Source organism: Lactuca virosa, chromosome 8, assembly GCF_052849685.1.
Source record: "Lactuca virosa cultivar CGN04683 chromosome 8, Lactuca_virosa_CGN04683_v6, whole genome shotgun sequence".
Classification (NCBI taxonomy): Eukaryota; Viridiplantae; Streptophyta; class Magnoliopsida; order Asterales; family Asteraceae; genus Lactuca; species Lactuca virosa.
Window position 1 is genome coordinate 33094883 of NC_136433.1, and position 72089 is coordinate 33166971.

The 72089-nt window shown below is 38.4% G+C and overlaps 2 protein-coding genes across 2 annotated transcripts; both read right to left on the reverse strand.

Annotated features, from left to right (window-relative positions):
* Window positions 1–12558: 12558 nt before the first annotated feature.
* Window positions 12559–16644, reverse strand: LOC145131778 (receptor-like protein EIX2). The gene is made up of 3 exons (XM_079066434.1): window positions 13535–16644; window positions 12899–12993; window positions 12559–12806 (listed from the first exon to the last, which is right to left on the reverse strand). Exons 1-2 carry the CDS (start codon window positions 16595–16597, stop codon window positions 12970–12972), a joined length of 3087 nt encoding a protein of 1028 aa, XP_078922560.1. The 5' UTR covers window positions 16598–16644; the 3' UTR covers window positions 12559–12806; window positions 12899–12969.
* A 6325-nt stretch (window positions 16645–22969) lies between these two features.
* On the reverse strand, window positions 22970–24922 carry LOC145133841 (U6 snRNA phosphodiesterase-like protein). Its single transcript, XM_079068802.1, has 5 exons — window positions 24731–24922; window positions 24523–24615; window positions 23709–23958; window positions 23451–23613; window positions 22970–23355 (listed from the first exon to the last, which is right to left on the reverse strand). Exons 1-5 carry the CDS (start codon window positions 24882–24884, stop codon window positions 23161–23163), a joined length of 855 nt encoding a protein of 284 aa, XP_078924928.1. The 5' UTR covers window positions 24885–24922; the 3' UTR covers window positions 22970–23160.
* Window positions 24923–72089: the final 47167 nt, after the last annotated feature.

Below are 72089 nucleotides of genomic sequence, written 5' to 3' on the forward strand. Positions count from 1 at the left end.
GCCATGTAAGGGTTGGGGCCCAATTTGGAAAATTGGGCGATGTATGGGCCTTGAATGGTTATTTTGGTTTTTGAGCCTTTTGGATTATAGGTTTGGGCGTAAGTCTTGGTCCAAACTCGGTAAGGGGTAAAATGGTCAATTATCCTAATTATGGTCTGATGTTTATGGATTGGAATCCAATTGTTAATTGGATGTTATTTGATATTGATAACTCGTGGATTTTTCGGACCAACAGCCAGGGATTTATCAGTGTGATTCAGCAGTGCGACGTGAGTTTCCTCATTGAGTTTAGCGGGTCGAAGGCACTAATTCCGGCCCATTATTATGCTATGTTAGTATGCTAGTTGCCTGCGAGACTCTTGCATGTGTTATATACTTCTATGTTTACCAGGCGGTGCCCGATGACCATTTTGTATGCTATGTATCTTTGTGATATTGCATGTGTATGTGTTTATTTGATATATGTTATATGTATGTTGGGCGGGGCCTAACCTGTATACCGAGCGGGGATCGATGACGGGCGGGGACCAGTATGTGTTTATTATGTATGGTATGTGGTATTTTGGGGAACTCACTAAGCTTTGTGCTTACAGTTTTCAGTTTATGTTTCAGGTACTTCCAGTTCCAAAGGGAAGGGTTCATGATGATTGCAGGGCACACACCACCTCGTTCCGCATTTTGTGATTTACTCTGATTTGAGATGATGTTTGATACACTTATTTTATCTGGATTGTATTGATGATGTGTTTGGAATACTGATTTATTAAATTAAAAATGAAATTTTTGGGTCTTATTTCTAGGACGTTACACTAGGCCTGTTAAAAATATAGCTTTAAAAATAAAGTCAAAATTATCCGACGGGGTCTAAATGAAGGTTGTAGATCTCGTTGAGAGCTTTACGGGAATATAAAGAACGTCGAAAACGGAGCTCGTATGAAGAAGATATGATTTTCTGACTTTTTACGAGAAGCGACACGCGCAGGTGGGTTTCACGGCGCGCACCTTCTAGAAGGTGGGGCGTGTACTGCTATATTTGCGACATGTGGCAGAAAAATAAGAGGTGCGACGTCTCAGGTGTGCGCGGTGAGTAGTTGTGCTATAAATACACTTCGGCTGCTCATTTGCTTCCTCACTCCCCATCCTCCTCTCTCTCGATTTTAGCCAATGTCCCTTAGTTTTAGACTTCGGCGAAGCCCTGTGATCCCTAAAGAAGTAGTAACTATCGAGTAGAAGCTGTGCCAATTCAATTTCCTAACTTTTGTCAGGAAGAACCTCTGTAAGTTAAGCTACACTCTAGTTTTTTTGTGTAACTTATATTTGTAGTCATAAGTCGTCATTATGAACCTATAAATAAGATTTATTAGTAATTCCATGTCATTATACTGATTGATCTACTTACTGGAGAGGTTTCTAGAATGGTCATGTTGGCTTGGTTGTTGGATTTCAGAAAAGCTATTACGCTGAAATGATCCTGCCTCCCAATTGTCCTGTCTAGCTGATCCTTATTTAGACTAAAACTTAGTGATAATGATACTAGGTCACGTCAAAGGAAAGGTCAATTTCTAAAAGCGAAGCTCTGCCCAAGTTTCGAGTCATCACTTTAACAAGTGATTGCATAGTCCTTTTCATCTTACACATAGATATGAAATATCTAGATAATTACATGCTTATGTGTTTATTATCTGTGCCGAAGGTGATATGTGTTGGATAAAATAATATGAGATGATATTTAATTGATTTAATTATATAAGTATTTTACACTTATAACATGAATTGGGTAGTGGCATGTGAAGAGAAATAGGTGATGTTAGATTGGTAATAAATAGGTGATGACTACCGGACTGATTGATGACAGACCCGTAGTAAAACACTGGCAGCGATGTACTTCGCGCCTATAAACATTGGTAGCTATGGACTTAGTGCCTATTAGTTAAACGTTCGTAGCTATAGACTTAGTGCCTATTAGATAAACATTGGCAACTATGGACTTAGTGCCTATTAGTTAAACGTTGGCAGCTATGGACTTAGTGCCTATTAGATAAAGACTGGCAGCAATAAACTTCGTGCCCATTTGATATAGGAGATTATAAGTCAATACGATGTAGGTGATGACCCTTAGGATATAACTCTAGGGAAGAATAGATAAGAAAACGGGGATGGGTAATTGGGTTAATGGTTTGATAATTAAACATATTAACTATATTATTGTGGGTTGAAAACCCTATGTACTCATCAGGTTTCCCAACCTAACCCACTCAGTTTATTGTTTCATAGGAAATTATATATGATGATATATGTATTTGCTGAAATATTCAAGGAGATGTAGACTATTAGTGTAAAGAAATGTTGTAAGTCTTCGTTTATGCTTATGTTTCTTATATTGACGATGACATCCCGAGTTTTATAAATAAAATACATTTCTTGGAAATGTCTTGATGATATTATTGTTGGATTAGGTGTCTAAGCCCTTAACTATAATTGGTATGTACTTGAATTGATAGCAGCACAGTCCTTTTGGGTTGCCCTCAACCTAGCAACTGGACAAGGAAATTATGAAAGGAGAGATATTAATTTATAAGATTAATAAATTAATATAAATGATTTATTAATATGTTAATGGATTAATATATTAATTAGAAATCATTATGTTTAATTAATTGTTAGCCAGAAATTAATCAGAATTAATTTTGGGGTTAAAAGAATTAATTATAAAGTGCAGGGACTAGTTTGCAATTAACTAATAGTTGAGTGGAAGGTTCCAGAACCCCCTTGGAAGGGGGTGGACGAAAACCCTAGGGGAAACCCTAGAGAATTCGTCCAAGGGCTCCAAGATAAGGCCCTTGGGTCTTGCTTAGGCCCTAAGCAAAGGATAACTAGGGTTTTCCCTAAACCCTAGTTCCCTCAACTATTTAAGGAGCCTCCTGGCTCACATTTTGGGTACTGATTCTTTGGAAGAATACCTTGGCCGAAATTGCATACTCCTTCTCCTCTCTCTCTTCTACTTTCCTTCTTGCTAGTTTGGGTGTGATTCCATTAGAGGCATTACACTTGTGGTGCTAAAGCTTCCAAGAAGATCAAGATCAAGATCAAGGGAATATCAATTGTTTGCTATAACAATTGAAAGGTATGTAAACCCTAAACCCTAGTTTGTTAATTTCGAAATTAGCCTCTCTCCTCTAGGGTTCTTGTTTTGCAATTCAAAGTTGTATGTTCAATAGTTAAAACATAGATCCAAAGTAGGTTGCATGTGAACTTAGGAATTGTTTTCTAGTTTATTTGTTGTACCTAAAACCCATTAGTGGTATCAGAGCCATTGTTGTTTTAAATTGAATTGCTACAATTGTTGAATTGCAAATTAGGGTTTATAGCTATTAAACCCTAAAGGCCAAATTTTCGATTTCTAGGGTTTTGGATCAAAGGGTTTTTTCGAAAACCCTAGCCTCCAAAGAACCCTAATCGAAATTAGGGTTAGGGTTTTGAAAACCCTAGCCTCCTCCCTTATGAATTTCGAAATATGCTAAGAGGATAACTAGGGTTTCTTGTTTTTGGATAATTGTTACTTAATTAGATTAATTGGATGATTATCCTTACCCTATTTTTCGAAATTAGAGGGATAAGGATTAGGATTAAATTAATTGATTAATTTAATTAGATAATCCTTACAAGATTTAATAATTTGATTAATAGTTAATTAAAAGATAAATATTAAATCTAGTTAATTGGTTTATTTAAATTTAAATTTAATAGCTTAAATTTCGAAATTTATAAACCCTTGAAGTTTTAAAATGTTTTAAAACACACCTTATATATATATTATAATTAAAAGTTTAATATTATATATGTATAAGAACATGGTCAGTCAAATCGCTAGTATGCCTCATTCACGAAGCTAATCTATAAGGGGGTATAAGGAAACTGCCTATAAAATGGTAGTTGAATGGGTGTCCACTCTCACCCACCGCTTCCTTGATTAGTGGAGGGTCGTTAGCAGAACGGATTTGATAGGACAACTACTTCTCATTAAAAGTATAATGATATTAAAGAAAGTACTAGAACATTATTTTCAAAATCCCAACTCTAGTTACTTTAGGAAAAATGTGAAAAGTATGCTAATCCATGAAATTGCACATTATGCTTTATTGGTCGTTAGTGGAGCGTGTGTGGTTAACCAGCACACTAAAAGGCACTAATAAAGAGTAGTAATGGGTATCTCATAATTGTCATTTTGATGGAGCGTGTGTGGTTTACCAGCACATCAATAGTTAATGATAAAGACAATGAGGTTACCAAGCACATTTGCATGGTTATTCACATCTTGTTTGTGATCCTCGGCATCCCAGTCACAAATAGAAGAGCATAATCTGAGATTAAAACATGCCATTGAATAGTTTCAATGTATCTCAAAAGAATTAGGAATTTCACTTCGTTTGTTTCGTCTAATGGTGGAATTGGTGAATCGTCATTCGCCTACCTTTATGAAATTTGCACTTGGATCTCGGCATCCCATTTCTGAGTTGTGAATCTTCATAGTTGGATCCTAACCTTGATATTATATCTTTGGGTTACTCTATTAAGGTATCTTCAAATCTAACTAAAACTTCCTTTCTTTTCAGATGTCTACTCATGGAAACACTTCTACTTCATCCTCCTCCAACCAGAACTTCTCCTTGCTCAATATATGCTCCAAAGTCGTTATGGATGGCTCAAACTATAACGATTGGATGCGCAACATCAAGATGGCTCTTCGTTTCGAGAACAAAGAATATGTTCTTGAAAAGGAGCTCAAAGAGCTTGATGAGAATGAAGCTACTCCTGAAGATCTTGCTGCCTACAAGAAACATTACGATGATGCTACCAAAGTGGCATGCATCATGGTGGCAACTATGTCCCCAGAACTGCAGAGGTACTATGAGGACTACTGGCCTTTCGAGATGAACAAGGACCTTATGGAAAAGTACCATAAGCGAGCTCGTCAAGAAAATTTCAAAGTAGTCAAGTCACTCATGGCTTGCAAGATGAAAGATGGGGAGTCGGTTGTGTCACATGTGCAAAGAATGCAACACTACATAGAGCGTTTGGTCAAGCTCAATATTCACTTTGATGAGGAATTGGCCATTGACATGGTCTTGAACTCACTTCCTGAATGTTATGGTCAGTTTATTCTAACTTACCATTTGAACAATACTGAGCAGACCTTGGCCCAATTGCACAACTTGTTGCAGACAGCTGAGGCAGGGATGAAGGGTAAAAGTATACCCTCCACACCTGCTAGTGCCCCTGTTTTGGCTATTGGACAGGGAAAGGGGAAAAAGAGGAAAGGTCCTCCCAAGCAAAACTGGAAGAGCAAGGCTCAAGCTGGGTCATCTAGTAATGGCCCAAAGGCTAAGCCCAATGGTTCCACTCCCCATGTTTCTGATCCAAAAGAGGCAGTTTGCTTTTACTGCAACCAAAAGGGGCATTGGAAGAGATCTTGCCCACAGTATCTGCAAGATATCAAGGATGGCAAAGTGAAGCCATCTTCGGCAGGTATTTACACTATTTCTGCTAATAACTCATTATCTTCTCGTTCATGGGTCCTTGATACAGGATGTGGTTTTCATATCTGTTCTGATTTGCAGGGTCTAAAGGAAAGTGAGGAGATAGAGCGAGGAAGGATAAACCTGATCATGGGAAACAGAAAGTCTTCACCAGTAACCAAGATCGGAGTTTATCAGCTTCTGCTTAGTAATGATGTTAGATTAGATTTAATAAATTGTTGCTATTCGTCTGAGATGACGAGAAACATTATTTCATTTCATGCATTGTTCAGACAAGGTTTTACATATTCTTTTAATGATTTGAATGGTTCAATTTCTGTTTATAAGAATGGTGTTTTTATGTTTGAAGCTTTGCCTTGTAATGGTGTGTATGAAACAGTGACTTGTGTTGATAGCCTAGGAAATAGTGTACTTAATATTGACTTGTCTAATAGTGTAGACAAGGCATGCTTGTGGCATTGTCGTCTTGGACACATTAACAAGAAACGCATAGCCCAACTCCAAAAGGATGGAGTGTTGGAATCATTTGACCTAAATTCAGATGATATGTGTGAATCTTGTCTTTTGGGAAAGATGACAAAATCACCATTCACAGGGTCTTGTGAAAGAGGTGAAGGTCTGTTGGATCTCATACACACAGATGTGTGTGGGCCCTTCAGATCAACTACAAGAGATGCTAATCGATTCTATGTGACTTTCACTGACGATTATAGCAGATATGGATATATCTACTTGATCAAGCATAAGTCAGAAACTTTTGAAAAGTTCAAAGAGTTTAAACATGAAGTCGAAAATCAATTGGGCAGAAAGATAAAGATACTTAGATCCGATAGAGGCGGGGAGTATCTTAGTATCGAGTTTAACGACTATCTGAAAGAATGTGGGATAGTCTCACAATTGACTCCTCCTAGGACACCACAGTTAAATGGTGTAGCTGAGAGGCGCAATCGAACCTTGTTAGACATGGTTCGTTCTATGATGAGTCGGGCTTCGCTTCCTATTCACTTCTGGGGGTATGCCTTAGAGACAGCCGCCCACATCCTCAATCTTGTCCCTACAAAGAAGGTTGCCAAAACACCTCACGAAATGTGGACAGGGAAAGTTCCCTCGTTAGCACATATTAAAGTCTGGGGTTGTGAAGCTTTCGTAAGACGAGAGACTCACGACAAGCTAGCAGCTAGAAGTGAGAAATGTGTTTTCATTGGTTACCCAAAGCAGTCTTTTGGATATTTGTTCTACAGGCCTAGTGAAAACGTGGTCTTTGTAGCACGAAGAGGAGTCTTTCTTGAAAGAGAGCTCATATTCAAAGAGGATAGTGGGAGCACTATTGACCTTGAAGAAATTCAAGATTCAGCCAATGAAGGAACCTTAGATGACACTAGCACTCAACCAGAGGAAACAGTTCCTGTTGAACCAATCGATAACTCATTACCTCTTAGAAGATCCACTAGGGTGAGTGTGCCACCTGAGTTGTATGGTTTCCATATTACTTCAGATGGTGACACATTCATAAGTGACAGAACACTGGTAAACTTAGATGAACCAGTCACTTATAAGGAAGCAATGGAAGGTCCAGAGGCTTCCAAGTGGAAAGAGGCAATGGACAGCGAGATTAAGTCCATGTATGACAACCAAGTTTGGAATTTGGTTGATAGTGCACCAGGTCGTAAGACAGTTGGGTGCAAATGGATCTTCAAGAAGAAGACAGACATGGATGGAAATGTGCACACATTCAAGGCTCGACTGGTTGCAAAAGGTTTCACTCAAACCCCAGGGGTTGACTATGATGAAACCTTCTCGCCAGTGGCTAAGATTAAATCTATTAGGATATTGCTCGCCATAGCTGCCTTTCATGATTATGAAATCTGGCAGATGGATGTCAAAACTGCTTTCCTTAATGGGAAGTTGGCTGAAGATGTTTACATGAGTCAGCCAGAGGGTTTTGTTGATGCAAAGTTCCCTAATAGAGTGTGCAAGCTTGAGAAATCCATTTATGGATTGAAACAAGCATCTCGCAGTTGGAATCTTTGCTTCCATGAGAAAGTCAAAGAATTTGGTTTCTCTAGAAGTGAAGATGAGTTCTGTGTGTATATCAAAGCTAGTGGGAGTATAGTAACTTTTCTGGTGTTATATGTCGATGACATATTACTCATTGGTAACGACGTTCCAACCTTGAAAGAAGTTAAGTCTTGGCTTGGAAAGTGTTTTGCCATGAAAGACCTTGGAGAAGCTGCCTATATTCTTGGGATTAGAATATTGAGAGATAGAAAGAAGAGACTAATTGGACTTAGTCAGAGCACATACTTGGATAAGGTACTAAAGAGGTTTAGTATGGAAAATTCCAAGAAGGGAGAGCTACCTATCCAGAGCAATACCAAATTGAGTAAGACTCAATGCCCGAGTACAGATGTTGAAATAGATGACATGAGTCGTGTACCTTATGCTTCCGCTGTCGGATCGATCATGTACGCTATGACATGTACTCGCCCTGATGTGGCATTTGCTTTGAGCATGGTCAGTCGCTATCGGGGAAACCCAGGTAGAGCTCATTGGATAGCAGTTAAGAATATACTCAAGTATTTACGAAGGACAAAGGACTTGGTTCTTGTGCTTGGTGGCAGTGATACTTTGAGAGTAGATGGTTACAGTGATGCCAGCTTTCAGACGGATAGAGATAACTTCCGTTCTCAGTCAGGCTGGGTATTTTTACTGAATGGAGGAGCAGTTACTTGGAAGAGTTCCAAGCAAAATACGGTGGCTGATTCTACTTGTGAATCAGAGTACATTGCAGCAAGTGAAGCGTCGAAAGAAGCAGCTTGGTTGAGGAACTTCATCGGGGATCTCGGAGTTGTTCCAACCATCCAGGAGCCTATGGAACTGTTCTGCGATAATGAAGGAGCGGTTGCCTTGACAAAGGAACCGATAGATCATGGTAAGACCAGACATATCGACAGAAAGTACCATTTCATCAGACATAGAGTTGAAGAAGGACATCTTATAGTAAAGAGGGTGTCATCTGAAGATAACCCAGCAGATCCCCTCACAAAGGGTCTGAGTAGGGCTAAGCATATTCAGCATGCTCGGAGCATAGGACTGAAAGATGATATTAGTTTTAGTAGTTAGATTAGTTTTTGAAACTTGTAACAAAGTAAATGTAATTGACTTTTGGTGATTAAATAATAAAGTATTATTTATAAGTTTGGCTACTACCTTTTGTCAATTGTTTATTATTGTGTTTCATTTTTGCATGTTTTACTTCCTGAATAATGAGATTATTCAAACTCCACAGTCGCTCGTACTCTTGGAAGTAAGTAGTGAATTAAGACTGTCATGAATTGGATTGCAGATTGTCTAAGGATAGACATGGCAATAGAATTGCTGCAATGTTCATGAGTACTCAGAAATTGAGATTTGAGTATTGGATAAACCCACGCTCAGAGTATTACTTCATGGAATTCATCACGAGTAATACTGAGACGATAATATCTTATAATCTTGAAACGAAGATATATGAGTTGTAATTTACAAGTCGGTTGTGCATTGGTGATACGAAAACGCATCAGTAACTTGGTGTTATAAAACGTATTGTCATGCATAATTTGATGAGTAAAAGATACAAGCATATGAGTCAACGTTTATTCGTTCCTTTTGCCCTAACAGGAAAAGCGATATCTGTGGGCCCCTCGATGATTTGGTGTTGACTTATGTGCTGGGCCCAGCCAGGACTAAATTGATGTGTTCAATTAGAAGTCCTACATCATCACAAATCAGGAATCGGGAAACATAGATTCTGGACAAAGAGATTGATTATATTCCATGTCTTTTGTCTGGGGATATCAAGCAGAACGAAGGGTTATATGATCACTTATCTTAGGACACGTAACTGACTGGGTCAGAGTTCGGCAGCAGCTTTTTGGAAGCTACAATTTGCTGGTCAAATTTAGAAGGCATACTAGCAATTATAGTTACAGACTTATCCAAGTGGGAGACTGTTGGATTAGGTGTCTAAGCCCTTAACTATAATTGGTATGTACTTGAATTGATAGCAGCACAGTCCTTTTGGGTTGCCCTCAACCTAGCAACTGGACAAGGAAATTATGAAAGGAGAGATATTAATTTATAAGATTAATAAATTAATATAAATGATTTATTAATATGTTAATGGATTAATATATTAATTAGAAATCATTATGTTTAATTAATTGTTAGCCAGAAATTAATCAGAATTAATTTTGGGGTTAAAAGAATTAATTATAAAGTGCAGGGACTAGTTTGCAATTAACTAATAGTTGAGTGGAAGGTTCCAGAACCCCCTTGGAAGGGGGTGGACGAAAACCCTAGGGGAAACCCTAGAGAATTCGTCCAAGGGCTCCAAGATAAGGCCCTTGGGTCTTGCTTAGGCCCTAAGCAAAGGATAACTAGGGTTTTCCCTAAACCCTAGTTCCCTCAACTATTTAAGGAGCCTCCTGGCTCACATTTTGGGTACTGATTCTTTGGAAGAATACCTTGGCCGAAATTGCATACTCCCTCTCCTCTCTCTCTTCTACTTTCCTTCTTGCTAGTTTGGGTGTGATTCCATTAGAGGCATTACACTTGTGGTGCTAAAGCTTCCAAGAAGATCAAGATCAAGATCAAGGGAATATCAATTGTTTGCTATAACAATTGAAAGGTATGTAAACCCTAAACCCTAGTTTGTTAATTTCGAAATTAGCCTCTCTCCTCTAGGGTTCTTGTTTTGCAATTCAAAGTTGTATGTTCAATAGTTAAAACATAGATCCAAAGTAGGTTGCATGTGAACTTAGGAATTGTTTTCTAGTTTATTTGTTGTACCTAAAACCCATTAATTATTATCATGTTTTTGGGACAAATTCCACAAAGTAAATCTTTTTAAAAGGATACTCTGATTTATTAAGCATAAACAAAATCGGTCTTTTCTGGTTGTGAAAATTGGGATGTCACAAACTATGATTAATATATGCCCCTACAACATCAAATTCGGGTGGTAAACCTCGAACCATCTGTAGAAGAAGTCTTGATTCGGTAATCGGGTTATCTACATCTCCGAATTGATTAGCCAAGTCCTTGAGTTTCTGACAATAAGCCTCCATTAATGAACATGCTGCCAAATTAAGATTGGAAAACTCTTGTTCAAGTGTTGCTGCTCGTGAGCCCTTGTTGTTGAGGAAGTTTGCTTTGAGCTTGTTCCATGTTGCTTAAGCCATGGTGTCATTTTCTAGAATACGAACCATTAGATCATCAGATAAAGTGTTGTAAATCTATTGTAAAACAAGAGCATCGATCTCAACCCACTGGTTGTTACCGGGATCAGTTTCAACAGGTGCTTGTGTTCCATCATTGTGATCTAGTACCTTGTACGCTTTGGCATGAAGGCGAAAAAGCTTGGTTCATGAAGAGTAGGTTACCTTAACACCATCAAGAGTTCGAATCTTTGTATGAACGTTCATCACAGTGTATGCATGGTGCAGAACTGTGGCCTTCACCTCATTAGATCCATAATCGTCTTTGCCCATGGAGAAAACTTCGATTTTGGCAGATGAATGCATTGAATAATTTTAGGGTTGCAGATGAATAAATCGATTGCAACTGATACAGATGAATAGATCGTAGAGTGAAGAACAATGAAGTCGTAGCTTGGTTTGAAGCAGGGTGGCGATACTTTTTAGGATTCAGACTCTAATACCATAATAATGATTATGGTAAATTGAATATGTGCCTTTGAATAAATATCCCCTATATATAGGAAGGTACATACACAAACAAATAGGAAAGGATATGTACAATAATAAAATAATCTCCTAAATATATAAATATTCTAATCGGCTAATACATCACTATTAGTGAGGAAATATATATAAAAAATGATTGTAACAACTGACAACCATGTGTCATTAAATTTCATCAAATAACCACTACAATACTATTTAATTTCATCTAATAACCACTACAATAGTATTGTAGCAGGATGGTTGGAATTTTCAACATGTTTAAGTTGAACAGGTCAATCCGACTGATGAATGGATCTAATAGACGAATCAGATAACTAGACATATTTGATGGATCAATTGGATAAATGGATTTTATTGATGAGGTGAATAAATCATAAAATATGTCAGACAGACAGATGAATGGATCAATTAGACTTATCAGATGGATTGATCAGATTGATTGGATAAGTAACCGTGTCATCTACAACAATTTTCTTATAAATTTTGGTTGACTGGTGGAACCTTATTTCATCTTCTTGGTAGCAGCTATCTGATGGATGTTGGTGATTTTAGTGTCACCATGTCATTTTATGTAACTGGAACTAACATGTGAGCTAAGGGGCTTTCTTAATTTGTACTCTAATATATGTACTGGTTGGTGTGGAGTGCACACATGTATAAGATCGAATTAGAAGCCGGTTCGACGTCAAGTCGGGGGGTCCGGGGGCAGCGCCCCTGGGTCCGGGGTTTCCAAAGGGGCGGCGCCTCTTTGGCGGGGTCTAGGGGCAGCGCCCCTAGCGGGTTCAAGGGGCAGAGCCCCTGGCTGGGGTCCCACTGACTTAATCCGGATTACCCTGACTTGCTTCAGATTCGTGAGGGTGATTATGGTAAAACTAATGAAACTCGTTAGTTTTTGTAACCCTAAATCCTCATTAATCCGGATTACCCTGACTTGCTTCCAAAGCAACTAATGACGGTCCAACCCTAATGAAACCCTAATTTCGTTTATTATATAAACGACTCTTCCTGTTGTGAAGTGACGATACAAAAATTAGCTCTCGTTTTCTTCAAACTCTCACAGAATCTTTCTAGCAAATTGGCTTATGATTTTTGTGCCTAGAATCGTAAGTGTCCATTTGGATTATCCTAGGCTGAATTCCTTGCAACTCAGGCATAGGGTAGAAATATCAGTTTGGAAAGTGTTCTCACGATCCAAGTTGGTATCCAGATCTCCTCCACAAACCCTATAATTTCCTACAATGGACTTTCTACTTTCCCCTTCAACTTTGCATGAGTTAGGAAATATTTTGTAAATATTATAAAAATCCAAACCAAAGTTCATTGTAGTTGAGATCCACATATATTATAGGTTTTACTGCCAACTTTATACACAATGCTACTAAATTTGCAGGTAAACATACATCTCGCGGACACTCCTCCAACATTAACAACATTTTTTTATCATTTCTCCTTCCACCGCTCTCTTAACAGATTAACTAATATCCCCTACTCCCCATGCTATTGATATATGAGGCCGAGGATCCTGTAATGTCAAATAACACATTCTTTATGTTATAATCACATGTAAATCAAACAGAACTTATTAAATCTCTATGAACACTAACACTAACTAACCTTGTAAAATTCAGGAAGATTGTGCAGCTTGTAAACCTCATTAACAGCTTGAATCTGTTTGGTTATCTCAGCTACACCTCGCGTTGTATTTTCAACTGAAAGAAATGTACGTGTCTGATCATCATTCACAAAAACCTCCCACTTGTTGAAATCAATCAAATACTTGTTTCTAAAACATACAAAATAACTAAAAATAACTAATTCCAATTTAAAAAAGTTTGATAGTGAAGATTGAAGGGTTTAATCGCAACCCTCAAAGACAAAATAAGATAGCCACATCATCCTTATAGCCATGTCATCCTTTTTTACCCGTGAAACCGGATAAAAAACAGTTCAATACCATTTTTGGCATGTCAACATGGACTTTATACCTTTAGAGTGCCAAAAGATTACACTAGTGATCTTTTAAAACAAAAGCGAAGAATTCGTAGGGCTATAATGATATTATCCTTTAATTTTCCTAGAACACTTTTACAAGTTTCTAAACCTATATATGTTTTCACTATATTTGTATTAAAAAAAATTGAGAAAAATACAAAAATATTTGTGAGAGATAATAAATGTAGTTTTGTTTGAATGTCAAAACATAGAAACTATAGCAGGAACTTAACTCATCATCGGAAACATGGAACTTACATTGGCAAGTACGTGAAGAATGAAATTTGCGAGCTTGATCCTCATTTCGTCTAGGAAATGATAATATGCATCTCTCCATTGCTTGCTGACAATCAACGTCCCAATCGTGATCCAAAAACCAACAGCCAATCCAACGATCATACATATCACTAGGATCCAATCAGTACTGCCATCAGATTCATCATCATTGTCGGTAGTTCCACTGGTAACAGGCTGACACGCTGCAAGAGGAGCCCCACAAAGTGCATTTCCAGTGAAACTAGTTTCATTGAAGGTTTGAAGCTGACTGCCTGTCGGGATTCTTCCTGTAAGATTGTTGTATGATACATTCAACAAATTCAGACCACTTAACTCAGCCAAGCTTAAAGGAATCTCCCCATCAAGATAGTTCACACACAAATCTAAAGTTTCAAGCTCTGCCATTTCACCCAAAGTGTTGGGAATTCTTCCTGTTAATCTGTTATGTGACAGATTCAAGTAGCGTAAGCCTGGTAGTGACACGAGTTCATTTGGAATCGACCCAGACAAGTTGTTATTGGAAAGGTCTAATGCTGTCACTTGATAAACAATGGTGCTATATGAATAAAATCGTCCCTTTGTCACCAACGATATGCTGCCTGGTTGTTGATTCTTGAATCGATCATAGTCATCATACGCGGTGGGTTTCGTTTTTCCAGAAAAGACACTCAGGTTTGTAAAGCATTTCGGTAGGGACCCAGAAAGATTGTTGTCAGCAAGATCCAAGATTTGTATAGAACTGAGACCACATAATTCATTCGGGATTTCACCCTCTAACTTGTTGGAACGAAGACTCAGAATTTTCAAACTTGAATCATTTCTTCCTGTTGATGCTGGTATTCTCCCCGTGAGTTCATTTCCTGCTAGCTTAATAATCAACAAGCTTTTGCAATTCAGAAGTGACAGCGGTATTTCACCCCACAACTTGTTATTTCGTATATCAAGTGACTCCAACGAAGATACATTTCCCAAAGATGACGGGATTTTACCAGATAACTTGTTGTTCTCTAGGCTCAAGATTACTAAAGATTCCCAATTCATCCAACAATCAGGGAGACCTCCTGATATGTTGTTGTTAGCAAGATTAAGAACACTTAGCTGTCGCGATTCTTGAATTCCAGAACACAAGAACTGATCTAGAGACCCAGAAAGATTATTGGATGAAAGATCTAAGTAATACAAATCAAGTTTACTGAAATTACGAGGTAGCTCACCATGGAAATTGTTAGAACTTAGATCTAATACTGGTCCTGGGCCAAGAAAAGTAGTAACATCTCCCAATATTCCCGTAATGTTATTATGGGATATGTTGAAATATATAGAAGGGAAAATACTCCAGATCCAATTCGGGATGGTGTCTGATATGTTTGTGTTTGCTAAATCCAACCCAAACAAGTTTGTTTGCGATTGAATCCATGAAGGAAAAAGCGGGCCTACATTGCAAGAACCTATCAGCAGCTCATAGAGTTGGAAAGGCGGAATCCAGTTATTGACTAGGTCAAACGCTAACTTATTGTCCCCAACCGACAAAGCATACAAAGCTGTTAGATTGGCCAAATGGTTTTCGGTCACAATACCTGTTAATGAATTGTGATCAAGTATTAGATTACTTAGTTTCCCAAGTTTTCCAATACTTTCAGGAAGACTTCCATTCAATCTGTTGTACCGAAGATCCAAATTTTTCAACATCGATAGATTACCTAGCGAACGTGGAAGAATCCCTGTTAACATATTGTATCCAATATCAATGCTGCCCAGATTCTTCAATCTTCCTAGTTTTTCTGGGAGTCGACCAGTGAGATAATTGCGACTTAAGGCTATCAATTCCAGTTTAGGTGACTCACATTCACAAAATCTTTCAAGAAGCTCAGACACGTCTCCGGAAAAATGGTTAGACTGAAGATCAAGGGCTGTCATGTTGCAAAGACTACTAAAAGATTTAGGTATCTCCTCAACTATATAGTTGTATGATAAGTCAAGATGAACAATATGAGACATGTTCTGAAGTTTGCCAAGAATTGGATCAGAAATATGGCAGCCACTAACATCAAGAAAACGGAGGTTCCTTAAGCTAGACAGCCCGTTCAGTAAGGAAGAAGTATTTACGAAAGTGTTGGTGGAAACAAGAAGAGTCCTCAAAGAAGGCATGTTGTCAAAACCACCTTGACTTCCGAGATTTACACCACGGATAAAACAACGAGTAAGATCCAACATAGTTAATTTACGAAGACTGAAAACCCACCCAGGCAACAAACCTTCGAAGAAATTATACGAAAGATCTAAGACCATAAGAGAAGTAAAACTAACTCTAGTCGGCTCACTAGGAATTTGAGTTAAGCCACATGAAGCAAAGTGCAGTTCTTGCAAAGAAGGCAGAGTGTTGATCGCATGAAGCCAGTGATCTGAAGCTCCGGTGAGGTTGATACCACTCATATCCAGGTACTTCAACTGCTTCAGATTCTCTATCCATTTTAAATTCTCCGAGCGAAGATAACCGTCTTTAAGATCCAAAACAAGCAACTCCGATAGATTCCCGAGTTGATGAGGAATTTCCCCCGAGAATTGCGACATTGAGATGTTAAGATATCTCAGATTCTGAAAAGAGCCAATGAATGATGGAATCGGACTGAATCCAAAATCGTTGCAACTCAAGTCTAGGTATCGGAGTTGTTCTAACTTGATCAAAGAAGGACTTATGATTCCTCCTAACATTTGGTTTGTATCATTAATGTCAAATAATGATCCAAGACAATAGCCGTGCTGATCAGGTAGTCCACGAAGGCGAATCTCGTGGACGTGATGGGTGAAGTTATCGCAGACCACACCGGACCAACTGCAACAGTCGTCACCGGACCAAGAAGAGAGGCGGTTGGCACGGTCCACCACGTTGTTCTTGAACTGGATAAGCACCGATCGTTCGGTGGCTATACATTTTACTTCATCTGAGTTCTGATGACAGAAACACAAGGTGCAAAGTGATGAAGCAAAGAGAAGCCAAAGGCAAGTTGAAGAAGAAGAAACAGCGACACGTGTGAGAGATTTCATGGCAGTGAAGATAATACAAAAGGTTGAGAGAAGAAAGAATTCTTCAAAAACACACGGACCGCTAAAATGAAATTTAGTCTCGATTAATAATCAAACCATTACAACCAAAAAATTTGTTGATTGTGACACTATGACATAAATATAATATTAATTTCAAAAAAATTGTTTTATATAATATTTTGTTTTCTAGACAGAAAAAGTAGATAGAAAGGAAATTTACAATAGAGATGAACTTTCCTGGGAGAATATTAATATGGAGCCTAGTGAAATTGGGGTCAAAAGTCAAAACTCAACCAACCAGAGTCCACCCTAAATTTATTTTCTTTATAAAATGTAATCTATTCTATTTCTATTTCTATATATGAAAACCTTTGGTTTTCTCTAAAGTGGACACGTCACCTTGGAATGAATCCGTATTGTAAATCCATATTCTACCGGATCAGATCTGTTGGTGTCAAGAATTATGGGCTTCTTTAACTGTTGGTATTTTCATTTTGTTTTTCGTTTTTGGGCCGGGTATTTTGGCAACCCTTCTTTTCATTTTTTCTTATTTTTTTTTTACTGGAATTCCGCTTGTCTGCTCCTGTAAGACAAGGAGAACACGCGTCTACAGAAAATACTTCCCACCTATACCACCACCGGTCAATTTTTCTGATGATGATGATATACCCAAATCATTCTCTTCTCTTTTCCAGCGACGCTCATCCTTATTTTTTTTCTCTAGAAACGAATCGATAAGCATATGCATTGCCAGAGTTTTTTATTTTGAAGATTGGGAGTCCGTTCAATTGAGTTTCCAATCAGGTTTTCATGCTCTACATTTATAGGTAATTTTGGAGATTGTGAATACTCAAATCGCTTCCTCATTCGTTCGTATACTAAATTTCTTATTCGAAATCTAGGTCTTTTTAACTCTTACAAAATTTGTTTCCTTTCCTTCTTCTCTTGTAGCCTTCTAACTATTTTGTTTGATTTGTGAACTTTTAAAAATTGAGTTGATTCGGTGGTGGTGCAGGAACGCAATTTATCCCTCTTAGGCCTTGTGGTATACATACCACGAATGGAATCGTGGTCTAGTTGGCCACGATAACGGATCGTGCACACCACCCCGACGTTCCGTGGTCGGGCGTGGTCGTGCTTCTTCGTGCTCCCGATGACAGATTCAAACGAACAATGTGATTGGTTGTTGGGTTTTTTGGCCGTTGAACGGCTATTTTGGCCGTTTCTTTTTTTTTTCAAACTCAATTCACTAAATATAAATAAACCTTCTATTATATCAAAACTTACACCTCATTCTATTCTCTAAAACCACAAAACACATACACATGGATTCCACAATACATAAGGAATTTTTAAAAAGTTTTGACTCGGATGACGACGTAGAATTCGTCGAGACATTCTTCAACGTTGTGCAACACATTCACGACGAAGAAAGTTCGAATGCAGCTCGTACAAGGGCGGTCGTCAATCGTGATCGCCAAGCCGCACACGACTTATTGGTACGTGATTACTTTGCCGATAATTGTCTTTATAATGACGACTCATTCGAACGTCGTTTCCGTCTGAATAAGGCTATATTTTTACGTATTAGTAATGCTTTAGAATCTCGTTATGATTTTTTCAAACAAAAACCCGACGCTAGAGGAAGAATGGGTTTTAGTAGTATACAAAAATGTGCGGCTGCTCTTAGGTATTTGGGATACGGTATAGCATTTGATGCATATGACGAATACTTGAAAGTATCCGAGAGGACCGCAGTTGAATGTGTAGATTGGTTTTCTGCATGTGTTTATGAGGTTTTTCACGAAGAATATTTGCGCAAACCTACTCAACGTGATATTGAGAGATTATATTCGGCTCATGAAGAGAGGCATGGATTTCCGGGTATGCTTGGCAGTCTAGATTGTACGCATGTGGCTTGGGAAAAATGTCCAACTGCATGGCGTGGTCAGTTCACTCGAAGAGATATAGGTGAACCAACTATCATCCTAGAAGCTGTTGCATCTCAAGATTTGTGGATATGGCATGCCTTTTTGGAGTAGCGGGGTCTAACAACGACCTTAATGTTCTTGGCCAGTCTCCACTTTTCAACGATATTTGGACCGGCAAAGCACCTGATATGACGTTCACGGTGAACGGGCACGCGTACAAATACGGTTACTACCTTGGTGATGGGATATACCCGGATTATTCTACATTGATGAAGGCATACTCGGTTCCTCGAAGTGAAAAGGCAAAAATTTTTACAAAAAAACAGGAATCGGCGAGAAAGGATATCGAGAGTGTATTTGGAGTCCTTAAGCAGACATAGCATGTAGTGAAATATGCTACACGACTCTGGGATAAAGAAAGAATTAAACGAATGGTCCTAGCATGTATTATAATGCATAATATGATTATTGAAGATGAAGGTCGAGCGATTTGCACGTATGATCCGAACGACGTTGTCGTTCCAATTGAAGAGTTCGTACCCGGAACGAATGCTTTTTTAGAGCGAGTTGTTGAAATTCATAACAGTGAAACGTGTTTCAATCTTCGAGAAGATGTCGCGGAACATTTGTACCAACGTAGCATGAACGACGATTAGGATTTTTATATGTATGTTTGTTTGTTTTTTTAATTAATGTAATGTTTTTTTTCTAGATTAACTAAGTAATGTAGTTTCAAGTTGTTATTTTATTTTTATAATTAATGAAAAAATAGTTTAAAAAAAATGAATGCTTTTTAATTATAAAAAATGTAATTTTATTGTATTTTTGAATTAAAAAAATGTAATTTTATTGTATTTTTGAATTAAAAAAAATAAAAATAATGATGTGGAGTGGTGTGTTAGTGATAGTGGAATGTGGTGCTGATATGACACCCACCACATATGTGGTATGTGGTGGGTATAACGGGCGTTATAGGATGTGGTGGTGAACGCTCAAAAAGGGGAAGGAGGGGCGGTGTTTGTGATGTTATAACGGGAAGGGCGTTGCCCACACCTAAAAGCCTATAAACCACTGCACATGCTGTAAGTATTCGTCTTATTGTTCTTTTATTTAGATAAATGAAGAAATTATAATAGTTTTTCTTTAACTTCATTGTAATGTCTTCATAGTAATCAATGTTCGTATTGGTTTTTATCTGTGTCTTTTTCTAAGATTTTTTTTTTTTTTGTATTTTTAATATATCCACTTCTAATACTCGTCTACACTACATGATTACATGAAGACGATTGGTCATTTTTGTGTTAATTGTACACACCATCTTTGGAAATTGCATAAAATGAAAGAAATAAAATATAAACTTTTTCCTAATATATGTAATAACATGAGGGTAGACATGAATTGTACCTTGTGTAGTGGAATAGAAGCACCTAATGTGTTAACTGTAACATCACTTGGGAGAAAATCCATTTAAAATTGAAATGAAGTCTGTAGATTTTAAAAATGCAAAAAGAAGTAAAAGAAAATTAAGGAGATTTAGAAGATTGAAAGTAAACCATTTACCAGGTTTCATGGAACTAGTCATAAGTTGTTTGTCAATCATTCATTAATTGTTATTTAAGTCTCTCTTATCAAAGTTCATAGTCTTAAACCATTACATATTTAATCAGAAAACATGTTTTTAATGAGACTAAAATCATCATTTAATATTAAAGGAGGTGTCAGCCACTATGTTATGTTCAACCCCATGCCCCTGATAATTCCTCCCCATTATCAATGTGATAACTTGGTTTTCGGTTAATAAATCTGATTATCTTGTTGGTGTTTCTTAAGTTGTAAATGTTTTTAGAAAACACTTATCAGGTTTCGCACTTTTGACTGCATTAGGAACACGTTCTTATTTCTGAATGAAATTTTCTGTTGGCCTTAAACATCTCTGTTGTAAAGATAACTATCTATATCCTCAAAGACAAAAGGAGTCGTTCTCTTTAAATTTGCACTCTGCTCTTCAGGTAGAATAATCATAGAAGAAATTAGATGATAAATTAATTTTTTTTTATTTTCGTTAAATTTAAACTGTATGTAGAAACTGTGACCATTTATGAATTGGTTTTAAAACAGTTGACTTTTTAGCAAAAAGTGAACATTAGTGTGTGTGTCGAAGTGTGTTTTTTATTATGTTATACACAAACAAAAATAACACACACACAGACAAAAAGTATCGAAAGAATGAGAATTTGTGGAATATAATGTTCTCCTTTCATGGCAATGTACTTTCAACTTTTATAAACTTTCGTTCTCCCTTTTGTCATAGGGCAATCTACTTCCATATTTTTTTCAAATATAGAATTACAATAATTTCACAATATTTACCAAACACCTACAGGCCACGCATGTGAAGGGACCTTTATTCGTTTAATTCCGTTTTCAAGATTTGTGCTTCATTGTTCCCTTGAAGAATGCATATCCATCATTGTTTTAAGATCTGTTCTTTTGGGCATTAGTTGGACATAGCTATAAGTTTGCCATGTTTGGAAATAAGAGAAAATTTACAGAATATGATGGAACATATGTTAATAAAAAAATATACGTTGTACTTTAAAGTTCAACGACCTGGTTTCTGCAGACAATGATGATGTTATAAGATTTAACAAGGAAGAGTCTCAGAGACGAGCCATTCTAAGATGGAAGGATAAAAGAAATAGATCCATAAATCTAGATGTTTTCAAGTTAAGTACCAGATTCAGAATCATGAAGGCACAAACAATTATAGAAACCACCACCGCCTAGGGAAGGGCTGTTAAAAAGGCAAAATGAATTCAAAACAAAACTTCACGTAGATTTTGTGTTTTGAAGGGTATCGTGCACATGAAAAAATGAAGCATGCAAGGTAAGTCACTATTTTGGCGTTTTTAGATGAAAATATAAATCGGAGACTACTCGATGCACCGTCATGTCGAAATTTTACATAATGTGAATGACTTCAAATGTTATGTGGCTAAATTTTGCATAATGTAAATCACTTCAATGATTATATCTTTTGGTACATATATATGAAGTATATATTTTGTAAAACAACATTATGGTAAAAGAACATAAGGACACTGCTATTATTCGTAAAAACATGTAATTATAACAGGCAAATCATAGTGTCTTATATTGATAGAAAGAGCATAGTAACTTGCTATTTCCATTCATTTACACATTCAAAAAGAAACTTAACTGCCTCTGTAGTCTGTACAAGCCGAACAGACAACCTACCACGATACTAGGACGGCTCTTAGAATTGCCTAGTATATAAAATATAAAATGTGTAATATATAAATATCATTTTATGGGTTTCTACAATATGATGTTTCCTGTGAGAGCGTGTTTGACAGATTTTTTGAGAGCTTTTAATAACTTCAATAAAAATACGAACTTCTTCGGAAGTATGAGATTAAACTATCATTTTAAACTATTGAATTCTTCGGAAGTATGAGATTAAACTATCATTTTAAACTATTGAAATACTTTGAATTCAAAAGTCACTTCAAATTTTTTGCTTTTATAAGCTTTTAAGTTTTAACTTTTAGATTTAATATAATTAACATTTTTATAAGCTTTTAAGTTTTAACTTTTAGATTTAATATAATTAACATATTTCAAAAGCTTACATCTGCATTTGCCGAATATTTATATAAATAAAAGTTACATCTAGCTTCCAGTTACTAACTTCCAACCATCAGTTACCCGTTTAAGCTAGTTTTTTTTTTTTTTTGTAAAATAAAGTGCAACATAAAATGACAATATAACCTCATTTTCTAAGCCTTTAATTATCTAATATAATGCACTGGTCTTGTGTAATATATAATATTATGAAAAGTAAAAGTTAAACTCACAATAAATCATTATAACGAACGTCTTTTCATAATAAGATAAATTTATATTAAATAATAAACGCCAAAAGAAATATGTTACGACTTGATCCACTTGTATAGAGTTTCTCCTTCAAATCAAATAATTCATATGCAATGCCTTTTTTAAAAGTCACAGTCAATGGAGAGAGAGAGATACCAAACAGTCGATTTATGTCCCACCTTATACAGGTAGAATGGTGTTTTTTTCTACACGAGCCAATGGGTCTCAGAAATGACAAAACAATGTTTTATAAAGTATTAATAACACAAAACAAAAGGATATAATATTTTATTTTAATAACACGAAATTGATCTAATTGAAAGACGGTATACACGGTAATATGACAACGAAACTATCGAGACTGATTCATAATATTGGGTGTGTGTATGTGTGTGTCAAATGAAGGGATTGGATGGATGGGCATGATAAATGGATCAAATAGACAGACCGATTAATGGATTGATATGTCCAGCAAGAACTGTATATGGTTAACAAGCTCAATATATAATATATTGCAATTATGAAGATTGTAACAACTAACAAGTACCTGGTAACCATGTCATCTGCATCAATAACTTTCTTATAGAAATTGGTTGAGAATGGAGGAACCTTATTGCATTTTCTTGGTAGCAGCTATCCAATGGACTTTCTACTTTCCCCTTCAAATTTGCATGATTTGGGAAATAATGTTAAATATTTTAAACGAAATTCCACGGTGATTTTGAAGGTTCATGTTCATTGTGGTTGAGATCCACATATATTATAGGTTTTACTGCCAACTTTACACACAATGCTACTAAATTTGCAGGTAAACATACATCTTGTGGACATTCCTCCAACATATTTTCTCATTTCTCCTTCCACCACTCTCTTAACAGATTCACTAATATCCCCTACTCCCCATGCTATAGATATATGAGGCCGAGGATCCTGTAGCGTCAAATAACACAGCATTCTTCATGTTATAATCACATGTAAATCAAACTGGACTTATTAAGTCTCTATGAACAACAACACTAACTAACCTTGTAAAATTCAGGAAGATTGTGCAGCTTGTAAACCTCATTAACAGCTTGGATCTGTTTCGTTACCTCAGCTACACCTCGCGTTGTATTTTCAACCGAAAGAAATGTCCGTGTCTGATCATCGTTCACAAAAACCTCCCACTTGTTGAAATCAATCAAATACCTGTTTCCAAAAACAAAAAAAAAATAAACTAAAACTTAAACAAAGTTTGATATTGAAGATTGAAGATTGAAGATTGAAGGGTTTAAGGTTGAGACCGTTTCTGAAACTGAAGTTTTTGGCGAAGCATTGCGACCATCGAGTCTATTTGATGGACACGAATGGGAACAGTTCTTCCAAGACTTATGTGAAATTCCCTCCCTAAGGCAACTTGTATTAGCTTCTCTTCATCTTTTAGAAGCATGGATAATGGAACATCAATATCCACAACATGAAGATCTGGTATAACTGAAGTCGCTTTCTTCAAAAACAGGGCCAGCTCTTTCTTTCTTTCAGATGGTATAAATACTATATAATATAACTGGTTTATGTCAGACAATCTAATCAAGAACAAATAAACAGTTGCAATGTAATACTGTCAATGAAGCAGTCAGTACTTTAAAGATCAGGAGTTTCACAATAAAAACCTGCAAACCAAATACTGGCTAATAAGATGTTGTAAAAATCTAATAAATTACACAACTATAAGTCAAATCTCAACTTTTCGTGTCACGGATAATAAAGTATAAAACAAAGACTTTGAACTCACAGATTACGACTTCTAAATGTCAATCTTAGTTTATATAAGAAATTTTTTCCCAATCTTTGAATCCTCTTTCCCTGTAAAAATGGCAGGAATTTCCTTTATGAATGTCCCATACTGATTCACAAATTTCAAACATTTTGATTTTACTGATTTTGATACACAAGGTCCTCATTTTCTTTGTCAATTTATTCAGAATTTTTAGTAAAAGACGTCCATCGATCAAGTATTTTGTGATTTTAAAAGTCGAGTTAGTACCAAGAAATGTAGGAGGTGTAAAATGTTTCAAACTGTGAGGCAAAAATAGAAAAACAAAAGAGAAATGAAACCTGGGATGTAAACATGTAATGCGTAATTGCCTTCGATGTGAGGGAAGCTCCGAATTCTACTGGCCGAATTACGCTGCAAGTAATCGAACGTTCCTGAAAATAAACCAAAACTTATCATAAAAATTCGAACGCTCCAAGCTCCGAGTTTTTTGGTGTCATTGCTTTTTAGGGTTTATGTACAATACGTATAGGCTTTTGCTGAACTTACCGGATGAATTGGGAGGGTTAAGAAGGTCGATAGGCGGTGGAGGAAGAATGGATGGCGGTGGTGAGTGGTTGTCATCGGAAGCGGCAAGCGGCGGTTGAGAATCTGATTCTGAGTCGGAAGAAGTGTCGCCGTACGACGCGATTAGTGCCTCCATTGCCGTGGTCGAGTGTAGCACACGAACAACAACGCATTTGTGAAGGTCCTACGTCCATTTTATTAGGAAATAATGTTATAAAAAACCTTAAATTTTTTAGGAATTTATGTTTTATATTTTGGCAACGGATAATCTCATAAAAACCTTTAAGTTTTTCGGTTTTTACCTTTTGACAAAATTTTGATTTGTTTATACCGCACTCATAAATATCCTTAAAATCACATACATGCGTATATGCAATCCAATCACCACAAAATGAGCCTAGTTCCTGTTAGAAATTTGGGATAAGAATTACACTTAGAATTTTGAGAATCGTTTTATACACTTTAAAATCGAAGTATTTTGGTGGTACTCCCAAATCCTCAACCGGATAAGACTCGGAAAATTCAGAGAACAAGAACAGGGAATGTTTAGTATGATTTTCATGTACCAACTAGATATAACCAAAAACAGATTATCTCTTATATTTCTAAAAACTGTCACCAACAGTTTTATGACCTAAAACTGTCTAAACTTCCACAAGGCAGTTTGTAACAGTCAGAAACTGTCACAAATTCGGGTTTTCTACACATGTTCAAAATAAAGTCAAAATCGGGTTTAATATTCATCAAGATTGATTTTGGTCAACAAGTCAATCCATTACACTTAAATACAATTAGTGAAACAATTCACCAACAGTTCCCCTCTTTGTGAAATCATTCGACTGCTCCGAAAAATTACACGGTCGTGCTTTTCATGTGGGAAAAAACATGGCCCGTTTTCTATCAAAGTGTGTTACCTGAATATGAACTTCCTCTAAAGTATGTTTCCCAAATAAAAAATCTTCAATTACACGGCCCATGTAAAAAAAATGGTAACAAAAAGTTTGCCCGGTGTTTTGTGAAAGTGCTTAGCCTAATCTCCAAAGTACATTCCCCAAATCGAAAACTTCATCAAATACACAACCTGTGTTTTTATGGTAAAAAAACATGGCCCATGTTTCTTCGACCTTCAAAAGTTTAGTCTCAAGATCTTCCAAAAACACGACGATGTTTTCTCGTGACTAAAAATACATGGTTCGTGCAAATTTTCTATTTTTCTTGTAAATTTTTTTGTAACTCCACCCATATGTATCCCCTTTGCTTGAAATTTTCTCCACAACCATGCCTTTAATTGGACCGACAAATCATCAAAAAATCACGTAGTACAAAATGTTCCACTAAAAATCATAAATTGTCCCAAAGTTACTAAAATACAAAACCTTAAGGCTAAAATTCAATGCATGTACATGAAATAAACGTTGTAAATGATGCATAAAATATATGTAACATATGATCGTCAACAAAGGTCCCATAGATTCTTTCAACTAATCTTTGATAATGGGGATTAAAATTGTATAAGAGATTTTTGTATCCTTTGTGTGTTAGGGGTCATCCATATTTTATAGCCAAAAATTTAGACTCGCTATTAACTTTATCCATATGTATCCCCTTTGCTTGAAATTTTGACTACAACCATGCCTTCAATTGGACCGAAAAATCATCTAAAAATCACATAATATAAAATGCTCCACTAAAAATCATAAATTGTCCCAAAGTTACTAAAATACATAACCTTAAGGCTAAAATTCAATGCATGTACATGAAATAAACTGTAACACCCAAGTTCCAAGTATAGTTACCTTTATAAATGTGGACATTTATGGCTTAAACCTAGACTTTGTGGTGGCCACGACGTGGTGATGATAGCACCACGACGTGGAAGCACCTGGGTGAAACGTACATTTTCTTGGGTGCCACGACGTGGCAAGATATTGGCCACGGCGTGGCAGCCATCTGTATGAAAACCCTAATTTTTCGGGCCTTAATCCCAATTTAAAGGATGTGATGGCTAGTGTTTGCACACCCTCAGCCTCTATCACCTCCCTTTCGACCTAGAAGTAGGGATGAGCATTAAAACCGTCGGAACCGGAATCGGAACCGGACCAGAACCAGAATTGGTAATAAGGTCCGGTTACCGGTTCTCCATTTTTATGAAAATCGGTCCCGTAACTAAAAATTGGAACCGGTTTTTTCCCATTTTTTAAAATGTGCATAACTCACTCATATGAAGTCAGAATTACTTGATTTTTTTCAACATGTAATTTGGAGTTTGTAATTTATTTTTGACTATACAACCATATATTTTGGTTAGATATTGAATCAGACACATGCCCCGAAAGAAATAATATCGATGTTGCATTTTTTCTATTTCAACACTTTTTTGTTTTTTTTTTTTTTTTTTGAATTTGTCCTTTTTTTAAATGTGCATAACTCATTCATATGACGTCAGAATTACTTAATTTTTTTTCAGCATGTAATTTGGTGTTTGTACTTCATTTTAGACTGTACAAACACATATCTGGTTAGATATTGAATCAGCTATAAACCCTGAAAAATAACATATCAATGTTGCGTATTTTCTGTTTCAGCATTTTGTTTTTATATTTTGGAATCTGTACCGATTTTAAAATGCGCATAACTCATTCATATGAAGTCAGAATTACTTGATTCTTTTTTCCATCATGTAATTTAGTTCCCCAAAATACCACATACACAGATGATTAGCCTCTCATGGCTATATCTCGATAAGGACCCTCCGGTCATGTGTCTCAGTGAAGAACCTCCGGTCCCACACCTCGGTATGGACCCTCCGGTGATGTCTCAATATATACACAAAATAATATAACAACATAAGTCACAAAGATAGAATGCATAATAATACATATCCCAGTATAAGCAAATAAGACCCTCCAGTCAATAATACGAATAAGACCCACCGGTCAATAACATGAATAAGACCCTCCGGTCACACATAAATTTCCGCACAGGTAAGTATAGTGAGAAGACTCACCTCAAACGCTACGCGAATAATCCTACACTGCCGCTGCTGCTACGAACCGACTCCCGAACTGAGCCAAACAACCCAACACCATAATCAATAACTAAACAAGGCTAAACCCCAACACTAGGCCCAAAGATAGCTCAACTAACCATGCCCACTATTGGTCCAAATCCATTGGGCCCACCAAGGCCCAACAAGGAAAGCCCATAATCTAATCCAAAAATGAGTCTGAATCCAAAAATAATTTCCCAGACCAAGAAATCCAACTCTCAAAGCCCAAGACCCAAAACCAAAGCCCAAAGTCCAAAAATGTCAAACGAGCACAAAATGGCATTGGGCCATTTATGTTGGGCGTAGACACGGCTTATCCAAACTTGGTTCATGACTTAATCCCTTAAGCACTTGGCCCCAAAACCTCATGAAACCTTCGAAATAAGCTCTTAACTGATAAAGTTGGCAACTTTATCAGTTTGCATGTCTTAATGAGGCCCAATCATGCAAATTAATCCTTTAAGACCCATAAAAACCACCTTAACACATGCATGGTCCATTTTTAAACATCAAGCAATCATCTTTATGAACTAATAACCTCAGAGATACTAAGAGTAACAATTCAAAGCTCCTGGAGTGGTGGCAAACCACAAGATCTCGCCCATGAAACCAAAATGGGACCAAAACTCATATAATACTAGATCTAGGCTTCAAATGAGCAAGGTTAGAGCTTAATACCTCTATTGAGCTGGAAAAGAAAAAGAAAGACCATATCCACAAGCCTTCCTTCGATCCAACACCTTGCATCAAGTTCCATTTCTTGAATAATCACCAAAGCCCACTAAATATGCACACAAAGAGTTCAAAACACTCTTGGAAAAGGCTAGGGTTCGAAATTAGGATTTTAGAGCAATGGAGGCTGATAAATGAGGGAGTCTTGAGGTTATAATGATGTTGATATAGTGCCCAAACCCTAAAAAAAATAAGGTTTGGCACTCTGACCATTACTCGGGGCGTACCATTAGGTACGCTGGGCGTACCTGGTCCACCCATGCGTCCCTTAGCTCAACACATGGGACTAATCTGCCAACTTATTCCACCAAGGGCCAAACTTGCCAAAACTTCAAACTACCATAACTTCTTCGTTATAAGCCCGTTTCCAACTAACTTTATATCCATGGAAAGGTGGAGAGGAGCTCTACGCTTCTAACAACACACCATAGTCTTAAAATGTGACATCCCCTAATTTCTCGGCCAGAAAAGACCGATTTAATTTATGCTTTTAAAATAAAATCAGAGTAATCCTTTTAAAAGATGTTGCAGAATTTGTTCCCAAAACAAAACATGATAAAAATTTATCAAAACCTTTCTTTAAGAAATATATATTTTCATTTTATATCAAAACCTCGGGATGTCGTGTTCCGATACAGATCAAAAGCATAAACAAGACATTATAAGCCTTACAACAGTTATTTACAACTACTGGCCTATAATCCAAAAATCTCTCATCATCATCCGACTATGCTCGGGGTCCACTACCTGTAATATAAAAAGATGAGTGGGTCAGGCTTGGGAGCCTGGTGAGCATATAGGGCTTTCAACCCACAATGATAATAAATTTATTAAATTCATCAATCAACAATAACCCTGATTACCCATTCCCGTTATCCTCACTTTACGTCCCTAAACACCTATCACAAGGGACCTAGCCTAAGGATTATCATCGGGATGGATACTAATGCTAAGGGGACTCCTCAGCCATACATGTCCTTAAGGAGACCATGAGGGGGATGGAGTATACCAATGAACATATAGCTCACCAACACCTACAGGATGCGAACCTGCTAGTGTTCCACTGGACTGTCTAGAAAGGTCCGTGGACGTCATCTATACTCCGCTAGACGACTACAACAACAACAACATCGAAGCCTCTCATCATTTTAACACACATCGACTATTTCGTCTACCCATGTTTTACCCAACATATTTGTAGATAAAATACATATACAGTTTAAAACTTATATAAAACATCTATTGAACAATCACCTCAAATAAACAATTAATATAATTACACATAGCACGTATTTTATAGAAAATACTTCATATATATGTGTAAGATGAAAGCGACTACACACTCACTTGATTTAACGATAATCGGGCAGCACTTCGTTTCCTAAAACAATCGTTTCTGATAAAACCGGGAGTTTTATTGAGAAACCGGGCTCTACGAGGGTTGGGCTTCAAAACCGAAAAGATAAATTTTTCCGAATCTTCGGGCACTTCGGAACGTATTTTGGGTGTTTGGTATAATACCGGGGCTTTGGGGGAAGTTGGAATGGAAGAAATATGGGTTTAGGGGTGTAAAATGGCAATTTTCCAAATTATCCCCGGGAGGTCTCGCACCCTTCTATTTATAGGGGGAGGCTTCGGACCGAGGGGGAGGATAAGTGAACACGCGGCTTGCATGCGAGGCTCCAGGTGGCGGCTTCTAATTGGACCGAGGTCTAGGGTGCGAGGGGGGGGAGGTTGCGTGCATGCGAGGCTCGGACACCCGGTGCGACACGCGTCGGATGCGAGGCGAGGCGGCTTCGGAAGTGAGGATTCACCGGGCACGCGTCGGATTTCGGTTGGAACGCGCATCGGGTGACTAAGCTGCTTCGGACACGCGTCTGCTGACTCACCGAGATCGGACACGGGGCGGTTCTGAGCGAGGGTGACGTTGCCTATTCCGGACCATGCGAAATTTCTCGGATTTCGTGTTTTTCTCGATTTTGAGCCAAACCTTCTAAAATCCATAACTTTCGCATACGGGCTCCGTTTTTTACGTTCTTTATATGCACGCGTAGGTAAAACTACGCTCTACAACTTTCGTTTAGACTTCGTCATCTAATTTTGGCTTTAATTTTAATATTATTATTTTTAACAGACCGGGACAGGAAATCCATTAAAAATTCATAACTTCTTCATCTGACGTCCATTTTCGTCTGTCTTTTTACCGTTGTACTACTATTGACGAGACCTTCGATTCTCGTTTAGTTTGTGTCGGCTAAAAATCACTCGATCCAAAATTTGAGTTTTTCGTTGTCTACTGCTAAGCTGAAACTTAGAAAAATCATAACTTCCTCATACGAAGTCAGATTTGGACGTTCTTTTTATACTTACTCTCGGTTTAAAGAACACTACGACTTTCATTTAGATCACTAAGGCTAAAAAGTAGTTTATAAAAAACTCACTTTTTACGTCATTCGGCGTCGTGCCGGTTTTGTCGCGAAACTTCGACAGGTTATAACTTCTTCGTTATAACTCGAATTTCGGTATTCTTTATATATCCAGAATCCTTGTCACGACCACTACAACTTTCTTAATAGATATCGGCTTTATCTAATATTTATTTTTGACACTCATGTTTATTCTTAATTAATTAAATCCTAATAATTAAGCATAAAACACATAATTCACATAATAATCACATAATTCCTCTTTATTTCCTCAAAATGAGTTACAAAGGTTGACCTAGACTATTTCATTATCATTAATGCCTAGCCTAGAAACACGGGCGTTACAATTCTCTCCCCCTTAGGATGATTCCGTCCCCGGAATCACACATCAGCAAACAAATACGGGTAGCGACTCATCATGTCACTCTCCGTTTCCCAGGTGAGATTTGGCCCATTCGTATGTTTCCATCGCACAAGCACTAAATCGACCATCTTGTGTCGCAACTTCATAGTCTTACGGTCAACGATTGCCTTTGGTTCTTCAATTAACCTCTTGTTTTCATCCAACCTTAATTCAGAAATTGGAATTATGTCGGGCACATCTCCCTTGAACTTCCTCAAATAACACACATGAAAGGTGTTATGAATACCCTCTAGTTCTTCTGGTAATTCTAGCTTGTAAGCTTGATTGTCGATCCTCTGAATAACTTTAAACGGTCCAATAAACCTTGGACTCAACTTTCCCCTTTTACCAAATCTTATATCGGTTGTCTTTTCTTGTCAGCATAGCTCTTTTGACGATCTTGAGCAGCTAACATCCTTTCCCTAATCACTTTCAACTTTTCAGCAGTCTGATGGACTATTTCAGGTCCCATAAACTGCTTTTCCCCAGCTTCCATCCAACATGACGGCGTTCGACACTTTTCTCCATACAAAGCTTGGTAGGGTGTCATCTTGATGCTCGAGTGGAAACTGTTATTGTAGGAAAATTCTACCAAAGGTAAATGTTCATCCCAGTTACCTTGAAATTCCAGGGTACATGCTCTCAGCATATCCTCCAACGTTTGAATTGTTCGTTCGCTCTGACCATCGGTTTGCGGATGGTAAGTTGTACTCAAACACAACTTGGTACCCAATTCCTCGTGTAGACTCCTCCAAAACCTTGAGGTAAAACGGTTGTCACGATCTGATACAATCGTTAACGGAACACCGTGAAGCCTCACAATTTCCTTCACGTAAGAATTCGCAAGCTTATCCATAGACCATTTCTCGTTGGCTGCTATGAAATGTGCACTCTTAGTGAAGCGATCAACGACCACCCAAATCATGTCGTGACCGTTCTTTGTTCTGGGCAGTTTAGTCACGAAATCCATGGTGATGTCTTCCCATTTACCCATGGGTACAGGTAAAGGTTCTAAACTCCCATACGGTTTCTGATGTTGTGCCTTAACCCTAGCACATGTTACACACTCGGCCACATACTTAGCAACATCGAGCTTCATCGTCGGCCACCAGTAGTAGGGTTTTAGATCCCTATACATTTTTGTGTTGTCGGGATGAATCGAGTACATGGTCTTGTGAGCTTCTTCCATCAGAAGATCTCTTACTCCTCCCGTCTTAGGTACCCAAATCCTATCTTGGAATACCTTCAGTCCTTGACCGTTTGTATCAAACACTAACGTTTTTCCCAAACGTTCTTCCTTTCGGTCATTTTTCTCTAAAGCTTCCTCTTGAGCTTTCTTTATACTTTCCACAATTGTCGAGACAACTTCAATTCTCAACGTTATTGGCCTTTTCTTTTCAAGGTTTACCTTCCGACTGAGAACATCAGCAACAACATTTGCTTTACCAGGGTGGTAAAGTATCTCACAGTCGTAGTCCTTGAGTAACTCTAGCCAGCGTCGTTGCCTCATGTTCAATTCCTTCTGATTAAAGAGATATTGAAGACTCTTATAATCAGTGAAAAGTTTGCATTTAGTACCATAAAGATAGTGCCTCCATATCTTTAAGGCGAATACTACCGCTGCCAACTCCAGATCATGAGTGGGGTAGTTCTTTTCATGCTCTTTCAATTGCCTCGATGCATACGCTATCACTTTATCCCTTTGGGTCAGAACACAACCTAACCCAACTCCAGATGCATCGCTATAAACTGCAAAGTCATCAACTCCTTCAGGTAAAGAAAGAATCGGTGCTTCACATAATTTCTTCTTTAACTTCTCAAAAGCTTCCTTATGCTTCTCATTCCAAGTATAAGTAGCTCCTTTGTGGGTCAAAGCTGTTAATGGAGTAGCGATCGAAGAAAAGCCTTGGATAAACCTTCGGTAATATCCAGCTAATTCTAAAAAGCTTCGGATCTCCGTAGGACTTTTCGGTTGTTCCCACTTCATCACAGCTTCAATCTTCGTTGGGTCAACCATTATTCCTTCTTGGTTAACCACATGACCCAAAAATTGGACTTCTTGAATCCAAAATTCACATTTGGAGAACTTTGCATACAGCTTCTCCTTTTTTAGAACTTCTAACACTTCACGCAGATGCTTGTCATGCTCCTGCTTGCTTTTCGAATAAATAAAAATATCATCTATGAACACTATCACGGATTTATCAAGGTATGGTTTACAAACCTTGTTCATCAAATCCATGAAAGCCGCTGGAGCATTAGTTAGTCCAAACGACATAACCAAGAACTCATAGTGTCCATATCTTGTTCGGAACGCAGTCTTCTCAATATCCTGCTCTCCTACCTTTAGCTGATGATATCCTGACCTAAGATCGATCTTCGAGAAATAGATCGAACCTTGCAACTGATCAAACAGGTCATCAATCCTCGGCAACAGGTACTTGTTCTTTATTGTTGTCTTATTCAGCTCTCTGTAATCGATGCGCATTCTCATGCTCCCGTCTTTCTTCTTTACGAATAACACTGAAGCTCCCCAGGGTGATGAACTAGGTCGAATAAAACCTTTGTCCAATAATTCCTGAAGTTGTGTCATAAGCTCTTTCATCTATGTTGGTGCTAATCGATACGGTGCTTTTGCTATTGGTGTCGTTCCTGGTAACAAGTCGATACGAAATTCTACTTGTCGATCAGGGGGTAATCTGGGAAGATCTTCGGGAAAGACTTTCGGATAGTCACACACCACCGGAATATTCTGCACCTCTTCTTTTCCTTCTTAGCATCGATCATGAATGCTAGATATGATGTACATCCCTTGGCCAAACACCTTCTGGCTTTCGTTAGGGAAATGATTCCAGAGTTTACTCTACGTTTGTCTCCATACACCATAAATGACTCCTTCCCTGGCGGTTTTACTTTTACTATCTTCTTCATCCACAATATTTCGGCATCATTGGCGCTAAGCCAATCCATTCCTAGAACGATGTCGAAACCGTTTAACTCGATAGGCAATAATTCCTCGTGGAACTTATTCCCATTCAAGTCAATGAAGATGTTTTTCATACGATGGCTAACAGGTATAAACTTGCCACTAGCAACCTCGACTAGTAAAGCATTAACTAGTCTATCAACAGACAAAGCTAGTTTTCTACCAAATTCATGCGAAATAAAGGAGTAATTGGCTCCAGAATCAAACAAAATTTGGGCAGGCAATTTGTTTACGAGAAAGGTACCTGAAGCGACATCGGCTTCTTTTTTCGCAGCTTCAAGTGTCATCTGAAAGGCTCTCGCCTTCGGCTTTGGTGGAAGATTGGGATTTGTTGCATCCTTCTTCTTCAGGCAATCCTTCAAAATATGCCCCTCTTCATTGCACCCAAAACAGACTTTCTTAACAAAGGTGAATTCATTGGCACAATGCCCAGACTTTCTACATTTGTAACAAGTGACTTCCTCGCTGTATTTCCCAGCATGTTTCTTCTTACACTTGTCACACCACTTGGCTTCAGCTCCTCCTCCGAATTTCCTCGAACCAGTCGTCGAGAACTTGTTCTTTTTATTGGAACCTGAAGTTCCTTCAAACTTTCTCTTTTCGCCAACTTCAACCTTGCTGGCGGCTCTCCCCTTAATCATATCTTCAACAGACTTGGCAGCCCAGACAGCTGCCTCCAATGTAAGTGCCTGACGTACTGGCACCGCGTACTCCCATGGAAGTCCCTTTGCGTACCTGTCAATTTTTGTCAGCTCATCTGGGACAATACGCAAAGCAAACTCTATTTTGTCTATGAAGTTATTTGTGTATTCATCAACGGTCATACTTCCCTTCTTCAACGTCAGAAATTGGTTTTCTAGCTCAAGCACATTTTGGGCCGAGCAGTAATTGCGCTTGAAGTGCACCAAGAACTCTGCCCAAGTCAGTTGCAGTGGCTCATTAGGGCTTAGGGTTTTCCCCAGAGTGTTCCACCAACGAACAACGCTGCCTCTGAACTGACGTACTGCAAATGTGGTTTGTAACTTGCCTTGGCAACCACATGTCATGAAATCCAATTCCATTTCTGATATCTAATCCAATACTCCGACGGGATCTTCTTTTCCAGTGAAAGTTGATGGCTTGCAAGTCATAAAGTCTTTATACTTGCACCCATTTCTCTCCACTCTATCTTCGTGGTTATTTCTCTGTGACAACCCGAAACTTCGTCCGTTTCCGTTACACGATTTCCGTTAATAAAAAAATTTCGAATTCATTAACTTTTTCGTCAAACTTCTTGGTTTAGAAAATAATCTAGTTATATATAATTAAAGTATTTGCGAATCAGAACCAAAAATCGCGCGGGAACCCGAATATCTCGAAAAAACCAAACATTTCCGGTCTAAGTGAGGTTACGACCGTAAACTCGTTTACGGCCGTAAAATCGTTTACGACCGTAAACCCGTTTACGGCCAGTAAAGAGTGGACCCCACCACCGACCACAAAACCCCTATAAATACGAGACCTCCCCCTTCATTTGAACATTTCTGGCCAAAACTCTCTCCTTCTCTCTCTAAGAACCTTGACCGTAAACACCTAAAAACACCTTCAAATTTCGGGAAACATCGAGAAACACCGTTTGGAGTCACTTCGGAACGTCTGGAAATGCTTATCTCTTCGAAATCAGCACCATCGTTCTTGAGTTTACGGTCCATCTTCAAAGACCGTAAACCCTGTTCTTGAGTTTACGGTCCAAACCTTCAAAGACCGTAAACTCTGTTCTTGAGTTTACGGCCGTAAACTCATCAAGCCTTCAGAAACCATAAACTACCAGTCGACCGTAAACCCTTGTTCACGGCCGTAAACACCTTTTAAGTGGTGCTTTTGACTGAAAACCCACTTTCATCGATTCGATCAAGTCCCGGTAACATTCCTCAACCGAATACAAGCGTTCCTCTAACACTTTATCTAACGAAATCACTAATTTAGATACATATATGTATTTATTTGATAATAGGATTTCGTTAAGTGTCACGTGCAACAACCCGAGGATCTTCATTTCAGTCAACGCTTTCACACAACAACTGTGAGTTCATACCCCTACATTTTCCGTATTTTAATGTTTTCAGGGGGAGAATCCAAGCTAAACATAAATGTTTTCAAAACTATTGTAAATCTCATACTTTAACCCCTTTTGAGCATAAGGGACGTTTTCACTAAAATTGCATAGTTTTCCGGACACGCTATTCACTATACATGCAAACTATAATCGGTATAGTTTGAGATTTTTCTAAAACATATCAAGTATAGAAACTTTCACTATTAAATATGTGCACTAAGACAGAAACAGTTTACAAATTACATCGCTACTTACTCATGGTATTCATAACTGTAATTATCACTACCAACGGTATACATACGGATTTTCGCTATGGTAGAACGCTACTACACTACATGTAAACTAGATCGTACGATACTGTGAGGCGCTACTTCACTACTATACCCTTAGGTGTACAGGGATAAATCCTACCACTGTATAACCAGAGTCTCCTGGAGGGAGAGCGTGAGATTTGTGAATAGATCTATTCGGGACTGACAATCCCACATCTGGACTGCTAGCTACAGTTAGGCGGGCACGCCTGAGATGTACAAATGTCATTTAACTCGATGCCTGAAGAACGTTGGAAAGGTCTCTAGTCATATCAAGCATGGTTATACGACTCACAATATGTATAAATCACCTTTAGTTTACAACTTAACACTCTTCAACAGTTTTATTTACATTAAATGGAACTAATACACACTACATCTGGAGAACTTTCAGGCTTTTCAAACAGAAACGAACATACAATGGTTTCACGCACGAAATGCTATTACATCATGATTAGCATTAGCCAGTCACATGAAGTAATAATTTCGCATATCACTACAGTTTTCAGTGACAAACATTCATGGTTTTATACAGAATTGAAATCACTACTTTCTCACTAAAGAAAATATCGGATTTTCTTGGAATTATACAAATATTTTACGAACTCATCAACGATTTTCACTACAAATCACCGCTTATGAACTCACCAGCTTTATGCTGATACTCTTTCAAACTGCTTGTATTCTCAGGAAATCAGTAGACAGGTACTTGCTGGATTTTCGAGGAACTGGAGCAATAAGAGTTTTAAGTTTATACTATACAAAGCTATTGAATGTAATTCAAACAACGTATCAAACTGATGTAAACATTTTTATTTTAGTATTCACTGTACTGGTTATGTTGCTATGATTGTTATTATTCATTGGTTGTGATGCTACACATGACGTCCTCCGCCCCGGAACGTTTCCGCCATCGGTTTCGGGGTGTGACATTCTCCCAACCACAAGCGGTTCAGTTTGACCAACAGATCTACTGTTGTTTCCTTCTTCAGACTGATCGTCATTTAATTCAGGCTATTCAACAGGAATTGAGGGTTCACTCCTGTTGTTCAGCAACATTTGCCTTATTTCCTCCCTTTGTTCGGCCATCATTGTCTGAATCATGGCTTGTACTACAACCATGGTGATGGGTTCTGGTGCAGCTCTTGCTATAGGCACCTGTTCCACCACTTGGGGTTGAGGTTGCTGGTTTCTATTTGCATTTCCAGCTCCACTTCGGGTGTTGCCATTATAATCTATATACCAAATAAGGCGAATTTAGATCTTTATTCACGATAGACGTTTAAATTCTCCTTATCACTCCAAAACGTTTACATGCTAGTTCTAATGTCGTAATCGTACGCTTAGAATCCTAAACACATAAGGTTTCCATATCCGGTCGGCAACAGACCATAGATCCGAACAAATAATGGCATATATGGCAAACATATAGCATTTAGCACATAAAAGCATTTTAGGCATCTTTCCTAAAACATACTAGTACTCGTGTCTAAAATATGGTAGACACTCATCTCACAATCATCACTTAGCATTCTAAGTTTAAGTCTAGAAACCCTACAAATTCCTAGTGCGCTTAAACTAATGCTCTGATACCAACTGTGACATCCCCTAATTTCTCGGCCAGAAAAGACCGATTTAATTTATGCTTTTAAAATAAAATCAGAGTAATCCTTTTAAAAGATGTTGCGGAATTTGTTCAAAAAACAAAACATGATAAAAATTTATCAAAACCTTTCTTTAAGAAATATATATTTTCATTTTATATCAAAACCTCGGGATGTCGTGTTCCGATACAGATCAAAAGCATAAACAAGACATTATAAACCTTACAACAATTATTTACAACTACTAGCCTATAATCCAAAAATCTCTCATCATCATCCGACTATGCTCGAGGTCCACTACCTGTAATATAAAAAGTTGAGTGGGTCAGGCTTAGGAGCCTGGTGAGCATATAGGGTTTTCAACCCACAATGATAATAAATTTATTAAATTCATCAATCAACAATAACCCTGATTACACATTCCCGTTATCCTCACTTTACGTCCCTAAACACCTATCACAAGGGACCTAGCCTAAGGATTATCATCGGGATGGACACTACTGCTAAGGGGACTCCTCAGCCATACATGTCCTTAAGGCAACCATGAGGGGGATGGAGTACACCAATGAACATATAGTTCACTAACACCTACAGGATGCGAACCTGCTAGTGTTCCACTGGACTGTCTAGAAAGGTCCGTGGACGTCATCTATACTCCGCTAGACGACTACAACAACAACAACAACATCGAGGCCTCTCATCATTTTAACACACATCGACTATTTTGTCTACCCATGTTTTACCCAACATATTTGTAGATAAAATACATATACAGTTTAAAACTTGTATAAAACATCTATTCAACAGTCACCTCAAATAAACAATTAATATAATTACACATAACACGTATTTTATAGAAAATATTTCATGTCTATGTGTAAGATGAAAGTGACTACACACTCACTTGATTTAACGATAATCGGGCAGCACTTCGTTTACTAAAACAATCGTTTCTTATAAAACCGGGAGTTTTATTGAGAAACCGGGCTTTGCGAGGGTTAGGCTTCAAAACCGAAAAGATAAATTTCTCCGGGTCTTCGGGCACTTCGGAACGTATTTTGGGTGTTTGGTATAATATCGGGGCTTTGGGGAAGTTGGAATGGAAGAAATATGGGTTTAGGGGTGTAAAATGTCAATTTTCCAAATTATCCCCGGGAGGTCTCGCACCCTTCTATTTATTGGGGGAGGCTTCGGACCGAGGGGGAGGATAAGTGAACACGCGGCTCGCATGCAAGGCTCTAGGTGGCGGCTTCTGATTGGACCGAGGTCTAGGGTGCGAGGGCGGGGGAGGTGGCGCGCATGCGAGGCGCGGACACCTGGTGCGACACGCGTCGGATGCGAGGCGAGGCGGCTTCGGAAGTGAGGAGTCACCGGGCACGCGTCGGATTTCGGTTGGACCGCGCATCGGATGACTAAGCTGATTCGGACGTGCATCTACTGACTCACCGAGATCGGACACGGGGCGGGTTCCGAGCGAGGGTGACGTGGCCTATTCCGGACCATGCGAAATTTCTCGGATTTCGTGTTTTTCTCGATTTTTGAGCCAAAACTTCTAAAATCCATAACTTTTGCATACGGGCTCCGTTTTTGACGTTCTTTATATGCACGCGTAGGTAAAATTACTCTCTACAACTTTCGTTTAGACTTCGTCGGCTAGTTTTGACTTTAATTTTAATTTTATTATTTTTAACATACCGGGACAGGAAATTTGTTAAAAATTCATAACTTCTTCATCCGACTCTGTCTTTTTACCGTTGTACTACTATTGACGATACCTTCGATTCTCGTTTAGGTTGTGTTGGCTAAAAATCACTCGATCCAAAATTCGAGTTTTTAGCCGTCTACTGCTAAGCTGAAACTTAGAAAAATCATAACTTCCTCATACGAAGTCAGATTTGGACGTTCTTTTTATACATACTCTCGGTTTAACGAACACTACGACTTTCATTTAGATCACTAAGGCTAAAAAGTAGTTTATCAAAAACTCACTTTTTACGTCATTCGGCGCTGTGCCGGTTTTGTCGCGGAACTTCGACAGGTTATAACTTCTTCGTTATAACTCGGATTTCGGTATTCTTTATATATCCAGAATCCTTGTTGCGACCACTACAACTTTCTTAATAGATATCGGTTTTATCTAATATTTATTTTCGACGCTCATTTTTATTCTTAATTAATTAAATCCTAATAATTAAGCATAAAACACATAATTCACATAACAATCACATAATTCATCTTTATTTCCTCAAAATGAGTTACAAAGGTTGACCTAGACTATTTCATCATCATTAATGCCTAGCCTAGAAACACGGGTGTTACATAAAACTCCCGAACAAAAACCCAAAATTCATAAAAGATCGAGTTATCAAATTACGAATATACCCTTGGGCTCCTGAAACACCATCAGACACTTGGATCACTTAAACCATAACACACATATCCAAGAAGGGCCAAATACTTCCTTCCCCAAGGCCCAAAGCCTTATGACGACTGATAACTGGCCCACGACCCCGCACAATGAAACTATTCGAAACCGGATGTTACATGTTTAATCGATCTATTCATAAAGGAAGGACCATCGAGAGGCATAGTATGCACGTTCAGGACATAGCATGACTGGTGTTATCTAATTCGAGTCGTTAGTTGATTACTTGAAACATTATATAATGAATAAATTCATAATTGTTATGGTGATTAAATAATAGAGATTTATTTATGATCAATGGGTATGATGTCATAGTTAATTAATTTATTATTGTGTTTCACTTTGCATGTTTTACTTCCCAGAGTAATTGAAATATCATTCAAAATTTCACAGTCGTTCATACTTTTGGAAGTAAGTAGTGAATTAAGACTGTCATGAATTGATTGTAGATTGTCGATCGAGGTTAAGACATTGCAATTGGAGTTGCTACAATTTCCATGAGTACTTTGAAAATAGAGATTTTAAGTATTGGATAAACCCATTCTTAGAAATTACTTCATGGATATTGTCATGAGTAATTCTAAGACGATAATATCTTCTATTCTTAAACAGAGATATATAGTTCATAGTTTATAGATCAGTTGTGCATTGGTTTACTCAAATGCATCTCGTAACTGGGTGTTATAAAGGGTTATTCCATGTGTGATTTGATGTGTGAATTGTATGACTATATAGTCAAAGTAATTCATCCCTTTTTCCCTAACAAGAAAAGCGATATCATTGGGCCCAACCAGGACTAATTGATGTGTTCAATTTGAAGTCTAATCAAGTCTTTACAAATCGGGAAATCAAGAAACATAATTTTGGACAATTAGATTGATTCTTATCCATGTCTCCTGTTCATACGATATATTGAAGAACGAATGAATAGTTGATCACTTATCTTAGGGCCAAAAGCTGATTTGAATCAGAGTTCGACGGTGGCTTTGGAAAGCACTCTTTGTTGTTTATTTCAAGGTCTATACTTACAATTGTAGTTACAAACTTATCCAAGTGGGAGACTGTTGGATTAAGGTGTCTAAGCCAATAACTAAATTGCTATATTCTTGAATTAGAAGCAAAGTCCTTTTTGGGATGCCCTCAAAACTAGTAACTAATTAGAATGACAGTTGGAGATAGAGGATAATTTGTTAGTTTATTATATGAATAATAAACTAATTGGAAATTGAAATATATGATTTATTAATATATTATATGATTAATATACTAATTGGAAATAGTTATGATTAATTGATTAATTAGAATTGATTTGGATTTAATTCTAACATTAATTATAATTTATCATTCAAAAGACTTTTTGGTTTCCATGGGAGTTTCCTTAAGCAACTATAAATAGGACACCATGGATGCCATATTTTCGACACACCTTTACTTGCTTTCATAGAGCCGAATTTATGCTCTAGTCTCCTCTCTCCTCAAGTCTTCTTGCTACTAGGGTTTTGGGTACAAGCCATTAGAGGCATCCATTTCTTTGGTGCTAGCTTTCCAAGATCTAGAAGGAGGATTCCACTTTGATTATTTACAATAATAATCAAAAGGTATGTAAACCTAATTTTATGTATGAATTTCGATTTCATAGCCTCTCTCCTAGGGTTTTCTTGACCAAGGGATTAGGGTTTCTTCTAAAACAGCTGCCATGTCGTGGCACCTTATGACCACGTCGTGGCGAGTCATTTAAACATGTGGTCAAAAGAATTCTGCCACGTCGTGGTGGGGCTCTACCATGTCGTGGCCACACACAATAGCACTTAACCTTTAAAACAACGCATTCCTGGAACGGGTGTTACAACAATTTTTTTCTAAAAATTCCCTAGGATTTACCCAGATTGGTTACATGTTTCACACCACTTACACCAATCAAAATATTTAATAAGCAGCCCAATGTCATAAGTTCAAGTCCAAGTCCAAGGGGATCTTTTGGCAGCCAAACAGTTTTCCTAGGTTAATTATGCAACACAAGTTGATGTGGAATTGTCCACTTATTGACTCGATATTGTGGAATTATCCACTTATTGACTCGACACTGTGGAATAATCCACTTATTGACTCAGTATTGTGGAATTATCCACTTATTGAATCAATATTCAATATTGTGAAATTGTCCACTTATTGACTCGATGGTACCTTTTTTTGGCTTAAATCTATATATTTTTGTCCTTGACTTTTTCTATTATTGGGACATCTCACGGTCTATTACCTTGAGAGTCTTATGAGGCATTTTTCAAGGGAATAATGTTATCATGCAAGGACCTGTAAGTATAGTTTGAAACAACGTCCTCAAGCAGGGTACTTAGAAGAGACCTTTTTAGAGCATTGGAAGGTTCAGGCCACTAAAATTTTATATTATTTTTATGTTCTTTCTTGAATTTTAAATTTGGTTCTAATTGAGCATTTATGAACAATAATACTGGTCATGAGCTCCAAAAGCCAACCTATACTTATTATTATGCTTAGGTGTTGAGAACTTCTTCATTTTCTGTTTTGCACGAGTAGCTTCGGGAGGCGTGTTTGTGTGTGATTAGGTCACTTTCAGATTTTTAATGAAAAATGAACAAATATAATCTCGAGGCACAACTCGTTTACCAACTCAACTAATTCAATAAGATTATGTTGTCTTGGAGTGGATCGAAAACAAAACATAATATATATATATATATATATATATATATATATATATATATATATATATAGGGCTAGGTTATAATGTGGATGGACAACTATTGTGCGAACATGTGGACATTGCTATTCTATGAGAATTACTAAGAGATCTAAAATATGTTGTTTAGTAATGTGAATACGTTCAACCTCACACAAATATTGTCATTTTCATGCATTCTCACTAATTCTTATTCATTTTTGTTCTCACGCATCGTTTTTCACTCATTTTCATTCTTACAGAATACAAGTCAATAAATATTCTGACAGAATGAGAATAATAAAAAAAAAGTCTATAATAACCTTATAGACGATTTAATTAATGACAATGCATAATAATGACAATAGTTATGTAATATTGAACGTATTCACAATATCAAACAACATATTTCTTTCTTATTCTCACAGAATACCGTTGTCCACACGGCAACACAATAGATGTATATCCACATTTGAATCTAGCTCTCTCTCTCTCTCTATATATATATATATATATATATATATATATATATATATATATATATTATTTTTTTGGAATTTTTTTTCAAAATTTGATGCAACATGGATTCTTTTTTTAATGAAATGCAAATTGAAAATAATTTTAAAACAAAATCTTTTTGTATTTTTGAAAAAAAAAATTGGATGAAATGCAAAAGTGATTAAAAATTAAAATAGAAGAACAAATTTTTTTGGAAATTTTTTTGAAATGTTTTTTTATGGATGAGGAACCTAAGCTATATGAAATGCATACCTTCCCAAGCTTAAGATTTAGCATCGTACTTGATGCTTGCAGAGGAGAGTATCAAATACAACTACTGAGGTGTAAGGGGTATTCCAACAAGAGACCATGGTGGGACATAAGCGATGGATCCATTTTGTGTTGGAGACCATACATCAAGGCATGTGTGCAATTACTAGTACTTATGGTTCCAAAAATTCAAGTTGCATGCAATATTACGTGAATGTGTATTCAAGCCACATAATGAAACATTAAGAATAGATTGGTGGAAATGTACCAAAGAATTGCATGTTGATTATGAGAAAATTTGTTTTGCTCCAATAGCTGCTCCAAGGACAAAAATGTGTAGTACCCTTCCAATCAATTATTCCAATAGCACTTCAAAAATCCAATGTATGCATTGTGTCTAAGTAATTTCTTTTGTTTCCAAGGAATCAGCTCACAAAAATTAAAAATCTTAGTTGTCTTTCCAAATAGCCCACTTTGCTCCAATAACAACTTAAAAAAAGAGCATAATAACTATTCGATATATGGAAGCTAAAATTGCAACAAAATGCATTAGACTATTAGAAGAATTCTCTTAACCATATTCTACCGCCGACCAATTTGAAGAAGTTATGGGTTATGGATTTAGAAGTACCGAAGAAGGTGATAAAAACTTTAAACGGCATCGAAGTTGGAGTTATATGAGATGATATGAAGAATTCAAAGAATTTGAGAAAGACGAAAGGAAAGACCAATAGAATTTTCAGACTCATTAGGCCGAGACTTTGTCTATCATTGCGATGTAGTATGCGGTTCGAGTGGAGTGTTAAGAGTTGATTTGTACCATATACAAGATGCTCTAACTTGGTATTTATTAATATTGAGTGACAATTGACTTCTATCACATACTTACGAGAATTCCATAATGTGTAACGCCCGCAGATTCAGGCTAGTCAATTTAGAGACAATGAGCGTCAAAAATGACTTTTTGATGGAATATTATTTAGAAGGAGTAATCTTAACCAAATTATAGTATATGTCACAAGGTGTAACGACGTAAATTTCCAAAACATTTTTTCATTTTAAAAACATACTTTCATTCATAAAATATCATAGTAATCCAATGTATCACGTGTTATCACAATAAACAAATCCCAAGATCCTCAAATACATAAATCCTCTCAGTGTGTACGGATCACGCCGGCGCCTTCCCGCGATCCTCGCTAGTACCTGAAACACATAACACAACAACTGTAAGCATAAATGCTTAGTGAGTTCCCCAAAATACCACATACAACACATACGCCACTCGAGGCTATAATACGACCCTCCGGTCGATGTGTCTCAGCGGGACCCTCCAGTCCCGTAGCTCGTTGGACCCTCCAGTCCGGTCTAGCTCGTTGGACCCTTCGGTCCGGTCTGTATCGTTGGACCCTTCGGTCCGGTCTATATCGTTGGACCCTCCGGTCCGGTCTATACAACACATAGCATACATATATCACAATGCACATAACCTCATATATACACATAGCATACAAGACCCTCTGGTCTCCACATAAATACTACTCTAGGTAATGTATAGTGAGAAGACTCACCTCGGGTAACTCGGTAATCTCGAACTCTGTAAAATCTGGTCTAGCCTCCGCCTAATCATATGAAATAAACACTCTAAATCAATACATCTCTCAAGGCTAGACTATTCCCTCTCTTAGTACTCTCAGAAGGGTAAAGGACCATTTTACCCCTCTCATGGCTCAAAGACCCTAAAGTCGACCAAACCCTAAAAGTCAACAAAAGTCAACTCTCCGGGTTACGCTGCGCGTACCAAACATGTACGCTGGGCGTACCCGACGTCCGCACAGAAACGGGGTGCGCGACCCCTTACGCCGCGCGTACTGGGATTACGCCCCGCGTAACTCTGAGTTTCAGACTCTAAGCTCTTGAGGTCTTAAACAGTTAAGACCCACGTCCAACTTCTAGATCTGACCATTTCTATGCCTCTTAATCCATAAAGTTGGTGACTTTAAGCCTTTGCATGGCTGGACAAGTCACTAACACCCATAACATTCCATTTCCCAACTCTAGAAAGCTCATAATTCAAGCATGACCTCATAACAACGACCAAGATGGAATTTTTATGGATCTATAACACAAATATCACTGAAATGGGACAGATCTAGGTCCATGGAGTCCCTTATGCTCATCAAGTCTCCACCTTTGGGACTTTAACCCTAGAAATGGTCCATGCAACACCAAACCAAAATAAAGAGGAAAGTTCTGAGCTTTTTACTTCTAAATGAAGCTCCTCCCTCTGAAGAACTCAGATCCAAACTTGCACTTCAACTTCTAGCCTCCACAAGAACCTCCTCTTCTTCTTCTTCACTAACACACAAAGGCACTTTCTAGCTCAAGAACTCACACACACTAGCTTTAGAACGATAATATTGCTCTCCTAGGGTTTCTCTCTGAGGGATGGTGGCTGGGGACAAGACCATCTCATTCCTTTTATAGCCCTCAAGCCACAATTAGGGTTTTGCCCCTGGGCCAACTACGCCCAGCGTACCTAGGCGAGTCCGCGTCCAAAATAAGCGCATGAGTACACGCAGCGTACTCTTGAGTACGCCCAGCGTACTCATTTGCTACAATTTCCACTCAAGGGCTAATCTTGACAACTTGACAAAAGAGAAGGGTTAAATAGCTGTACCTGAATTTCGGGATGTTACAATTCTCCCCCACTAGAACCAGACTTCGCCTTCGAAGTCTCATGCTGTAAACAACTCCGAATGCTGCTCCCGCATCTCTGACTCTGTCTCCCAAGTCAACTCAGACCCCCTCCGATGTTGCCACTGAACCTGAACCAGGGGCACCTCCGTGTTCCTCAGAACCTTGATCTTTCGATCCACAATCGCGATTGGCCTCTCAGCATAATTCAGGCTCGCATCCACCTGAATATCCTCCAGCGGTACCACCACCGACTCGTCGGCTATACACTTCCTCAACTGAGACACGTGGAAGGTAACAAGAATCTGGCTCAACTCCGCAGGTAGCTCCAACCGATATGCTACCTTGCCCACCCTCGCGGTCACCCTGAACGGACCGATGTACCGGGGCCCCAGCTTGCCCCTCTTCCTGAATCGGATCACTCCTTTCCAAGGGGACACTTTTAGGAGTACGAAGTCCCCCACCTGGAACTCCAGCTCAGATCGTCGCCGATCCACATAACTCTTCTGATGACTCTGAGCCGTCAGTAACCTCTGTCTAACCTGCTGTATCTGCTCTGTCGTCTGCTGCACTATCTCAGTGCTACACATCACACGCTGTCCTACCTCTCCCCAGCAAATGGGAGTCCGACACCTCCTCCCATACAACAACTCGAAGGGAGGCATACCAATACTAGAATGGTGGCTGTTATTGTAGGAAAACTCAGCCAACGGCAAGTACGTGTCCCAACTTCCTCCGAAGTCCAACACACATGCTCGAAGCATGTCCTCGAGCGTCTGAATCGTCCGCTCACTTTGTCCGTCCGTCTGGGGGTGGTAAGCGGTACTGTAGTGCAACCTCGTGCCCAACTCCTCGTGGAACTTCTTCCAGAACCTGGAAGTGAAACGTACATCTCGATCTGACACAATCGATATCGGTACTCCATGACACGATACCACCTCCCTTACATACAACTTTGCCAACCTCTCAGCTGAAGAGCTCTCACTGATAGCAAGAAAATGCGTGCTCTTTGTCACCCAGTCGACGATCACCCAAATTGCATCAACACCCCTCGCGGTCCTCGGTAATTTGGTGATGAAATCCATGGAAATCTGTTCCCACTTCCACTGGGGAACCTCAAGCGGTTGCAACTTGCCATGCGGACGCTGGTGCTCGGCCTTAACCTTGCGACAGGTCAAGCACCTCTCGACAAACCACGCGACATCCCTCTTTATACAGGGCCACCAATAATCTTTCTTCAGGTCCAAGTACATCTTCGTGGCCCCGGGATGGATCGAGAACCTCGATCTATGCGCCTCCTCCATCAGAATGATACGTGTCCTGCCTGTATACGGCACCCAAATCCGACCTTGAAAGGTCATCAGCCCTCGACTATCGGTAACGAATTCGGACACCTGCCCGATCACCCGCTCCCTCTTGTGGTTCTCCGGTATCACGGCCTTTGCCTGGGCCTCCCGAATGGTGTCCAACACCTGAGTCATCACTGTCAGTCGCATACAAATGTCTCGAATCGGGGCACTCTCCGCCCTACGGCTCAGCGCATCAGCTACAACATTAGCTTTGCCCGGGTGGTACAGGATCTCACAATCGTAATCCTTTACCACATCCAACCATCTCCTCTGGCGCATACTCAAGTTGGGCTGATCCATCAGATACTTCAAACTCTTGTGGTCCGTGTATATGGTACACCGAACCCCGTACAGGTAATAGCGCCAGATCTTGAGGGCGAACACCACTGCCCCCAACTCCAGATCGTGGGTGGGATACCTCGTCTCATGAGGCTTCAGCTGCCTCGATGAATACGCTATCACATGCCCTCTCTGCATAAGCACCGCACCCAACCCTGATATCGATGCATCGCAGTACACCACAAAATCCTCCATTCCCTCTGGAAGGGATAACACCGGGGCTTCGCACAACCTCTGGCGAAGAGTCTCAAACGAGGCCTGCTGCTCAGGACCCCACGAAAAAGTAATGCCCTTCTGGGTCAACCTGGTGAGAGGCACGACGATCTTGGAGAAATCTTTAATAAATCTCCTATAATAGCCGGCCAACCCCAGAAAACTCCTGATCTCGGTGGGGGTTCTCGGCACCTCCTAACTCATCACCGCCTCAATCTTGGCCGGATCGACCAATATCCCATTCTGATTAACGAGATGTCCCAGGAACTGGACCTCTCGTAACCAAAAATCACACTTCGAGAATTTGGCGTAAAGCCTCTCCGATCTCAGAACTCCGAGGATCTCCCTCAAATGCTCCTCATGCTGCTCTCTGGATCTCGAATACACCAATATGTCATCGATGAACACGATCACTGATCGATCCAACATCGGCCTACACACCCTGTTCATGAGGTCTATGAACGCTGTCGGTGCATTGGTGAGCCCGAAAGGCATCACCACGAACTCGTAATGCCCATAACGAGTCCTGAACGCCGTCTTCTGGATATCCTCATCTCGCACTCTCATCTGATGATATCCAGACCTCAGATCAATCTTGGAGAACCAAGACGCTCCCTGTAACTGATCAAACAGATCATCAATCCTCGGCAGTGGGTAACGGTTCTTGACCGTTAACTTGTTCAACTCCCGGTAATCAATGCACATCCGATGTGAACCATCCTTTTTCTTGACAAAAAGGATCGGCGCTCCCCACAGTGAGCTACTTGGTTGAATAAACCCCTTCCCCAGCAGCTCCTGCAGCTGTGAGGATAACTCCTGCATCTCTGGTGGCGCAAGGCGATAGGGCGCCGCTCCCGGAACCAAATCGATGCGAAACTCCACCTGCCTCTCGGGAGGTACACCCGGCAACTCCTCGGGGAAAACATCTGGGAACTCACGCACTATCGGCACATCATCAACAGAACTAGATCTCTCCGCTGCTACTCGTGTGTCCATCACATAGGCCACAAACCCACTACAACCCTGCTGTAGACTCTGCCTCGCTCTAGCAGCCGAACAGAATGCTGACCCTGAACGGGTACCCTCGCCGTACACCGTAAGAACTCCCCCACTAGGGTCTCGTATCGTCACCAACTGTCGCTCGCAGTCTATAGCTGCCCCAAAACGGCTCAACCAATCCATACCCACTATAATGCATACGTCCCCCATCGCAATCGGGACCAGATCAATCGGAAACTCAACCCCGAATATCTCGAGTACACATCCCCGAATCACCTCCGTAGGATATACCGCTCGCTCGTCAGCTATGGAAACTCGTAGAGGTCGACTCAACGCCTCCCGCTGGATACTGATGTGCTGACTAAACGCTAATGACACAAAAGACCGACTCGTACCCGAGTCAAATAACACCAAAGAAGGTACATAACTCACAAGAAAAGTACCTACGCATAACATTATATAAGCACAATATCTCAAACTCAGCATAAATAAATGAAAGAATACATACCAGCCACGACATCGGGCGCTGCGCGGACCTCCTCCGCTGTCAACTGGAAGGCTCTCCCGCGAGCCTTCGGTGCCTCGGCCTTCGCTGGCCGGGTCTCAGTAGCTCGAGCAGCAGGTGTAGATCCCTGCGCTGATCCCTGCAGCAGCTGTGGGCACTCGGCCTTCTGATGGCCGGTCTGGTTTCAATGAAAGCAAACCGAGAATCCCTTGGGGCAATCCCTTGCGTAATGCCCCTCCTTCCCATATTTGTAACACACCCCAGCCCTGCACACTCCCTCGTGGCTCTTGCCGCACTTTCCACAAGTGCGGCCCTTCGGACCCCCATATCTCGAATCAGCGGGCTTTGCCCGCTTGGCTGCCGGCTGCACCTATGTCGGTCGCCTGTCCCTCCTCTGAGACTCGGCCTCCTCCCTGACCTGAGTCTCCAGCTCAATCTCTCTCTTCCGGGCATTTGCCTGAAGCTCGGCAAATGTCCGGTATGACGAGTTCGCCACGAACTCCCGGATATACCTCCTCAGTATGCTCAAGTATCGGCTCATATGTGCCTGCTCAGTCGACACGTGCTCAGGGCAAAACAACGCCCTCTCGTGAAACATCCTCGTAATCACCGTCACAGACTCAGTTCCCTGCTTGAGGGATAAGAACTCCTGGGCCAGACGTTCCCTCTCCACAGGGGGAACATACTCATCTCGAAACATCGTGGTGAACCTCTCCCAGGTCACCGCAGTAAGCTCTGCCGTAGTGAAGTCTGCCGTCACAAACTTCCACCAGTCCTTCGCTCCCAAGCGAAGCTGGTTTAGCGCAAACCGAACCCTCAGATGCTCCGGACACGAGCAGGTGTAGAAGCATCCCTCGATATCATAAATCCACCTTATCACAGCAATCGGGTCCTGCGTCCCATCAAACTCTGGTGGCTTCGTGTTGCTGAACTCTCGGTACAGCAACGAGTCACCCCCCTGCGGCCTGGTAGCAGCGACGGCTGCGGTGGCCGCAGCAACAGTAGCCTCAGTAAGAGTAGCGTACCGCTCATCAAAAGTCTCGATCAGCATGGTCTTGATAGATCCGAACATCTCTGGTATCTCAGCTCGAATGGCCGCAGCCACCTCCTCGTGAATCAACCTACGAATCTCCTCAACGCTGGTACCACTGGTACCACTGCCTCCTGGGTGGTGACGCGTCCCAACCATGATGTCTCTGAAACACAACACAAAAGAATCAAAGACTCGTTCGAGCATACTCGCACTCGATACTCAACCCTACTTGTTCTTTAGTACCCTGAGGATTCTTACTTGGACTGCTCACCGATCCGGTGTTTCCAGTAGTACGGGCCCTTATACTACCTTCCACAGCGCATCGGTATTCATCCCAAGTCCTCCTCCTAGGATCCCAGATCACAAGTACTCTATATCTCACTAAACTCAGGCTACTCTCTAGTAGACCACTCATAAGTTCCTCGCTGCTACCTACTTACTCTCGAAGCATCTCATAGTAGCAGTAACTCCTAGGCTAAGGCATCACAGATCAGGCCACTCTAGTCCTAATAGGAACACCTAGCCTACTCGAGCATGCATATCATATCATAACATATCTCATAACACATAATGTAAGGGTATTTTGGGAAATCATCGTTCAGGCGCTGGCTGATCGTACACACTGCTCCGTTCTGCTTTTCTCAAAATCTTTTACACTCTTAGAAAAATTGTTTATTTTATGAAAATTTTCTCAATTCCTCAGTTTGAGTTCAGATTCATCCGAAGATGCACCCGAATCCCTCAAACCAAGGCTATGATACCAACTTGTAACGACGTAAATTTCCAAAACAATTTTTCATTTTAAAAACATACTTTCATTCATAAAATATCATAGTAATCCAATGTATCACGTGTTATCACAATAAACAAATCTCAAGATCCTCAAATACATAAATCCTCTCAGTGTGTACGGATCACGCCGGCGCCTTCTCGCGATCCTCGCTAGTACCTGAAACACATAACAGAACAACTGTAAGCATAAATGCTTAGTGAGTTCCCCAAAATACCACATACAACACATACGCCACTCGAGGCTATAATACGACCCTCCGGTCGATGTGTCTCAGCGGGACCCTCCAGTCCCATAGCTCGTTGGACCCTCCAGTCCGGTCTGTATCATTGGACCCTTCGGTCCGGTCTGTATCGTTGGACCCTTCGGTCCGGTCTATATCGTTGGACCCTCCGGTCCGGTCTATACAACACATAGCATACATATATCACAATGCACATAACCTTATATATACACATAGCATACAAGACCCTATGGTCTCCACATAAATACCACTCTAGGTAATGTATAGTGAGAAGACTCACCTCGGGTAACTCGGTAATCTCGAACTCTGTAAAATCTGGTCTAGCCTCCGCCTAATCATATGAAATAAACACTCTAAATCAATACATCTCTCAATGCTAGACTATTCCCTCTCTTAGTACTCTCAGAAGGGTAAAGGACCATTTTACCCCTCTCATGGCTTAAAGACCCTAAAGTCGACCAAACCCTAAAAGTCAACAAAAGTCAACTCTCCGGGTTACGCTGGGCGTACCCGGCGTCCTCACAGAAACGGGGTGCGCGACCCCTTACGCCGCGCGTACTGGGATTACGCCCCGCGTAACTCCGAGTTTCAGACTCTAAGCTCTTGAGGTCTTAAACAGTTAAGACCCACGTCCAACTTCTAGATCTGACCATTTATAAGCCTCTTAATCCATAAAGTTGGTGACTTTAAGCCTTTGCATGGCTGGACAAGTCACTAACACCCATAACATTCCATTTCCCAACTCTAGAAAGCTCATAATTCAAGCATGACCTCAGAACAACGACCAAGATGGAATTTTTATGGATCTATAACACAAATATCACTGAAATGGGACAGATCTAGGTCCATGGAGTCCCTTATGCTCATAAAGTCTCCACCTTTGGGACTTTAACCCTAGAAATGGTCCATGCAACACCAAACCAAAATAAAGAGGAAAGTTCTGAGCTTTTTACTCTAAATGAAGCTCCTCCCTCTGAAGAACTCAGATCCAAACTTGCACTTCAACTTCTAGCCTCCACAAGAACCTCCTCTTCTTCTTCACTAACACACAAAGGCACTTTCTAGCTCAAGAACTCACACACACTAGCTTTAGAACGATAATATTGCTCTCCTAGGGTTTCTCTCTGAGGGATGGTGGCTGGGGACAAGACCATCTCATTCCTTTTATAGCCCTCAAGCCACAATTAGGGTTTTGCACCTGGGCCAACTACGCCCAGCGTAACCCTGGGTACGCCCAGCGTACCTAGGCTAGTCCGCGTCCAAAATAAGCGCATGAGTACGCGCAACGTACTCTTGAGTACGCCCAGCGTACTCATTTGTTACAATTTCCACTCAAGGGCTAATCTTGACAACTTGACAAAAGAGAAGGGTTAAATAGTTGTACCTGAATTTTGGGATGTTACACAAGGGTTCCGTACGTATAAAGAACGCCGAAATCCGAGTTATAACGAATAAGTTATGATCCGTCGAAGTTTTATGGCGAAACCGGCACGACACCGGGAATCGTAAAAAGTGAATTTTCGAAAAAATTCTTTCTAACCTTAGTGATATAAACAAAAGTTATAGTATACGTTAAACCGAGAGCGTGCATAAAAAGAACGCCCAAATCTGACTTCGTATGAGGAAGTTATGATTTTTCTAAGATTTGACCTAGCAGTGTACGATCCGAAACTCGAATTTTAGATCGAGCGGTTTTTGGCGAACGCGACCTAAATGAGAATTAAAGATCTCGTTAATAGGAACTCAAAGACAAAAAGACAGACGAAAACGGAGTCTGTATGTAGAAGTTATGAATTTTACGCGGACATTTAATAGTGTAGTCACCTTCTACTGTTAAATTTAAGATCGGTCGAGAATTACCCGATAGAGTAAAAAGGAAAGTTGTAGATATTATTTTTACCTACGCGTGGATATAAAGAACGTCAAAAACGGAGCTCGTATGCGAAAGTTACGGATTTTAGAAGTCGGAAGTGTGTTGTGCGAAAATGGGTGATGTGGCACAATCTTGGTCATTGCTTTCTCCCCAAGTCTTGCCACCATATGATCACATGTGGCACCAAGTTCAGCCATATTTCACCCTATAAATAGAACATTTCCCACCCTCATTTTCTTCACATCTTTCCCATTCTTTCTTCTCTGTACACTCTTTCTAAACCTCCCAAAAACTCCCCTAGCGCTAGAAGAAAGCCCCGGAGCGCTCGACGGCTCCGAGAAAAAGAGCTTTCGGCTCGGAAGTCCTGCCCCTGCAGTGCCCGGCTTCTAGCCAAACCCCCTCGTAGGTAAGATACGCCTACCTAATTTTTAATATAGCTTTTATTTAAATATAGTAACGTTATTAGGACCATATAATAATTATTTGAGCTATTATTATGGATTATATATGTTGGATTAGTGTCTAAGTCCATAACTATTTTGGTATGTACTTGACTCGATTATGAGCATGGTCCTTTTGGGTTGCCTTCACCATAGCAATATGTAGGATGAATTAAGGAGAGAAAGGTTTAATTATGATTTATTAATATATTATAAGAATAATATATTAAAGGAGAAATCATAATGTTTAATTGATATTAGTCAAGAATTAATTAAGAATTAATTTTGTGGCTAAAAGAGATTAACTAAACTTAAGGGACTTGTTGTGTAATTATAAGATAATTATATAATTGGGCTATGGATCACCTTGGAATAATAGGTTGGACGAATTCTAAGGGGAAGCCCATTAGAAATCGTCCAAGGCATGTTCCAGAAGGGGTCCATGGGCTGCTTAGGGCTTAAGCAGTCAGATTAGGGTTTCCTAGTTGTAAACCCTAATAGCCTACATGTATATAAAGGACCCTTAAGCCCCAAAAACATGGTGAAGTAATCCTTTAGGGTTTCCAGCCGTTTTTGGTGCCTCCTCTCTCCTCCCTCTTCATCCAAGTTGCTTAGTGGTGTTTGTGACTCCATTAGAGATGCAACACTTGAGGCACTGAGCTTTCTGAAGCCAATCAAAGCAAGGATTGATTGTTATTGCTATATAACAATCAAAGGTAATTACTAAACCCTTATTTCAGTTCTTATTTGATAGATCTAGGGTTTGTAAGTCTTGGATTCATTGCATGTACAATAGAGAAACCTAGATCCAAGCATTAGGGTTTGTATGAGCACATAGGATTGTTCTTATGCTTAAAACCCATCAGTGGTATCAGAGACTTGATTGGTTTCTGTTGTATGTGATGTAATTGTCGAATTCTTGCTGAAAAACGATTTTCTTGCCTCTGCCCGAACCAACTCGGCGAGTCAGTATCTGGACTCGGCGAGTTCAGATTGCTACTCGGCAAGTTTGGGACTCAGACAGAGGATATCTCAGGATTTCTTGCTGTTTTGGTGAAGAATAATTGCCTTATATGTTTTTAACTGATAAAATTCGAATTTTATTGTTATTGAAAGATTATCCTTGCCAAAACACAAGATAATTACCAATTGATTAGATAATAAATTCCTTATATGATTAAAATTGATTATTTGTATTAATTGGGTAACTTATCTTGCAAGAAATTGAATTAGGTCAAATATAGATAATCACTAAATTAATTGTTTGATTTATATTATTTGTTATTTGATCCCTAGTAAGTTTGAATAGTTTCAAATTACTCCCTTTAGGTTTTATAGTTTAAATTTGAACTTAAAAGTTTTGTTTTTGAAATTTAAATAGTTAAACCCAAATGTTTTGAAAAGTTTCAAAAACTTGCCCTCAAGTTTTGGAATTTAAATTTTTTGATTAAAAGTTTAATGTTGAAATATTTAAATTCTAAACCCTAATGTTTTGAAATGTTTCAAAACTTGCCCTCAAGTTTTGGAATTTAAAATTTTGATTAATAGTTTAATTATGTAATATTTAAATTCTAAAACTCTAGTATTTTGAAAAGTTCAAATTACACCCTCATGGTTTTGTTAAGTTAATTAAAGTTTAATTAAAAGAGAAAGTTAATAAAACCACCTAGTATTTTAAAAGTGTAAAATACACCCTATACTATATATATGTAACATTAAAAGTCTAATATTATATATATGAGTAAAGAGTCAGTCTTACCGTTAGTAGGCCTCATTCACGAAGCTATAAAATACCGTTAGTAGGTCTATAAGGGGTGTTTAAGGAAATTACCTATAAAATGGCGATTGAATGGGTATCCACTCTTACCCACCGCACTCTTGACTAGTGGAGGGTCGTTAGCCGAACGGGTAGGATAGGACGAAACCTTCCATTATAAGTATAATGAAGGACAAAGTAACTAAATGCTTTTACAAATTCCCAATCTTAATTAGTTTAGGGCAAAATGTGAATTTGTATGCTAATCCATGGAATTACACTTCGTACCCTTGTCAAACGTTAGTGGAGCGTGTGTGGCTAACCGGCACACTAATTTGGGATTGACATTGGTGGCGAAGGGTGGCATGATGTTTATCATAGATCAATGGAGCGTGTGTGGCTAACCGGCACATTGATTAGGTGATAGTAGCAATTGGGTGCACCACGTGATTCGTATGGTTATTCACACCTTGTTTGTGATCCTCGGCATCCCAGTCACAAATAGAAGGGCATAATCGAGATTAAACATGCCATTGAAAAGTTCAATGAATCTCAAAATATCTAGGAGTTTCAATTCATTTAAAACTTAAATTTCATTTTCGTTTTTCATGGTGGAAATTGGTAAATCGTCATTTACCTACCTTCAAATATTCTGCAACTAGATTACGGAATCCCTCTTCTAGGTTGTAGAGTATTGTGTTGGATCCTAGCCTTGATGTTTCATTTGGGTGTTACATCAAGGATTCTTATCAACTAACTTGAATTTTCTCCCGTTTTGTAGATGTCTAAATCTTACAATGGTCTTCCCAAGTCCCTTGGAACAAGCTTTCCAAATGAAGATGACGTTCCACGATACGATCAAGGAAATGAGAGTCATGTTTCACTTCCTCCACCTCCTCCAATTATTCTCCCTAACCCACAAGTTCAAAGGCTTGAAAAGTTCAAGCTCACTCAAGCCCTATTGGTAAGTAAACACGAAGATGGGAAACCTGTGTGTGCACACATCTTAGAGATGAAGTCACACATTGATAGGTTAAGGATGATGGGTGTCGATATCTTAGAAATGTTGGCTGTTGACTGGGTTCTTCAATCACTTCCTGAATCATATAGTGAGTTCGTTAGAGAGTACTATATGATGGACCATGACGTGACCCTCATTGATTTGACCTATTTGCTTATAGCTGCTGAATCATAAATGATTTGGCGTGCTGATCAAGCAAATTTGTCTGGCAAATCAAACTCCCAAACTTCAATGGACATTGAAAATGGTGACATTGGAAATCCAGAAAAGGTAAATTCTGAGATAGTTCCTTGTGTCATTCCAAAAGAGTCCATCTGCTTCTACTGCCAAGAGAAGGGGCATTGGAGACGAAGCTGTCCTGTTTACCTGAGAGATCTAAGAGATGGGAGAGTCAAGACGTATGGCTCTACTAACTAACTCTATAAGTTTCTATTCTTTGATTTTCAATACATGATGTGATAAGATTACATTTTGATGTTTTGTAGGATCGAAGAAAAGAGAGGAAGCTTAAGGAAAGAAGTAAGCTGAATCTGATCGTGAAGAAATGGATTTCGATCGCATTGCTTGAAGATCGGATTTTTGAGCTACTACTTTAGAGTTAGAATAGATTGCTTAGACATTGAAATAGCATAGTTTTCATTTGAATTGCATTGTAAGGACAAGTTTTTCCGCAATAAAATGAATTTTGATTTCGTCCTATTTATTTATCCTTGCAATGGCATATGTGAAAATGGATGTTTATGTATTTCTAATTTTAGCAATGTTGAATTGGATGTGATTCTTAATTATGTTATTTGTGGAAATGTCGAGAATTTGCCAAATAAGGGAAGATTCTCATCGCCCAAGTTTCAGTTGGACAGAAACTTGGAATCATGGAACTTGGTTGCGTGATGAATGAGAAACTTCATATTTGAAAATTAGACTAATTCCTTGACAAAGTGTCAAGTGAAGGACTAAGAGATCGAGTACACTTGGTTGTGCGTCGATCAAATCCACCACAAGAGTAATAAAGATATTCGTCATGATTTACTAAAGTTTAGTAAATATGGTTATACTTATAAGATTGAGTATAATTTTGAGTTGATTGAAAGAGTTTCAATAAATAGCAGAATGAATAAGAAGAATCTAGTAGGCAGAAAGATAAAAGTTTCTCTATTCTAAAAAAAAGGGAGAGTAACTTTTATTGTGTTTTATGATAGGTCTTAATGATTAAGAGCCATGTCTCAATTGATCCTCTAAGTGAGTCTTAGTGCAATTGCATGTCTAAGAAGAGGAATCGAGAATTGTAGAAATGGTTAAATCAAGAAGTCAATCATACTTCGTTCCAATATCAAGTCTTAGAGTCAAGATTCTGACATGAGTGACAAGTCTTAAGTAGGTTTATAACACTCGACAAATGTGGAATTTGGAAAAGTTTTCTTATTCTTGCACATTTGAGATTGGTAAGTTGTGATGTCTTGGATAAGACAAAGACCATCTAGAACCAATTATGTGAAGTGATAGTCTTGATAAAAACTACACTAACTCTTGAGTATTTGTTTTGTCAAGGAATGTTTCTTGACAAGAGAACCCTATATGTCAAGGAGTCAGTGGGAGTCTTAATGGTCTTGAAAAGTTTCAAGAACAAATCAAAAGTAAACCTAGTTAATCATCATTAGCGCACGACTTGAGGTTTATAACCTATCGTGTTGACATTATTTGTTTCTATGCCATTCCAATTAAGCTAAATATGTATGTGAGTTCTATGAGTTCTCATTTCAATGCATAAAGACAAAGCACCTTGATCAATGGAAAGTACATTGATATGTAAGGGTGAGTTGCTAAACCACTTGGAAGACATGGTGGACACTCGTGTTACCGTGAGGCAAGAAATCAAGATTGAACAAGTTCAGTCCATATGGTTTTGGATTTGTCGCAAACTTTCGTTTTGACAAATTCACATGGATAGGAACACATACATCATAAAATCTAAGTGCCATAAGGTTTTCCTCCTTCATGAAAATGATTGTGAGAAAATGCTTTCACTAAGAGAGATTTTAAGAAGATAGCAATTGTGAAAATTGTATTCTCAAATTCGATTATGATTACGACATCCCTTTTCATAGTTCGAATTGTGATATTTGGCAATTGATCTGAACATTTGGGACTTAGTAACATAAATTCTGAATTGTTTAGACACACATGTGAGCTATCTAAGGCAAAGGTGTATGAGCTTAAAAAGCTTAGATAAAGGCTTATCAAAGCATTAGGTATTAGAAATATGAACTTAAGGAATTCAATAAGCATTGTTTTCTAGAAGTTCAATTGTTTTATGAATACATGTCAAAGCTAGTGGGAGCATAAGTGTTATGCTGGTAAGAAAATAATCATCAAGTTAGTGGGAACATGATTATTATGGTAAGTATTGCAAGTTAGCAATACTAATTATAGAAAACAAAGATTCATTTTGCAAAGTTGCAAGGGTTGAAAAGTTGTTTTGCTATAATTAAGGGAGAGAATATTATGCTTCGTTTCAAAATTCTAAAGCTTAGATCGAGAAATGTTAATAAATTTAGTCAAGGATACATAGTGCATTCTTAAAATTCGATTATGATTACGACATCCCTCTTCATAGTTCGAATTGTGGGAACAGGGCACATAAAATATTATGGCAGAATGATGATGAAGTATCATGTCTTTATGTGAGACATTATGCATCGTGTCCAATACGCTTCGGGTATAGGATCGATTGCATATGCTATAATATTTGACCATTCTAAAATTTTCCAAATGCCTAGGGCATTAAGAGGGAAAAGGGACTAGAACTGGTTTTGACTAAAATAATTAAACAACTATCAAAGGACGATCTGAGGTTCACTGAGGATTTGTCGCTTGTGAGTAGTTGGAAGTATAGTACCGGATGGACTATATTGACATTATTATAAATAGATAAGATTCTATTAAGAATGAGTTGTCATATGGCAAATATGGAAATGTTTCCATTAATGGGAGTTGGATATTAAGAAATATGTCTAGATTAGAAACTTTTATGCTAGAAGGATGTTCAAAGGAATGTACTTTGAATGTGAGACTTCACGTCAATGGAATTATCTTGTAAGAATTTACGATAGAATACCTTGTAATTTCATTAGCCGGGTCTTGGTGACTTTTGTGCTATGACATTACGAAAGAATCATTGCATAAAATGTTAGAATCTGACATATTCTAAAAGTGGCAAGAATTTGGTATTCTTATACTAATAATAAGGATTGGGGATTGTGAAATGAGTTTCATTGGAAAAGTTTTCAATTGATCTATTTCACAAAGTATGGACCATAGGAAACCAAAATGTGTATGCTTAGAGCATGGGACAATTGTGGTTATAATTCGAGTAATAAGTTGATTTTCTGAAACAGTAAGCAATGAATAATGAGTAATAAATATGGTGTTTAAATAAAAGTGTTTTTATTTACGCTCAAAAGTTTTGGGACCATATAGGATTAATATTATTATTGCGTTTCATTTTGCATGTTTTGACTTCCAGAATAACTAGGTTATTCGAACCTCCACAGTCGGTCATACGTTGGAAGTAGGTATGAAGGAAGACTGGCATGAATCTGTCTGTAGATTGTCTAAAGTGTTTAGACATAGCACAAGTTTGCTGCAGAGTTCATGAGTGCTTTGATAAGATTAAAGTATTGGATTAAATCCACGCTCACTTGAATCACTTCATGGTTTTATCACGAGTGATTGGTGAGACGATAACATTGTATATTCTTGAAACCGAGACGTGTGAGTTGTTATTTGCTGGTCGGTTGCACATTGATGATAAGTAAACACACCAGTAACTTGGTGTTATAAAACTTATTGTTGTGTGTGATTCGATTAGTAGGTGCAAGCAAGCATTTGAGTCAAAGTTTATCCATTCCTTTTACCCAAGGTGGGATAAAAGCGATATATGTGGGCCCCTCGATGATTTAGTGATGACAAAGGAAAATGCTCGGCCGGGCCAGGGCTGATTTGATTTGTTCAATTAGTCAGTCGTCATAAATCGGAAATCGAGAAACGACATATAGACTGAGAGAATGATTTCAATCCATGTCTCATGTCTATACGATATCTTGTAGAATGGAGGAATATATAATCCCTTATCTAAAGGACACGCGTAGCTGATAAGATCAGAGTTGACAGCGGCTTTTGGAAGCTACGATTGCTAATCAGGTTCTGAAGTCATACACAGAATAGTTATTAGACTTATCCAAGTGGGAGACTGTTGGATTAGTGTCTAAGTCCATAACTATTTTGGTATGTACTTGACCCGATTATGAGCATGGTCCTTTTGGGTTGCCTTCACCATAACAATATGTAGGATGAATTAAGGAGAGAAAGGTTTAATTATGATTTATTAATATATTATAAGAATAATATATTAAAGGAGAAATCATAATGTTTAATTGATATTAGTCAAGAATTAATTAAGAATTAATTTTGTGGCTAAAAGAGATTAATTAAACTTAAGGGACTTGTTGTGTAATTATAAGATAATTATATAATTGGGCTATGGATCACCTTGGAATAATAGGTTGGAGGAATTCTAAGGGGAAGCCCATTAGAAATCGTCCAAGGCATGTTCCAGAAGGGGTCCATGGGCTGCTTAGGGCTTAAGCAGTCAGATTAGGGTTTCCTAGTTGTAAACCCTAATAGCCTACATGTATATAAAGGACCCTTAAGCCCCAAAAACGTGGTGAAGTAATCCTTTAGGGTTTCCAGCCGTTTTTGGTGCCTCCTCTCTCCTCCCTCTTCATCCAAGTTGCTTAGTGGTGTTTGTGACTCCATTAGAGGTGCAACACTTGAGGCACTGAGCTTTCTGAAGCCAATCAAAGCAAGGATTGATTGTTATTGCTATATAACAATCAAAGGTAATTACTAAACCCTTATTTCAGTTCTTATTTGATAGATCTAGGGTTTGTAAGTCTTGGATTCATTGCATGTACAATAGAGAAACCTAGATCCAAGCATTAGGGTTTGTATGAGCACATAGGATTGTTCTTATGCTTAAAACCCATCAATATAAGTGCCGTTATAATATCTTTTTAACTACTCGCGGTACGGGGAATCTGGTTTAAAGGGCCGCATAGGGTTGTTGGATTTTCAGAAGTGATATATGCCAAAATGGTCCTGCCCTCCGGTGTTTTATGTATGGCCCCTGTCTGTACATAGTGGTTGGAAAATATTGTTTAAACGCTTATATAATAATAATAATAATAATAATGCTAAGAATAATAATTAGTCACGGTAAATATTAGACTAAAATTTAGCGATAATAATGCTAGGTTTCGTCGAAGGAAAATAGAATCGTTAAAAGCGAAGCACTGCCCGAGTTTGGAATCATCACTTTAACAAGTGAGTGCATAGTTACTTTCATATTACACATAGATATGAAGTATTTTATATAAATTACGTGCTATGTATGCATATTATTTGAATACTTGCTTTCTATGCTGGATGAACGATTTTATACATGTTTTAAATAATTTAAAATGTATATGTGTTTTATATCTACGAATATGTTGGGTAAAACATGGGTAGATGAATGATGAGAGATGAAAGATGATATGAGTGAACATTGGCAGCTATAGACTTAGTGCCTAACAAATAACATCGACAGTTATGGACTTAGTGCCTATTGAATAAACTTTGGTAGCTATGGACTTAGTACCTGTTAGATAAACGTTGGTAGCTATGGACTTAGTACCTGTTAAATAAACGTTGGTAGCTATGGATTTAGTACCTATTAGCTGAACACTAGTACCTATGGATTTAGTACCCGATGAATGAACTTTAGCAGCTATGGAATTAGTGTTTTACGAACAAGCATTGGCAGCTATGGACTTAGTGCCTATCATATAAACCCTGGAAGCAATGGGCTTCGAAATGAACGAATGCAGGATAGATGATTCTTAAGGTAGATCCTTAAGAGTAAGGAAGATAATGGGGATGGGTAATTGGGTTGATTATTTGATGTTTAAACATAATAATTAAATTATTGTGGGTTGAAAACCCTATGTACTCACCAGGTTTCCCAACCTGACCCACTCAAGCTTATTTATATCACAGGTGTCGATATGAAGCTACTTTACACTGAGGGATTTAAAAGAGATGTAGATCACTAGTGTAAATGAATGTAAGATCTGTTTATGCTTATGTTTCTGTATTGACGATGACATCCCAAATGTTTTAAAATGGATAAAAATACATTTCTTCGGAAATGCTTTGATAACATATTTATCATGTTTTTCTGGGAACAAATTCCGCAACGTTTTTATTAAAAGAGGTACTCTGATTTTTATAAAGCATAAACAAAATCGGTCTTTTCTGGCCGTGAAAATGGGGATGTCACATAGTGTGTTAAGACGATTTTAACATACTAGACTAGGATGGCGAAATTAGTTATTGGGTTGTGAAGTGATAAATAACTTACTCGTTTAGTAAAATTAGAGTATTTAGCTGAAGAGGTGATACATCTATAGTATTGCACAAGGAAAAATGTTAATGCCAAGAGATGACAAAGAGCTAAGTGGAAGGTAGTACAACTTGCGGAGGTACATCTACAATGCAAACTTTTAGGATTAACTCCTATAAAGTAAAGGATGACGATGATGTGCGTGGTGACTTCCAAGTATCGAAAGATGGTGTAATTAGTTGGAGAGCGTTAGTCTCCATATCACTAGAGTAAATGTTGATATAGTGTGTCTTGAAGACTGGACACTGCACAATAAAGAAATTATACAAAGAATTTGAAAGTAGAGTTCAAAGAGAACTTATAAAAAAATGTTATTATATGCTAGATTTAGCATATGCGCAAGAAGAATCCTAGAAGGTGAGTCTAGGAAGTTTTAATATATCCTTAATAGAGAAGCGAAAATCCTAATGGAGTCTAGGAAAGTTTGTTGCATGTGTTCGTCTTGACACATACATATCTAGGAATGTACTATGTTGAAAGACCCTAACTTTCGTACTAAAGACATTGTCATTCCAAAACATGCTACATGCATATTTATAAATAATATTTTACATTGATAGTGTGATTACAAAAGACTGGATACAAATCGACTAAATTTTAGTATATTACATAACTACCCAGGATATTGTAATTTTATACAAACATAAACCGAAATACAAAAGTAATAGTAAAAACTATTCTACATCTTCCGACAGTATATAACCATACTGGTTACTTATCTCCTGCAATTGTTAAACACTGAGAGGGGTAAGCGGTGACGCTTAGTGAGTTCAATAATAGATACAATATAACGTTATGCCATATATATACTTCAATATGGCAGAAGCAAAGGGAACAAGGAACAAAAAAGGCATATGTGAATCATGTGACAAACTTTCCATATCAATCAATGATTTGATACAAAGATATATGATCAATAAAGCTTCGACCCAAATGGCACAGAAGACATACACTTTCTGATTTAAACATTTCGGTAGATTTCAGGCTTATAGCCTTGTCTAACCATCTGTCAATGCCATAGAATAGAAGTCATTCTCTTACGGAGACATGCTCTACATGGCCAGAGGCTACGTACCAGTACCACCGTGAATCTAAGTCCTTTCACTGATCACATGATCAAAGGTATAGCTTTGTTATCATAAATAGCGGAAATAAAAATAACACGGGAAAATAACCCGGAATGATAACACTGAAAAGCACATAGCGCATATAACACATAACATACAATTGTTCCTATATATTAAACTCACCGTAGAATAACCGGGGGTTAAAATAGTAATTTGGGCAGCACTTCGTTACTATAATTGACTTTCTTCTATAAAAACCGGGAGATTTATTGAAAACCGAGCTCTGCGAAGGTTGAGCTTCAAACCGAAAAGATAAATTTCTCGGGGTCTTCGGGCACTTCGGGGTGTGTTTCGGGTGTTAAAAATAATACTGGGGCTTCGGGGGAAGTGGAATTAGCCAAAATATGGAATTAGGGGTGAAAATGGGCAATTTTCCAAAATTACCCGGGAGATCTCGCAACCCCCCCTTTTATAGGGTGCGAGACCGAAGATCGATGGCTGAGAAGACTCCACGCGGCAGCAGATGCGAAGGCCAAGTGGAGGGTGCGAGGTTCGGACACCGGCGCAACACGCGTCGACTTCGGACTGGTCCAGCGCCTCAGATGCGAGGAGTCACCGGGCACGCATCGGAGTCTCGGCTGCACAGCGCATCAGTGACTAAGCTGCTTCGGACACGAGGCGGACACGGGGCATGCATGCGAGGATCCGATGACGTGGCCTATTCCGGACCTTATCCATGCGAGATTTCTCTAAAATTGTGCCCAAATCTTCTAAAATCCATAACTTTCGCATACGGGCTCCATTTTTGACGTTCTTTATATGCATGTGTAGGTAAAATTATGCTCTACAACTTTCGTTTAGACTTCGTCGGCTAATTTTGACTTTATTTTTAATATTATTATTTTTAACAGACCGGGACAGGAAAATCCGTTAAAAATTCATAACTTCTTCATCCGATGTCCGTTTTCATCTGTCTTTTTACCGTTGTACTACTATTGACGAGACCTTCGATTCTCGTTTAGGTTGTGTCGGCTAAATATCACTCGATCTAAAATTCGAGTTTTTAGCTGTCTACTGTTAAGCTGAAACTTAGAAAAAGCATAACTTCCTCATACGAAGTCAGATTTTGGCGTTCTTTTTATCAAAATTCTCGGTTTAACAAATACTACGACTTTCATTTAGATCACCAAGGCTAAAAAGTAGTTTATAAAAAACTCAGTTTTTACGTCATTCGGCGCCGTGCCGGTTTTGTCGCGGATCTTCGATTGATCATAACTTCTTCGTTATAACTCGGATTTCGATGAGGTTTTCGCCTAAATGCTTCTAATGAAATTATCTACAACTTTGAATAATAAAATTTTACTTATTTCAAATTTTATATTTTCTTTAAATTTCGATATTTGTCTAATGTTCGGAATCTCATAAGACTTCCAAAACATTTTGGATGATTCTAAACATAGTTTTACTTCATTTCTAGTAAAAACTATCCGTTAGAACTCAATACTCATAATTACATAACACGATAACTGAACGTGTATGTTACATATGTGGAAGCACAGGATCCGTACTTGAAGCAGGAAGAGTCGCAGGGTTAATAAGGCACAATAGTTGAGTTTGTTTTGTTTCTTTCCATTATTACCTGCGTTATGGTGATGACTAGGAAAGTAGGTTCTTATTCACACCCTAGTGGTAATCAATTGATTGGTTCAGAGATCCATGTTCTGTGTAGTAACCGACTTTAGTCGGGAGATTGAAGAAGGAGATGATCGAAGTGATCGACAAAAGTATTGTAACCTTCATTAGGGATGAGCAGTCAGTAGCTAGGGATACCACCTGCTATGATATGGTTGCAGGTTGTTCTTTCTTGACCAAAATAGGAATGATCAGGTTGTTAACTCAAGATGGAATGTGTCTTCCGTGTTAATGTCTTTTGTAGAGGCAATAGTTTAGTTCGTTGTGTATCCGTTGCTATGCGATGGGAGGTGATTAGAATATGACCATTCGGTCTGTTACTGTATTCAAAGTAAGGACCATATCGTAGGTTGAGTTTATGACCCAATTTAGAAAGGAGTGTTGGACTAGGTGTCTAAGCCAATAACTAAATTAGTATAATCTTGAATTATTAGCAAAGTCATTTTGGGTTGTCCTCAAACCTAGTAACTGACTGGAATGCTTTTTGGAGAGAGATACTGATTTATTAATTTATTATATGCTTAATAAATTAATTAAAAATCAAAATAAATGGTTTATTAATATATTATGAGAATAATATTTAATTAGAAATATTATTATTTAATTAAAAATTAATCATAAATTAATTAGAATTAATTTTGGGATTAGCTAGATTAATTAAAAGTAGAAGGACTAAAGGTGACACTGTTTAAAAGTTAAACAATGACCAATTCTAGAACCTCCCAAGAGGGGACAGTTCTAGAGGAGGTTTCTAGAGGTATTCTTGGGCTCTAAGGAAGCTTAGAATGCCTTGGGGAGGAAGTAATGGGATATGGTTTTCTAAAAGGAACCTCCTTTACATACAACCTTCCTAACACCTATATAAACCCCTAAGGGTTTAAATTTCGGTTTTCACCATCTCTCTAAGAGTCTTAGAGCCAAAATTATTCCTTCTTCTCTTCTTTCCTCTTTAGCTTCCAATTATTAGGGTTTGGGTGTGAGCCATTAGAGGCATGAGACTTCTGGTGCTTGCTTTCTAAAGATCAATCAAGATGGAATATTATTTTATTTGCTATAATAAACTAAGGTATGCAATTTCTAATATCCCTTTCTTATTTTCGAAAATAAAAACATACTTTTAGGGTTCTTGATATTTAATTGTTTGTCGCAAATCATAGTGAGAACATAAATCCTTTAGGTTGCATGTGAACTTAGGGTTTAAGTTTTTCCGCTAAAATAAGATTTTGTAACCTATAAAACCCATTAAGGAGAAGTAGTATCTGATGAAAGTCAAGTTGTGATTCAAGAATTATGACTTAAGGTCCATCGGTGGATAAAAGAACAAGTGCAGGTTCAAGCACCACCATCAGCAGATAGGTCCAAACCTATTGATTTTCGTTTAAGAAGCCTATAGAGCTGCAATCATCGTAGCTAGTAGATAAATACCTATGCAAGTTTCTTTTGTGTGATTTACCCAAATGCTTCAAGAAATGATTGGAAGGATCATTACAATAAGATCAAATGAAGCACAACGAGGTTAATCATCCCAGAAAAGTGGGTTATATCCGTAATCTCTCATCCCAAACATCATATCTATGCTCGTGCACCACTACCTGTAATACAAGAAACTGAGTGGGTCAGGCTTGGGAGCCTGGTGAGCACATAGGGTTTTCAACCCACAATAAAAAAGTTTATTAATTTCATCAACCAACAATAACCCGATTACCCATTCCCGTTATCCTCACTTTACGTCCCTAAACACCTATCATAAGGGATCTAGCCTAAGGATCATCATCGGGATGGACACTACTGCTAAGGGGGTTCCTCAGCAATAAATGTCCTAAAGGCAACCATGAGGGGGATGGAGTACACCGGTGAACACATCGTTCACAAACACCTACAGGTTGCGAGTCTGCTAGCGTTCCACTAGACTGTCTAGAAGACTCCGTGGTTGTCATCCATACTCCGCTAGATGACAGAATCAACAGCAACAACATCGAGGCCTCTCATCATTTTATCACACATCGTCTATTACATCTACCCATATTTTTCTCCAATATTTTTGTAGATATAAAATACATATACAGTTTAAATCATTTAAAACATGTATAAAAATCTTTCATCAGCATAGACAGCAAGTATTCAGACAATATGCACACATAGCACGTAATTTATATTAAATACTTCATATCTATGTGTAAGATGAAAGTGACTATGCACTCACCTGTTAGGGTGGTGACTCGGTACTCGGACAGTGCTTCGTTATCTCAAAACAATTTTTCCCTTGACAAAACCTAGTATCAATACCGCTAGGGTTTAGTCTAACGTTAACCGTGACTAAATAATAGTCTAGCTATTATTACTATTATATAAGCGTTAAACAATACTTATACAACCCATAATAATAGCCCAAGTACTTATTTTAAGGTCCTAATAATGTTACTATAATTAAATAAAAGCTATATTAAAAATAGCGTAGGCGTAGCTCACTTACAGCGGGTTTTATAGAAAACCGGGCTTCGCTTGGAGCAGCGTTTCCGAACCGAAAGACCCTTTTTCTCGGGACTCCGGAAGCCTCGGGGCTTCCTTCGGGTGGTAGGGGGTTTTCCTAGATTTTAGGGGGGGGGGGGGGGTTAGGGGGCTTAGAGAGAGAAACTAGTGAGAGAAAGAAAGAATGGGAAATATGTGAAGAAAATGAGGGTGGGAGAGGTTCTATTTATAGGGTGAAATATGGCTGAACTTGGTGCCACATGTCACCATCTGGTGGCAAGACTTGGGGAGAAAGCAATGGCCAAGATTGTGCCACGTCACCCATTTTTCGCACAACACACTTCCGACTTCTAAAATCCGTAACTTTCACATACGAGCTCCGTTTTTGACATTATTTATATCCACGCGTAGGTAAAAATAAGATCTACAACTTTCATTTTGACTCCGTCGGCTAGTTCTCGACCGATCTTAAATTTAACAGTATGAGGAGATTATACTGTTAGATTTCCGCGTAAAATTCATAACTTCTACATACGGACTCTGTTTTCGTCTGTCTTTTTACCGTTGAGTTCCTATTAATGAGATCTTCAATTCTCATTTAGGTCGCATAGGCCAAAACCGCTCGATCTAAAATTCGAGTTTCGGGTTGTGCACTACTAAGCCAAATCTTAGAAAATTCATAACTTCTTCATACGAAGTCAGATTTGGGCGTTCTTTTTATGCACGCTCTCGGTTTAACATATACTACAACTTTGGTTTAGATTACTAAGGCCAAAAAAGTCATCAATCGTAAATTCACTATTTACGTCACACAACGTCGTGCCGGTTTTGTCGTGAAACTTCGACAGGTCATAACTTCTTCGTTATAACTCAGATTTCGACGTTCTTTATATTTCTGGAATCCTTGTCACGACCAATACAACTTTCTTCATAGATATTGGGTTTATATAACACTTTATTTTTTACGCTTATTTTATCCTTTATTTATTATATCGTTATAAATAAATAATAAGCATATAAAGGCACATAATTCACATAATACTCAAATATTTCATCTTTATTATCTCAAAAGAGTTACAATAGTTGACCTAGACTATTACATCATCTGATAATGCTTAGCCCCGAAACCCGGGCGTTACAGCTAATATTTCCATTACGTTGGTAATATCCTCTTACACTATTTTGCATATGTGTGCATTAGTGGATGACTTCATGCTTGTCGTGATCTCAGACTGAAGTCGTGTTATGTGAAAAGATCACTCGTTGTGGACACAAGCAGTGATACTATGTCAGGGATGTTAAATCCATTTATATGACAATAAGGAGTTTCTTCCGGTAAGGGTTCAAAATCAAGTAGGGGATAACAAATCCTTAAGGCAAAAGTGCGGAAGGTAACTCGACTTTGGATTCAACGTCAAAATATAGGAGAGTTGCAGGCTTGCAGCACAAGAAGATATGAGAGGAGTAATTAGCTTCAAGACTCGTTATGTAGATGATAGAATGAATGTTTTAGTCGTCAAGAGAGGACACGACATCAAATATCGTGAGGGAACTTGAGACTTTTACCTATGCCTATGGGTAAATGGAACGATCTTACCTTAGATCTCATCATCAAGTGTTCCAATATTGTGTAGAATCACGATATGTTATGGGTCAGAATTGACCAAGCGATAAAAGTATACCTTCCTAGGTATCATATATGCAGTGAATTGGTTTGTAGAGAATGTTTTCATAGATTTGTTATCGGGAATAAGTAAAGATTTTTGTCTAAGACCCTTCTTTGACCTTCTTAAGAATACTTATGATGGTGATAACGTGAAAACTATTGTAGTCTGACAAAGTCGAAACCCAAAAGGGTATAGAACAATTAAGTTCGTGAAATTTGTCAAATTGGGATAAGAAAAAATTATCATGTGAAGAATTCGACATAACAAATGTCGCTTAATTGAAACCTTAATCAATAGACTTAATGTTATGGAAGTAGGTCGGCGAGCTGTTAAACTGTCATAAAGGAACCTAAAACATTATTTCATGAAATAATATTGTGTGGAAACAAGTACCGAGGTAAATCCATACTAGGGGATCGAGAGGCAACTTAGGAATCGTTATTCAGAGCTGTGTTGTTGTTGTATGATTCCGGAACGTAATCATCCTAAGTGGGGAGTAATTGTAACGCCTGCAATTTTGGGCTAGACATTTAGAGTATAATCGTAGTAATTATACATTTTATCGAACAATTAAAATTGTTAATTAAATTCATATGTGTTATGAGATAATAAACAATTATCGTATATACAATAAGTGGACAAATATTAGGAGTCTAAAATATTTGTAGAAAAACCTGAATATATAATTTATCGTTAAACGATAAAATAAACTATAAAATAAAAGATTATTTTGGATAAATAATCTTAACGAAAGTTGTACTAGTCGTGATGATGATTCTGTGGATATAAATAATGACCAAATCTGACTTCGTATGAGGAAGTTATGATTTATCTAAGTTTAGCATTCAAACCGATGCGACAAGGTGCATCATAAAAAACGAATCGGAGATAGGCTGCTTTTTCGCCAAATGATGTAAATGAAAGTCAAAGTGATCGTCAATACTCAATAGGAACGCGTCAATATAAAGAACGCCAAAATCTGACTTTGTATGAGGAAGTTTTGATTTTTCAAAGTTTCGATGCGACAGTGTACAACAGTGTGCGATACAGAAATCGAAATTAAAATTGGTTGATTGTTAGCCAAAACAATGTAAACTAGAGTTGAAGATCTCGTAAATACGAATCTGTTAATATAAAGACAGTCGAGAACGGAGCTCGTATGCGAAGGATATAAGCGAAACTTGGTCCCTA

Coding starts and splice junctions, on each gene's coding strand:
- LOC145131778 (XM_079066434.1), bottom strand. CDS start 16,597: ATGAAATCTCTCACACGTGTCGCTGTTTCTTCTTCTTCAACTTGCCTT. Junction 12,994..13,534: donor TTCTTCACGTACTTGCCAAT/GTAAGTTCCATG, acceptor CATTTCTTTCAG/TTGAAAATACAACGCGAGGT.
- LOC145133841 (XM_079068802.1), bottom strand. CDS start 24,884: ATGGAGGCACTAATCGCGTCGTACGGCGACACTTCTTCCGACTCAGAA. Junction 23,614..23,708: donor AAACTTCAGTTTCAGAAACG/GTCTCAACCTTA, acceptor TTTTGGAAACAG/GTATTTGATTGATTTCAACA. Junction 23,356..23,450: donor ATCTTCCTGAATTTTACAAG/GTTAGTTAGTGT, acceptor TTGACGCTACAG/GATCCTCGGCCTCATATATC.